Source organism: Osmerus eperlanus, chromosome 19 (genome assembly GCF_963692335.1).
Source record: "Osmerus eperlanus chromosome 19, fOsmEpe2.1, whole genome shotgun sequence".
In the NCBI taxonomy this organism is placed as follows: domain Eukaryota; kingdom Metazoa; phylum Chordata; class Actinopteri; order Osmeriformes; family Osmeridae; genus Osmerus; species Osmerus eperlanus.
The window spans coordinates 5,196,786-5,268,874 of NC_085036.1; the positions used below are offsets into that span (position 1 = coordinate 5,196,786).

The 72,089-nt window shown below is 40.2% G+C and overlaps 1 protein-coding gene and 1 long non-coding RNA gene across 2 annotated transcripts; both read left to right on the forward strand.

Moving 5' to 3' along the window:
* Positions 1 to 2,604: 2,604 nt before the first annotated feature.
* LOC134039993 (uncharacterized) lies at positions 2,605 to 34,977 on the forward strand. Its single transcript, XM_062486216.1, has 7 exons — positions 2,605 to 2,724; positions 3,052 to 3,357; positions 3,464 to 3,736; positions 4,069 to 4,161; positions 26,239 to 27,299; positions 33,625 to 33,961; positions 34,093 to 34,977. Exons 1-5 carry the CDS (start codon positions 2,670 to 2,672, stop codon positions 26,373 to 26,375), a joined length of 864 nt encoding a protein of 287 aa, XP_062342200.1. The 5' UTR covers positions 2,605 to 2,669; the 3' UTR covers positions 26,376 to 27,299; positions 33,625 to 33,961; positions 34,093 to 34,977.
* A 3,119-nt stretch (positions 34,978 to 38,096) lies between these two features.
* On the forward strand, positions 38,097 to 41,353 carry LOC134039994 (uncharacterized). Its single transcript, XR_009932841.1, has 3 exons — positions 38,097 to 38,394; positions 41,112 to 41,162; positions 41,273 to 41,353. It is a non-coding gene; the product is annotated as an uncharacterized LOC134039994 (long non-coding RNA).
* The last annotated feature ends 30,736 nt before the right edge of the window (positions 41,354 to 72,089 follow it).

Sequence of the window (72,089 nt, forward strand, 5' to 3'; positions counted from 1 at the left end):
ACCTAGATTGTGACCACAGAAATGTTCCAGCGATGCCAACGAACCTTGCATCACATTTACAGCCTTGAGAACTTACAAGGTGGGACATCTTCATTGCAGAAAGACAACTAGACCACAATCTTAAGAGACTGGATGGAAACTTGAAAGACATAAAGTAGCGTGTAAAAGTCTTAGGCCACTAATAAATCCCATTGGCCACCTCAGAATACTGATATATTCTGATATACTGATATTCTCAACATGATTGAAGCTCTGTTTGATCACAAGTGGGGAGTGCCCTGGTGGCTCGCTGAGTAGCGTATGTACCATTAAGGCTAAGGCCATAACGCAGGGGCAAGGGTTCAATTCTGGCCCAGGTTTCCCAGGAGGTCTCCCCCTCTACATCTCTCCCTGCTTTCCTGTCTCTCACTAACTGTCTCTAGAGAAATAAAGCCAAAACAAATCTTTAAAATTAATACATACTATATACAGTACCAGTCAAAAGTTTGGACACATTTTACAAACTTTTGACTGGTACTATATACATATGATCATGACATTATTAAATACAATATTTGTATTCCTTATTTTCATTCTGTGATTGCCAACTGCAGTATGCTGTGACACTGAAAGCGTATTGTGAAATTGCATGTTTCCATTTCCTGTAAGCAGTTAGTGCGTCATCTTAATAAAGATACAGCAACATGTGTGGAATCCTCTCCTGCAGGATATCCTGCTTAGATACATTGATATAGATGGAGGAGGCCTCAAATGCTTTAGCCATTCTTGTTTTGACAGACAGGCAGACAGGCAGGCAAGCAGACAGACAGTGATGAGTGATATGTATAAGAGTAAGTCATAGATAAGTATAGTGACTGGGTAAAATATTTTTGTTTGCACTCCACCACAGACGGATAGAATATGGTCAGCATCCTGCATTCATTACATTCCTGTGTTGCCCTGGCCTCCAAATCTACAATTTCCAAGTTCCAGATCTACAATTGAGCATGTGTGGGATGTGCTGTACCAACAAGTCTGATCCATGGAGGCTGCACCTTGCACCTTACAGGATTGTCACATACAACTATCTGTTCAACTGTACTGTATTCAGCTGTGCAACAACCCAACTCATATCATCAACATAATATTTTATTACAGTGTACATTTTCAAATGAAAGGTATGACTTGTATAACTTGTTATTTTCCTCTCACCATTAATCAGGGCCACTTAATGAGCTTAATCTAATAACATCTTTGTATGTAGCAGCATCTTTAGACTGTCTATCTGCTGGACTAACTAAAGGTTCTACCTAGAACTAAGATATTTTATTTTGTTTTTTATAACAACCATGTCCTACTTGAGAAAGAAATGGTCCAACCTGTGTATTTACTTATAGAGAGCTGTTATCTATGCTTTGTCATCCTATATACTGTTTCTACTTTCTGTCTATGTTTGTTGCAATAGCTAGGATCTTACAACTCGTTCATAAGGTGACCTAGATTGTGACCACAGAAATGTTCCAGTGATGCCAACGAACCTTGCATCACATTTACAGCCTTGAGAACTTACAAGGTGGGACATCTTCATTGCAGAAAGACAACTAGACCACAATCTTAAGAGACTGGATGGAAACTTGAAAGACATAAAGTAGCGTGTAAAAGTCTTAGGCCACTAATAAATCCCATTGGCCACCTCAGAATACTGATATATTCTGATATACTGATATTCTCAACATGATTGAAGCTCTGTTTGATCACAAGTGGGGGGTGCCCTGGTGGCTTGCTGAGTAGCGTATGTACCATTAAGGCTAAGGCCATAACGCAGGGGCAAGGGTTCAATTCTGGCCCAGGTTTCCCAGGAGGTCTCCCCCTCTACATCTCTCCCTGCTTTCCTGTCTCTCACTAACTGTCTCTAGAGAAATAAAGCCAAAACAAATCTTTAAAATTAATACATACTATATACAGTACCAGTCAAAAGTTTGGATACATTTTCCAAACTTTTGACTGGTACTATATATATATGATCATGACATTATTAAATACAATATTTGTATTCCTTATTTTCATTCTGTGATTGCCAACTGCAGTATGCTGTGACACTGAAAGCGTATTGTGAAATTGCATGTTTCCATTTCCTGTAAGCAGTTAGTGCGTCTTAATAAAGATACAGCAACAATATTTTCTGGAATGTGACTAAGCACACCCCTGATGACATGGCTACTCATTCTACAGTAATATTCTAAAAAATATCTAAAAGCCGTTGTTCAGTTGTACCCAATTATTTTTCGTTAATTTTTGACAGACCTTTGGTAGTTTCATGGGGATTTTGTGTAGTGTGGGTATGAACACAACAATGGCAGGCACACAGTCAGAGGACTAAGAAACCTCTCTCTTCTATTCTGACTCTTCCTCTGAAGTAATTCAAATGGAAATGCACAATGCAAAGATACAGATGATTCCTACAGAAGATTGCTACTACTACTTCAGGAAGAAGGGAGATTCTGGGGTTTTGTCACTCAATGGAGTAATAAGACCCTGTAGGCATCTGTCTTCAAGCCTCCATTAAACAGGAAGAAGAGACGTGTGTGCTTGTGTGTGTGTTTGTGTCTGCATGTGTGGGCTGACACGGACACAGAAAGCGTTTGTCTGACATACAGCTCTGTGTCCTTTTGGTTGAGTGTGAATTCAGTATGCTGTATGTAATTCCTTTACTTCTTATACCCAGATTCACTACATCATTTACAGGTGAGACATTCTGTGGATTTGTATTTAGAAATTGTATTTAATTGTATTTAGTAGGTTTTTCTACCGTATTTGGTTGTAGCTGTAATACAATGAGCATATATAGCTTTACTCACTGGTAAAGTCAAAGTATATTGTTTCTTTACAAATACTGTCCAATGAGGGCATGATCAATAGTATTTTTGGCATATTGCACACCAATTCAACCCATTATCACTTTTGTTGGCCTTCTCATAGTAATTATAATTTTAATTTTAATTGAGTCTTTTGGCCGATGCTTTTATCCAAAGCAACGTTTAAATGAATTTTGTTTGTTATTTTTCCCATCAGATGCCGTTATCATAGCCATGCAAGGTCATCCTGTCTACATCCCCTGCCCCTCATCCTTTGCATTTAATGACAACGTGAAATTTCAATGGAGAACAAATGGGACCTTATTCTGCGTTTATGACGTGCAAGACAACATCACTACAAAAGGATTTTGTCCATCACGGTTTGACATACTAAGACATCCTGGAAAGTTTTATATTACAGACCCTAAGATTTCAGATTCTGGTCAATACAACTGCTCAATAACAAGAGTCATACCACCACCATTCTCTGATGAATTTCACATTGTGGATCTTCAAGTTGAAGGTATCGATGTAAAACGTTTTTCATCGAAAAACTTGGTCTAGTTAAGAAGACCTCTTCTGAATGCCAGCACTGCGTTTATGATCTTTCTCTGTAACAATTCTTCCAGATCTGGTCCTGACAATGCACAACCAAAATGTGTCTTGTATACTGCTTCTTTGCACTCTGGAGGGCCTCCACACCCAAGATGTCAACTTCACCTGGTTCAGACAGGGTCAGGGGTCACTGGAACCTTTGTCAGTCAATCACAGTTCTACACTTAGCAGCTCCGTTCTCCTGTGCCAAGCAGAGTGGAGAGAGGGAGACCGCTTCATCTGCAAAGTCAACATCTCCATTAACAGTGGACTGAGTAAGAGTATCACCCTCCCCCGCAGTGATATAGGTGGGTGATCATTGATGGTAGCCAACAGTGGAATCATTGATGATAGCCAACAGTGGAAGTATTTTAACAGAAGACAACAAACAACAAAGGACAATATAAGTATTTTAACAAAAATCCATAAGCAAATAAGCCAAAAATCCAGTTGTGTTATATGCATAACATGCAGGCATACCTGGTATGCTGCCAATACATTCCTGTATACCTGTATAAAATAAACAGTGATGCATGAATGGGGGGGGGGGGGGGGCGTTGGTTATCAACTATCAATGTAGCTCACATTAACCTGCATTAATAGTTTGTATGTGACATTCTGTGTTTTCTTTTTTCTTTAGAAGGAACCCAAAAGAACAACACAATCATTATCACTGTGAGCATCTTGGGTGGGCTTGTGGCCATCGCAGCCATTTGCATCTGTGTTTACAAACGTAAGTGTCCCCTTAAGAGGCATTCTGCTGTACCTCATGCTGCTTGATTGATCTAAAAATAGGTTGAAGGGAAGGCAGCTATGAATGCAGTGAGGTTATACGCATTGCCAAACTTTGGCCAAAGACAAATTTCCTAATACAGCGAAGCACAGTAACCAGTACATTATGGCCAGTTGGAAAGTTAGGTAGCTAAGTACCAACTCTGAGATATTCTCATTCTTTTTAGTGGGTTACTGTAAGGATTTGGCTCAGGTCTGACAGCGTTCTTTCTAAATGTATCTAAGTATTGAAACTGTCCAAATATACTTCATCTAGACTATTGCCTGTGTCACATTTAGTATTTTGTTTATTTTGTCATAAGTTAGTGTACCATATTCAATCATGTATTGGTATTTTAAAAGCCATAAAAGGTCATCTATTTCTAGATGACCTTTTGTCAAGTAGCATGGATTAGGTGATTTCCAATCACTTGGTCAGGCTATTTAAAGGTATCGGGGTCAAGTGACTTTTGTGCATGGACAAATGAAACGTAAATGTACTTTGTGTATATGTCAAGCCCTGAAATCCAGTGGCCAGAGATATATGATGACCTGATCGACACTCCAAGTGTATTATACCCGGGAGAAGTTCGTCTTTTGCCTCCGACATGCGCAGTTGAGCCTGCTTGACAGTCGTGTGAAGTAGGGTGAAAATTGGTCTATACCTACCAGCAGTTCTCCCTCACCATTTTCCATTGTACAGAAGGCCTATCTTAAGTAATTCAACACCATCTTATGGTAAAAGCTTGACTAAGATTTAATACATTTCAAAATGACTCTTTCTGGCCTATTGTTGGTTAGGGCTGTCAAAATTGCTAAAAAATGAAGTTTGAATATTCCTCTTTAAAAAACACATATATTCGAATATATTCGAATTTTCTGGTTGCCCATTAGGCACGTCAATAACAGGACAAATTAATACAACAAGATACAACTACTTGTATACTGTAGGTAGGCCTAATTTATTTAAGTTTAAACATATTTAACAACATATAACCTACACAAAAAGAAGTAAATTAACTAATGGCCAAGACTGCAGACCTTGGCCTCTCGCTCGCTCGCACACACGCACTCTTTCTTTCTCTCTCCTGCACCATCGCGCTCTCTGCGCATAGCGGTGTAAAATGAACGACAACAATAAACAAATGCTGAGTTCTGATCAAGAGTTTTGTGCAAGCAATTTAAGGTCGCGATTCTTGTCCCAAATATGGCAGGCTTCATTCAGTGATTGAAACAAATATTATTAACATGAATTGAAGTTTTACAGTATAAAACCGACATTGAACGCTCCGAGCGAGCTGTGCTGTGGTAAACATGGAGATGTAGCCTCAAGTTGCTAGTTGTTGAATGGTAAGCTAACTCTAGCTTACATAGCTTACACACTACTTTAGCTGTAGGCTCAACAAGTTTACCAGCAACTGACCAAAATCCGAAATATTTCCAGACATCACTCTTTATCACTTTTTTCTGTTGGTGTAGATTTTTTGGGGTTACAATCACTTTCTCTGCTGCGGTCAAGCTGGGTTCTGCACTTTCTGCCATCTTCCACGCAAGTCAACTGTCAGCAGTGACGCTGAGGCGCGTGCCCTTTTTTTTTTACATTCGAATATTAATTTTCACATTCTAATTTCTGTTTTTAACCACTATTCGAATATATATTCGAATATAGAATATTCGTTGACAGCCATATTGTTGGTTTGACCAACTAGCGACTGGATTGTGGACCCAAATGAGGCCTGTTCCATAAAGCGAGTTTACCAAATAAGCCAGGCTTAAGTCAGTTAGTCAGACTAATTTCCAGTTGATTCCATGTTGGTTCCAGTTGGTTCCATGAAGCCAGTTTAATGTAATTCGAACTCTTACTATTGCAACTTATGCTGTGAAACTAGCCTGTCGGGGGCAGTCTAACTGTCAGGCTTAGCGCGTGTTGTTGCTTAACCAGACAACTTATGTAACACTGACCCAATGGAAAAACTATGATCCACCACAAACTTCCTGGCGTGGTGCCATATTTGACTTTTTTTTACGTGTCAGTTAAAAATGTAAATTTATTGAAAATCTACTTCATTTTATTTAGGCTAATGCATTAAACAGGGGAGTCAGGTGGCTGAGCGGTGAGGGAATCTGGGCTAGTAATCCGAAGGTTGCCAGTTCGATTCCCGGTCATGCCAACTGACGTTGTGTCCTTGGGCAAGGCACTTCACCCTACTTGCCTCGGGGGAATGTCCCTGTACTTACTGTAAGTCGCTCTGGATAAGAGCGTCTGCTAAATGTAAATGTAAACACTGATTAAAAATGATTTCAGAATGATAACTTACTACGTTTTACTTATGGTAGTTTGTGAAACGTTTAGGCTGATGCAATAAAATATGTCTCAATATGTCTAGATCTACTTTCAGAATCAGAATACCACAATAGAATGATCATAACTACATAAATCATGTACAATTGCATAAACAATCCTACATCCAAGCCTCTATCCTCCATTTTCCCAATACAAAAACCATGTAAAAAAGTTATTGGTTAACTGTAGGCTATTTATTTGTAATAATGTAAAAAAAGTCAACGTAGGTGTGTTTAGTGGGCCTATGGTTTTTGTAATCAATGAAGTAAAGGTCTATAAAAAAGGACCTAAGCCTACCTATCGTTCATGTCAATCATGGTTTGTAATTTTATTTTAATGAGGTGATGGATGAGGGAGCTGTCATAGTACGCGGCTTAAAGAGAACGTTATTTCGGGGAGAAGGCAGTTGTCAAATTGTCAAAAGTAATTTAGACTTGCGCGCACAAAAATTCACTGCGTGAGCAGAAATTCACTCCGCCAGTAGAAACCCAATGCGCCCAAGCAGAATTTCACTGAGCAAAAGCAGAATTAACCTATGACAGCGTGCCAGGTTAACCTGTAGGCTACAACCAGTGGCGGCTGCTGGTCTTTCAAAGAGGGGAAGCTCATTTTCAGTCTACAGCAAGTTCACTGGCTAGTTCACCCCTACGACACTAGCCTAGCCTACTGTATGAATGAATGAATGATCTAACGAAACGATATTAAACTCGAAGAAGGAAATGTGGGAATTAGGTTAAACTGAAACAAGGAATGTGGTGTTTGTATTTCGCAATTTCGCCAAGCAAATTTCAAGAAATAGGTTGCAGCAGTTTGTCTTTCGACTATACTTGCAAAATCCGCGATGGGACTGCGCTCGAATAACTTCGGCGACTTTTTATAGTACAAAGTCGCAGTCAATCAAAAGGAGATGCAGTCTTTCGACAGACCCTCCAATCATCACGCAGAAGCCCGGAGTCTAGGCCAGCCCACTCCTCCATAGGTTGGATAATTTTTTATTGGGTGTGCTTTGCCTTCGGCAAGGGCACAACCTTTGTTCTCTCACATATATATTATTATTATTATTTTTATTTCTTTTTGCCCCCCTAAAACTCAGTCAATATTTGGCCTACATAGACAACCTAGGTGTCAAAAGTTTCGTCTTGGTAGCCATTGAGTTGCTTCTATTGGGATTTACGTTCCGTTGCATGGTTTAGGCTGAGCTTAAGTTTTTGTGGCGAAAAGTGAAGCCAACGGTGGCTAATTTGCTAGCCACAGTCACTGACGTTACTAACGTCACGAAAACACGCGTGACTACCTTTGGCAGAACATTCGTTTCGCATCTGTTAACTTGGGGGATAGCTAAGCTAACTATAGCTTTACTGCAAGGCAGCTGCATAAACGCCACAAGCAAAGAGGCCAGGGTGATAACTATTTACTCATTTTACTTTGTGATATGACACACAATTGTGATGTGTAATGTACAATATAAGCTGATATTATTAAGGAAGTACATCTACTTTCGGAAACAGTAGTCTGCTATTTCACTGAAGTATTAGCATCATGACGTTAGCCTGTGTTGCCCGGGCAACACATACTACAGTGGTCTATGATGTATCTGTTTTCAATTGTTAAAATAAACATTCCTCACATATACATTTTCGTTGTAGGATTTATTATGACATTAGATTACAAGTAAACGATTTGTGGGTGAAATTATCATTACCTGTGGTTTCAATCCAGTGTATCACTGCAACGCTGTAGCCTACGCGAGACACTACAAAAACATCTACACAGCTGTAGGAAGTCAAACGGCGACAGAACATGTTCGGCACTCCCCTTACTTAAATCAAAAGTCTATCTAACTACTAACCTGAACTTCATTTCCACAGCCTAAACTTTGTCAATCTGTTCATGAAAATAATTAATTTCAGCCTAAACCGTACAACGGAACGTTAAATCCAATTCAACCAACGCAATCGCTACCGAGACGAACACAGCAGTAGTCTAGTACTGTACCGTAGTAGTACAATTTACCGGGGCAGCTTCTCCACACAGGGCTATATCGCATTTTGCGTTGTTACTGACAATGATCGCTACCAGTGAGCTTTTTATGAATGAGCGATTTTCCACTAAATAAATGTCAAGCTTATTTACGTTTTGGGGGGCATATTTTCAGTTAGCAGATGGTACTGTTTGAATCGCGATTCCATCTTCTACTGCCGGTAACGTTGTAGAATAATCTTCAAAGGGGGTTCTTTATTAATGAATGAATGCAATGAGTAGGCTAAATGCATGAAAATATCACGAGAAGGGAAAAACTTAAAAGGACGTTTAAGTCATCGAGATTAGGTCAATTTGTACACCGGTCTGCCAAATGTATTCGTTTTGATTCAACGATGAGGCTGCCTCTTGCAGGGGAAATGAGAAGACATCCATTTCATTCTACACTTCACTCGTATTTTCAGTTGTAAATGAGCAGCAAAAAAAATGCTTTTAAATCTATGTAATCTTTATAAATAATAAGTATGCATTTTTATATAAAATACAGAAATATCAGTTGTAAAAATGTCATTAAAAAACGGACCCCTGTGCAACCGACGCAAGCAAGCACACCCTACAATTTCCACAGAAATTTTACCCTCTCTAGTTATATCTTGCAAGTGAAAAGTTACTATCTGATAGTGAAAGAATAACACAACTTTTGACACAAATCTGCGGCATAAGTTTGTCTCCTACATAAAGAGATTGTCGAAAATTTGACAATTATACATGGCCGTGGGAACTAGGGGTGCTGAGGGTGCTGCAGCATCCCCTGACAGCACGAGAATTTAAAGGGGTGATTGACTGTTTTTTTGGGGGTATTTCACACTGTTCCTTAACCCTTGTGTTATCTTCGGGTCATTCTGACCCATCAGTCATTGTGACCCACCGTCGTATTGCGACAAATTTACCTCATACAAAAACAAAGTGAAGCATTTTCTTTTAACCGTTGGGCTGTCTCAGACCCCCCACATTGCAAAGGTTAAAATAAAATGATTAGGGTTCCTCCGGTAGGAGGGAAACGGTTTCTAGTCTTCCGATCAATCCTCCGGTTGTAAAAACATAGCAATGCGTGTTTATTTGAGCCCATCACAACACTCTGATCATCTGTTAAGCGAGACTGTGTAAACCACTGCAAAACAAGCCAGGTTCACCACAGTAGCTAGCTACTTGTAGTCTACGCATGGTAGAGATAACTCTGTTCAGGTGGATCCCTTGCCTGTTGCACAAATTCATTTCAGTAACTTAAGCCAGGACACATTCCCACTGATGCTAGGCATGATTTAAAATTCCCTTCCATGACAAGTTATGGCACTCCAAACAACCTGTTTAAAAAAACGATGAGAAAGTTATTCTTTACAGCAGCAACCCAGTCATCCCGTTGTCCCGTTTTTATAGGAAACGTACAAGCAGTTTCAACTTAGGCTGAATCTAACAACGCTTACCACAGGAGAAACAGCTTACTTTTTTACACAGTAACTGAACATGACAATATTCAACACTGAGAATAGCTCAATGGGCTGGGATGGTGACCTGATAAGTATAAGGTCATAGGTTGGAATCCAGCCATAGTCTTTTGGCCTGTCATAATTTTGATTATCTGTTTAGTTCAACAGGATGACATCTTTCTGAAGTACCACAAACAATTTCACCTTGGTATGTCAACATACAGTTAGGTCCATAAATATTTGGACATTGACACAATTTTCATCATTTTGGCTCTGTATACCACCACAATGGATTTGAAATGAAACAATCAAGATGTGCTTTAAGTGCAGACTTTCAGCTTTAATTTCAGGGTATTTACGTCCAAATCAGGTGAACGGTGTAGGAATTACAATACATTTTATATGTGGCCCCCCCCTTTTTAAGGGACCAAAAGTAATTGGACAATTGGCTGCTCAGCTGTTCCATGGCCAGGTGTATGTTATTCCCTCATGGGAGTTATTTCATTGACAAGGAGCAGATAAAAGGTCTAGAGTTCATTTCAAGTATGGTATTTGTGTTTGGAATCTGTTGCTGTCAACTCTCAATATGAAGTCCAAAGAGCTGTCACCATCAGTGAAGCAAGCCATCGTTAGGCTGAAAAATCGTTAGCTGTTTCAACGTTGGCTGAATCTAACAACGCTTACCACCGGAGAATCAGCTTACTTTTTTATACAGTAACTGAACATGACAATATTCAACACTGAGAATAGCTCAATGGGCTGGCATGGTGACCTGTAAAGTATAAGGTAGTTGGTTGGAATCCAGCCATTATCTTTTGGCCTGTCATCATTTTGATTATCTGTTTAGTTAAACAGGATGACATCATTCTGAAATACGATGCACAATTTCATGCAATTTCACCTTGAAATGTCAACCGTTTCTTAACCTTTGTCCAAAAGCTGACCAAAGCTAATACTCTGCCCTTTCTATTCATACAATCTCAACAGTTGGTGTGTAGCAGAGAGGATAGAGAGACTGACTTGTAACCTTATGCTCATGAGTTCAAATCCCCATTCAGCCTGTTGTTGGCCAAACATGAAGTAGTTTTGCTCCCTTGTTGTCCAACTCTCGATCTTCTGCAGTGTACATAATATTTTGCCATTTTGCGGAGGAACCCGCATCGCTGCTTGCAGCTATATTTAGGTTCCTCCGGTAGGAGGGAACCTATTGTTATTGTTGGTATTCTTATTCTTATTATTATTTTTCTTCTCCTTGCGCCCCAATATATCAAAAAGTCTCTTGTCATAAATTTTCTAATTTGGCACATTGATACTACATCCAAGTGGGTACCCCAACACCAAATATGGGCCACATCGGACCATAGGGGGCGCCACAGGCCACGCCCAAAAGTCCGATTTTCAAAGTGATGGCATTTCCACCCCATTGCTCCGATTCTTCTGAAACTTGGTGTGCATGCCTCATTTTTCATGAGGAACAAAAAAGCCTCAAGGACCCATAAGGTCCACCATGATGGATTTTCCTGTACTGTGATAATTTGGGAAAACCTTCAAAATTCCTCTTCTCTTGAACCAAAGGTGAAATTGACTTGAAATTTGGTACAGATATGTATCATTGACGTATTTAAAAACGTTACTTAAGACAGTTGAATCAAATACAAAATGGCTGAAAGGGGTGTACTTATGTAAATGTCCACATTGCCTCAATATGTTTGTGTCACTAAATCAAATGTAATTTTGAATGATGGTTTTTCAAACCTAATAGGGTTCAAGATGACATCACTCTGAAGTACCATAAACAATTTCACCTTGGTATATCAACATATGATTGAATTAGAGCAGTTTCAACGTTGGCTGAATCTAACAACGCTTACCACAGGAGAAACAGCTTACCTTTTTATACAGTAACTGAACATGACAATATTCAACACTGAGAATAGCTCAATGGGCTGGGATGGTGACCTGTAAAGTATAAGGTAGTAGGTTGGAATCCAGCCATTATCTTTTGGCCTGTCATAATTTTGATTATCTGTTTAGCTAAAGAGGATGACATCATTCTGAAATACCATGCACAATTTCATGCAATTTCGCCTTGAAATGTCAACCGTTTCTTAACCTTTGTCCCAAAGCTGACCAAAGCTAATAATAATAATTATTCCTAAAATCTCAACAGTTGGTGTGTAGCAGAGAGGATACAGAGACTGACTTGTAACCTTATGCTCAGGATTTCAAATCCACATTCAGCCTGTTGTTGGCCAAACATTAAGTAGTTTTGCTCTCTTGTTGTCCAACTCTCGATCTTCGACAGTGTACATGTTTATAATATTTTGCCATTTTGCGGAGGAACCCGCATCGCTGCTTGCAGCTATATTTATTATTGGTATTCTTATTAGGGTTCCTCCGGTAGGAGGGAACCTATTGTTATTGTTGGTATTCTTATTAGGGTTCCTCCGGTAGGAGGGAACCTATTGTATTCGTTAGTTTTATTAGGTTCCTCCGGTAGGAGGGAACCTATTGTTATTGTTGGTATTCTTATTATTATTTTTCTTCTCCTTGCGCCCCAATATCTCAAAAAGTCCCTTGTCATAAATTTTCTAAATTGGCACATTGATACTACATCCAAGTGGGTACCCCCACACCAAATATGGGCCACATCGGACCATAGGGGGCGCCACAGGCCACGCCCAAATGTCCGATTTTCAAAGTGATGGCATTTCCACCCCATTGCTCCAATTCTTCTGAAACTTGGTGTGCATGCCTCATTTTTCATGAGGAACAAATAAGCCTCAAGGACCCATAAGGTCCGCCATGATGGATTTTCCTGTACTGTGATAATCTGGGAAAACCTTCAAAATTCCTCTTCTCTTGAACCAAAGGTGAAATTGACTTGAAATTTGGTACAGATATGTATCATTGACATATTTAAAAACGTTACTTAAGGCAATTGAATCAAGTACAAAATGGCTGAAATGGGTGTATTTATGTAAATGTCCACATTGCCTCAATATGTTTGTGTCACTAAATCAAATGTATTTTTGAAGGATGGTTCAAACCTAATAAGCTTTAAGGTGACATGCCTCTGACATACCATGCAAAGTTTCACCTTGATATGTCAAAATATGACTGAATTACAGCTGTTTGAACTTGGACCAAATCTGACAATGCTCGCCATTGGAGAACAGCTTTTTTTAATTATCCAGTTATTGAACTTTGTGTATTCCATGCCTGGGAATGGCTCAATTGGCTGAGATGTTGTGCTGGTAATCAAGGTTCAATACCAGTCAGAGGCATAGTTTTTATTTTTTTATTCTGACAAAACGGTTTCTAGTCTTCCGATCAATCCTCCGGTTGTAAAAACATAGCAATGCATGTTTATTTGAGCCCATCACAACACTCTGATCATCTGTTAAGCGAGACTGTGTAAACCACTGCAAAACAAGCCAGGTTCACCACAGTAGCTAGCTACTTGTAGTCTACGCATGGTAGAGATAACTCTGTTCAGGTGGATCCCTTGCCTGTTGCACAAATTCATTTCAGTAACTTAAGCCAGGACACATTCCCACTGATGCTAGGCATGATTTAAAATTCCCTTCCATGACAAGTTATGGCACTCCAAACAACCTGTTTAAAAAAACGATGAGAAAGTTATTCTTTACAGCAGCAACCCAGTCATCCCGTTGTCCCGTTTTTATAGGAAACGTACAAGCAGTTTCAACTTAGGCTGAATCTAACAACGCTTACCACAGGAGAAACAGCTTACTTTTTTACACAGTAACTGAACATGACAATATTCAACACTGAGAATAGCTCAATGGGCTGGGATGGTGACCTGATAAGTATAAGGTCATAGGTTGGAATCCAGCCATAGTCTTTTGGCCTGTCATAATTTTGATTATCTGTTTAGTTCAACAGGATGACATCTTTCTGAAGTACCACAAACAATTTCACCTTGGTATGTCAACATACAGTTAGGTCCATAAATATTTGGACATTGACACAATTTTCATCATTTTGGCTCTGTATACCACCACAATGGATTTGAAATGAAACAATCAAGATGTGCTTTAAGTGCAGACTTTCAGCTTTAATTTCAGGGTATTTACGTCCAAATCAGGTGAACGGTGTAGGAATTACAATACATTTTATATGTGGCCCCCCCCTTTTTAAGGGACCAAAAGTAATTGGACAATTGGCTGCTCAGCTGTTCCATGGCCAGGTGTATGTTATTCCCTCATGGGAGTTATTTCATTGACAAGGAGCAGATAAAAGGTCTAGAGTTCATTTCAAGTATGGTATTTGTGTTTGGAATCTGTTGCTGTCAACTCTCAATATGAAGTCCAAAGAGCTGTCACCATCAGTGAAGCAAGCCATCGTTAGGCTGAAAAATCGTTAGCTGTTTCAACGTTGGCTGAATCTAACAACGCTTACCACCGGAGAATCAGCTTACTTTTTTATACAGTAACTGAACATGACAATATTCAACACTGAGAATAGCTCAATGGGCTGGCATGGTGACCTGTAAAGTATAAGGTAGTTGGTTGGAATCCAGCCATTATCTTTTGGCCTGTCATCATTTTGATTATCTGTTTAGTTAAACAGGATGACATCATTCTGAAATACGATGCACAATTTCATGCAATTTCACCTTGAAATGTCAACCGTTTCTTAACCTTTGTCCAAAAGCTGACCAAAGCTAATACTCTGCCCTTTCTATTCATACAATCTCAACAGTTGGTGTGTAGCAGAGAGGATAGAGAGACTGACTTGTAACCTTATGCTCATGAGTTCAAATCCCCATTCAGCCTGTTGTTGGCCAAACATGAAGTAGTTTTGCTCCCTTGTTGTCCAACTCTCGATCTTCTGCAGTGTACATAATATTTTGCCATTTTGCGGAGGAACCCGCATCGCTGCTTGCAGCTATATTTAGGTTCCTCCGGTAGGAGGGAACCTATTGTTATTGTTGGTATTCTTATTCTTATTATTATTTTTCTTCTCCTTGCGCCCCAATATATCAAAAAGTCTCTTGTCATAAATTTTCTAATTTGGCACATTGATACTACATCCAAGTGGGTACCCCAACACCAAATATGGGCCACATCGGACCATAGGGGGCGCCACAGGCCACGCCCAAAAGTCCGATTTTCAAAGTGATGGCATTTCCACCCCATTGCTCCGATTCTTCTGAAACTTGGTGTGCATGCCTCATTTTTCATGAGGAACAAAAAAGCCTCAAGGACCCATAAGGTCCACCATGATGGATTTTCCTGTACTGTGATAATTTGGGAAAACCTTCAAAATTCCTCTTCTCTTGAACCAAAGGTGAAATTGACTTGAAATTTGGTACAGATATGTATCATTGACGTATTTAAAAACGTTACTTAAGACAGTTGAATCAAATACAAAATGGCTGAAAGGGGTGTACTTATGTAAATGTCCACATTGCCTCAATATGTTTGTGTCACTAAATCAAATGTAATTTTGAATGATGGTTTTTCAAACCTAATAGGGTTCAAGATGACATCACTCTGAAGTACCATAAACAATTTCACCTTGGTATATCAACATATGATTGAATTAGAGCAGTTTCAACGTTGGCTGAATCTAACAACGCTTACCACAGGAGAAACAGCTTACCTTTTTATACAGTAACTGAACATGACAATATTCAACACTGAGAATAGCTCAATGGGCTGGGATGGTGACCTGTAAAGTATAAGGTAGTAGGTTGGAATCCAGCCATTATCTTTTGGCCTGTCATAATTTTGATTATCTGTTTAGCTAAAGAGGATGACATCATTCTGAAATACCATGCACAATTTCATGCAATTTCGCCTTGAAATGTCAACCGTTTCTTAACCTTTGTCCCAAAGCTGACCAAAGCTAATAATAATAATTATTCCTAAAATCTCAACAGTTGGTGTGTAGCAGAGAGGATACAGAGACTGACTTGTAACCTTATGCTCAGGATTTCAAATCCACATTCAGCCTGTTGTTGGCCAAACATTAAGTAGTTTTGCTCTCTTGTTGTCCAACTCTCGATCTTCGACAGTGTACATGTTTATAATATTTTGCCATTTTGCGGAGGAACCCGCATCGCTGCTTGCAGCTATATTTATTATTGGTATTCTTATTAGGGTTCCTCCGGTAGGAGGGAACCTATTGTTATTGTTGGTATTCTTATTAGGGTTCCTCCGGTAGGAGGGAACCTATTGTATTCGTTAGTTTTATTAGGTTCCTCCGGTAGGAGGGAACCTATTGTTATTGTTGGTATTCTTATTATTATTTTTCTTCTCCTTGCGCCCCAATATCTCAAAAAGTCCCTTGTCATAAATTTTCTAAATTGGCACATTGATACTACATCCAAGTGGGTACCCCCACACCAAATATGGGCCACATCGGACCATAGGGGGCGCCACAGGCCACGCCCAAATGTCCGATTTTCAAAGTGATGGCATTTCCACCCCATTGCTCCAATTCTTCTGAAACTTGGTGTGCATGCCTCATTTTTCATGAGGAACAAATAAGCCTCAAGGACCCATAAGGTCCGCCATGATGGATTTTCCTGTACTGTGATAATCTGGGAAAACCTTCAAAATTCCTCTTCTCTTGAACCAAAGGTGAAATTGACTTGAAATTTGGTACAGATATGTATCATTGACATATTTAAAAACGTTACTTAAGGCAATTGAATCAAGTACAAAATGGCTGAAATGGGTGTATTTATGTAAATGTCCACATTGCCTCAATATGTTTGTGTCACTAAATCAAATGTATTTTTGAAGGATGGTTCAAACCTAATAAGCTTTAAGGTGACATGCCTCTGACATACCATGCAAAGTTTCACCTTGATATGTCAAAATATGACTGAATTACAGCTGTTTGAACTTGGACCAAATCTGACAATGCTCGCCATTGGAGAACAGCTTTTTTTAATTATCCAGTTATTGAACTTTGTGTATTCCATGCCTGGGAATGGCTCAATTGGCTGAGATGTTGTGCTGGTAATCAAGGTTCAATACCAGTCAGAGGCATAGTTTTTATTTTTTTATTCTGACAAAACGGTTTCTAGTCTTCCGATCAATCCTCCGGTTGTAAAAACATAGCAATGCATGTTTATTTGAGCCCATCACAACACTCTGATCATCTGTTAAGCGAGACTGTGTAAACCACTGCAAAACAAGCCAGGTTCACCACAGTAGCTAGCTACTTGTAGTCTACGCATGGTAGAGATAACTCTGTTCAGGTGGATCCCTTGCCTGTTGCACAAATTCATTTCAGTAACTTAAGCCAGGACACATTCCCACTGATGCTAGGCATGATTTAAAATTCCCTTCCATGACAAGTTATGGCACTCCAAACAACCTGTTTAAAAAAACGATGAGAAAGTTATTCTTTACAGCAGCAACCCAGTCATCCCGTTGTCCTGTTTTTATAGGAAACGTACAAGCAGTTTCAACTTAGGCTGAATCTAACAACGCTTACCACAGGAGAAACAGCTTACTTTTTTACACAGTAACTGAACATGACAATATTCAACACTGAGAATAGCTCAATGGGCTGGGATGGTGACCTGATAAGTATAAGGTCATAGGTTGGAATCCAGCCATAGTCTTTTGGCCTGTCATAATTTTGATTATCTGTTTAGTTCAACAGGATGACATCTTTCTGAAGTACCACAAACAATTTCACCTTGGTATGTCAACATACAGTTAGGTCCATAAATATTTGGACATTGACACAATTTTCATCATTTTGGCTCTGTATACCACCACAATGGATTTGAAATGAAACAATCAAGATGTGCTTTAAGTGCAGACTTTCAGCTTTAATTTCAGGGTATTTACGTCCAAATCAGGTGAACGGTGTAGGAATTACAATACATTTTATATGTGGCCCCCCCCTTTTAAGGGACCAAAAGTAATTGGACAATTGGCTGCTCAGCTGTTCCATGGCCAGGTGTATGTTATTCCCTCATGGGAGTTATTTCATTGACAAGGAGCAGATAAAAGGTCTAGAGTTCATTTCAAGTATGGTATTTGTGTTTGGAATCTGTTGCTGTCAACTCTCAATATGAAGTCCAAAGAGCTGTCACCATCAGTGAAGCAAGCCATCGTTAGGCTGAAAAATCGTTAGCTGTTTCAACGTTGGCTGAATCTAACAACGCTTACCACCGGAGAATCAGCTTACTTTTTTATACAGTAACTGAACATGACAATATTCAACACTGAGAATAGCTCAATGGGCTGGCATGGTGACCTGTAAAGTATAAGGTAGTTGGTTGGAATCCAGCCATTATCTTTTGGCCTGTCATCATTTTGATTATCTGTTTAGTTAAACAGGATGACATCATTCTGAAATACGATGCACAATTTCATGCAATTTCACCTTGAAATGTCAACCGTTTCTTAACCTTTGTCCAAAAGCTGACCAAAGCTAATACTCTGCCCTTTCTATTCATACAATCTCAACAGTTGGTGTGTAGCAGAGAGGATAGAGAGACTGACTTGTAACCTTATGCTCATGAGTTCAAATCCCCATTCAGCCTGTTGTTGGCCAAACATGAAGTAGTTTTGCTCCCTTGTTGTCCAACTCTCGATCTTCTGCAGTGTACATAATATTTTGCCATTTTGCGGAGGAACCCGCATCGCTGCTTGCAGCTATATTTAGGTTCCTCCGGTAGGAGGGAACCTATTGTTATTGTTGGTATTCTTATTCTTATTATTATTTTTCTTCTCCTTGCGCCCCAATATCTCAAAAAGTCCCTTGTCATAAATTTTCTAATTTGGCACATTGATACTACATCCAAGTGGGTACCTCAACACCAAATATGGGCCACATCGGACCATAGGGGGCGCCACAGGCCACGCCCAAAAGTCCGATTTTCAAAGTGATGGCATTTCCACCCCATTGCTCCGATTCTTCTGAAACTTGGTGTGCATGCCTCATTTTTCATGAGGAACAAAAAAGCCTCAAGGACCCATAAGGTCCGCCATGATGGATTTTCCTGTACTGTGATAATTTGGGAAAACCTTCAAAATTCCTCTTCTCTTGAACCAAAGGTGAAATTGACTTGAAATTTGGTACAGATATGTATCATTGACGTATTTAAAAACGTTACTTAAGGCAATTGAATCAAGTACAAAATGGCTGAAATGGGTGTATTTATGTAAATGTCCACATTGCCTCAATATGTTTGTGTCACTAAATCAAATGTATTTTTGAAGGATGGTTCAAACGTAATGGGCTTTAAGGTGACATGCCCCTGAAGTACCATGCAAAGTTTCAACTTGATATGTCGAAATATGACTGAATTACAGCTGTTTGAACTTCGACCAAATCTGACAATGCTCGCCATTGGAGAAACAGCTTTTTTTATTATCCAGTTTTGTGTAATCCATGTCTGGGAATGGCTCAATTGGCTGAGATGTGCTGGTAAGCAAAGGGTTGTAGGTTCAAAACCAGTTAGAGGCATTGTTTTTCAATCGATCAATCCTCCGGTTGTAAATTGATTTAAAATTCCCTTCCATGACAAGTTATGGCACTCCAAACAACCTTTTTTTAAAAACGATGAGAAAGTTATTCTATACAGCAGCAACCCAGTTTGATTACTTGTTTAGTTAAACAGGCAGACATCATTCTGAAATACCATGCACAATTTCATGCAATTTCACCTTGAAATGTCAACCATTTCTTAACCTTTGTCCCAAAGCTGACCAAAAACTAATACTCATATCACGCAGTCGGAGCACAGCTAGATAATCAGCGTCAGCACCCTTGGGTACCCAGCATGCAGTGCGGCGTGTCAAAAAACGCAAAGACTTGTGGAAAATAGTTTGGTTACAACAGCCGTGCGAGGGATTTCAGTTGTTGTGTTCGTTCAGTTAGATGTTTGTAGTGTTATTGTTGGTTAGTTAATATAATGTTGTTGGTCATCCTGATTGTGCATGTTATGTAGTTTAATGGGACCAGAGAGTCGGCTGCTGTACTGTCAAAGGCTATTCTCGCAAGGAGCTGAATATGAGCTCTGCCCTAGCCCAGTTGCCCACATGACTATTGTTAGTTGTGCATTGACTGAGAGTCTGGAAAGAGATCAACTCAAGAAGAGTATGACTATAAGGGAGTCAGGTGGCTGAGCGGTTAGGGAGTTGGGCTAGTAATCTGAAGGTTACCGGTTCGATTCCCGGCTGTGCCACATGATGTTGTGTCCTTGGGCAAGGCACTTCACCCTACTTGCCTCCGGGGGAATGTCCCTGTACTTACCGTAAGTCGCTCTGGATAAGAGCGTCTGCTAAATGACTAAATGTAAATATCCTATACAAAGTTAATACTCAGCCCTTACTAATCATTAAATCTCAGCAGTTGGTGTGTAGCAGAGAGGATAGAGAGACTGACTTGTAACCTTATGCTCATGAGTTCAAATCCCCATTCAGCCCGGTTGTTGGCCAAACATGAAGTAGTTTTGCTCCCTTGTTGTCCAACTCTCGATCTTCTGCAGTGTACATGTTTATAATATTTTGCCATTTTGCGGAGGAACCCGCATCGCTGCTTGCAGCTATATTTAGGTTCCTCCGGTAGGAGGGAACCTATTGTTATTGTTGGTATTCTTATTATTAGGTTCCTCCGGTAGGAGGGAACCTATTGTTATTGTTGGTATTCTTATTAGGTTCCTCCGGTAGGAGGGAACCTATTGTTATTGTTGGTATTCTTATTATTAGGTTCCTCCGGTAGGAGGGAACCTATTGTTATTGTTGGTATTCTTATTATTATTATTTTTTTTCTTCTCCTTGCGCCCCAATATCTCAAAAAGTCCCTTGTCATAAATTTTCTAATTTGGCACATTGATACTACATCCAAGTAGGTACCCCCACACCAAATATGGGCCACATCGGATATAGGGGGCGCCACAGGCCACGCCCAAAAGTCAGATTTTCAAAGTGATGGCATTTCCACCCCATTGCTCCAATTCTTCTGAAACTTGGTGTGCATGCCTCATTTTTCATGTGGAACAAAAAAGCCTCAAGGACCCATAAGGTCCGCCATGATGGATTTTCCTGTACTGTGAAAATTTGGGAAAACCTTCAAAATTCCTCTTCTCTTGAACCAAAGGTGAAATTGACTTGAAATTTGGTACATATATGTATCATTGACGTATTTAAAAACGTTACTTAAGGCAATTGAATCAAGTACAAAATGGCTGAAATGGGTGTATTTATGTAAATGTACACATTGCCTCAATATGTTTGTGTCACTAAATCAAATGTATTTTTGAAGGATGGTTCACACTTAATAGGCTTTAAGGTGAGATGCCCCTGAAGTACCATGCAAAGTTTCACTTTGATATGTCGAAATCTGACTGAATTACAGATGTTTGAACTTCGACCAAATCTGACAATGCTTGCCATTGGAGAAACAGCTTTTTTTATTATCCAGTTTTGTGTAATCCATGTCTGGGAATGGCTCAATTGGCTGGTAAGCAAATGGTTGTAGGTTCAAAACCAGTCAGAAGCATAGTTTTTAATTTTTTATTCTGGCAAAACGGTTTCTAGTCTTCCGATCAATCCTCCGGTTGTAAAAACATAGCAATGCGTGTTTATTTGAGCCCATCACAACAGTCTGATCATCTGTTTAGCGAGACTGTGTAAACCACTGCAAAACAAGCCAGGTTCACCACAGTAGCTAGCTACTTGTAGTCTACGCATGGTAGAGATAACTCTAATGGTTTTCTCTAATGAAGTCAATTGATTGTTCAGGTGGATCCCTTGCCTGTTGCACAAATTCATTTCAGTAACCTAAGCCAGAACACATTCCCACTGATGCTAGGCATGATTTAAAATTCCCTTCCATGACAAGTTATGGCACTCCAAACAACCTGTTAAAAAAACGATGAGAAAGTTATTCTTTACAGCAGCAACCCAGTCATCCCGTTTTTATAGGAAATGTACAAGCAGTTTCAACTTAGGCTGAATCTAACAACACTTACCACAAGAGAAACAGCTTACTTTTTTATACAGTAACTGAACATGACAATATTCAACACTGAGAATAGGGCTGGGATGGTGACCTGTAAAGTATAAGGTTGTAGGTTGGAATCCAGCCATAGTCTTTTGGCCTGTCATAATTTTGATTATCTGTTTAGTTCAACAGGATGACATCATTCTGAAATACGATGCACAATTTCATGCAATTTCACCTTGAAATGTCAACCGTTTCTTAACCTTTGTCCAAAAGCTGACCAAAGCTAATACTCTGCCCTTTCTATTCTTACAATCTCAACAGTTGGTGTGTAGCAGAGAGGATAGAGAGACTGACTTGTAACCTTATGCTCATGAGTTCAAATCCCCATTCAGCCCGGTTGTTGGCCAAACATGAAGTAGTTTTGCTCCCTTGTTGTCCAACTCTCGATCTTCTGCAGTGTACATGTTTATAATATTTTGCCATTTTGCGGAGGAACCCGCATCGCTGCTTGCAGCTATATTTATTATTATTATTAATCTTCTTCTCCTTGCGCCACAATATCTCAAAAAGTCCCTTGTCATGAATTTTCTAATTTGGCACATTGATACGACATCCAAGTGGGTACCCCCACAACAAATATGGGACACCTTCGACTGTAGGAGGCGCCACAGGCCACGCCCTAAAGTCCTATTTTCAAAGTGATGGCATTTCCACCCCATTGCTCCAATTCTTCTGAAACTTGGTGTACATGCCTCATTTCCCATGAGGAACAAAAAAGCCTTAAGGACCCATAAGGTCCACCATAATGGATTTTCCTGTACAGTGATAATTTGGGAAAACCTTCCAAATTCCTCTTCTCTTGAACCAAAGCTCTAATTGACTTGAAATTTTGAACAGATATGTATCATGGATGTATCTAAAAACGTTACTTAAGACAGTTGAATCAAATACAAAATGGCTGGAAGGGGTGTACTTATGTAAATGTCCACATTGCCTCAATATGTTTGTGTCACTAAATCAAATGTAATTTTGAATGATGGTTTTTCAAACCTAATAGGGTTCAAGATTACATCACTCTGAAGTACCATAAACAATTTCACCTTGGTATGTCAAAATATTATTGAATTAGAGCTGTTTCAACCTTGGCTGAATCTAACAACGCTTACCACAGGAGAAACAGCTTACTTTTTCAGACAGTAACTGAACATGACAATATTCAACACTGAGAATAGCTCAATGGGCTGGGACCAACAATAATGGAAATCACAAGGTTTCATGAGCCATACCATAAACCTAATAATTTCAGTGTAATTTTGGCAAACCACTACTGTACTTAGTTGCTTGGATGTATTGTTCATAGTAATAGTCAAGACAATTATTACAAGTTTCTCTCAAATTTCATGTTGTCTTGAAATAGCATTAGACTATAACCATATGCCACAGACACTGAAAAGCTTTAGGCCTAAACCAACCATTGTCAAACTAACTTATCCCAGTTCTCAGCAATACATGGGGGGCCATATCATATTGAAGAAAAAAAGGCAGACATTTATGTAAGTTATATATTAACATTTTATTATAACTTTATTATAACTTTATTATGACATTTAAGCATTTAAACATGTCATTTAATGGGTGTAGAACTTTTTTGTTATTGTCCATCCGTCTTCACTGTTTGTCTCTCATACATAGTTATATATTAATATTTTATTATAACTTTATTATAACTTTATTATGACATTTAAGCATTTAAACATGTCATTTAATTGGTGTAGAACTTTTTTGTTATTGTCCATCCGTCTTCACTGTTTGTTTCTCATACATAAATTGTATTGGTGTTGCTATCCTGACCTGTTTCTGTTTTTTCTTACTATTGTCTTCTTGACTGTGTCTCTGTTGTTATCCTCAGTTGTCTGTGTCTTTGCTGTCTGTTTCATGGACCTCCTCTTACCCTGCAGTAAATGACAGAAACAAATGATTATTAGTTTGAGAAATACTGCCCCTAACCTATGAGGTTATGTGTGGGAGTTGCATAAATAAGAATTTTAAATTAACAAACAAAGTCAAAAGAAGACTCACCATCTAAGTTACTTCTTCCATGGATATTTCTAGCTACTCCTGACTGATTCAAGCATTTTTTTTATCCTTCTGCACAGCCAGGTAGAACTCCTTGCATGACAAGTCACAGTTGACAGTGACTAGAAGTTCATTTTTGATCAGCTCTGTACTGCATCTGTTTCTTGAGTCTGACCATGTATTATTCATCAGTGAGAAGATCCTCTCTACAAAGGCATTTGAGCCTGGCACGCTGAGGACAAATGAGACAATCCTGAACATGTTTATCATGTTGGCTTTCCCTACGTTTTGGAAGATTGTCAACCACTTCTCACTGGTGGATTTTGTGGTATACTTTGTGGCTTTCTGTATTTCCTTCCTGCTAGCACAGAACTCTTCATAGAGCTGATCCATATCGATTTTGTCTGTCAGTTTTAGTGCAGCCACCATCTGCTCCAGGTCAGGAAAGGAGAGCTCCTCATAGAGGCCTATTGGTTTCAGTTGCACCATTAAATTTTCTGGTGAGAAGTCGAACCACTTGCTGATCCCTATGCAATGACTGAGTCATAAAACATCACAAAGTCTTCTTGTAGCTTGGACCTCTGTGCTGGCAACTGTTTGTCCATCAGCCTCTTGGTCTGGAATCCAAAAAAATTATTAACGGCCATGCAGTTCGTCAACGATAAGGTAAGCAAGCAGCGCTTGATCGGCCATGACTGACGTCAACGTAGAAAACCGCGAGAAGCTGGAATGTCCGACTTTACGGAGCTGTTTTTAACTCCTCCCCGACTGCAAGCGGCAATTCTCGCCGGTCATTTAATGCAGCCACAGTCGATGTCACACACACCTTTTTTTCTAACACGCACCTGCATCACGTGCCACTGCTGAGGGCAGGGAGGCCTGTAGATCAAACCATTGTGGGACCAAGAGCGGGGTTCGCAATCTTTTGAAACTTAAAAAAGCGCCATTGTGTCCATAATCAGTAAAGCGCTTTCATTGCGTATTATTAATATTATTGAAATTACATAGTTATGTTTACAGTGATTTATTGAGGGGGACAAAAATAAATGGGGGGGACAAAATGTGCACCAGCTTGGCTTGCTCTCTTCGCATCACAGCCCCTTCACTGTGGTCCTCTGGTCTGCAGCGAGTTTCAGAGTTTTTAAAATGTCGACTCAAGAACCGGGCACTCTGCAAAGTTAATATTTTGCAGGTGTTCATTTCATAATCCAACAGAGTGCAGTAAACTAATGCGATTAACAAAGGCATTCGCAATGAAATGAAACTTAGCATAGTAAGGAACATATGGAAATTCAGATTTGTTATTTATAAGCGAATTCGCTTTTACAACCAATAATCATCTGCTTTCAAAAGAGCTGGCTAGCGAACAGCAGAACGACAATATAAAGTGGATATACTTTCAGTAAAGATCAGTGAATTTTGTTACATGTAATACGTGTTTACTGATGTCAAAACTACCAGCACAAGGCAAATGTACAAGCGCTGTATGGTGAATTAGGCCTACAATTATGAAAACTGGCTCAACCATTGTACATCTAATGACTTCTGTTTATGAACTAAATGTTTAGATGTTTGCGGTGGTAAGATAATTTAACAGAGAACCAATATAATGCATTTTGATCAACATAACAGCAGACAAATGAAGGCTACATAATCATTTGCATGAATGTAGGCTACCACATTGGAAATTTGACTAGAATAGATGTGGAGGTTGAACAAGTACTTCAGAGATTACAGAGAATTTCAATTGTGATCTGAGAAATATAGGTACCAAAACCAGAGAAGAACTGTCATTCCCAGCTGCATCACGGGCACTGAAAAAAAAAGATATCAGTCATTTTGAGTTTTGTTTATTATACTAGTTATCAACAGCAAATATAAAAAGAAGTACAGTGAACACATTATTATAACTCTAGTACATCTTTGCAGGCGACTTGAAATCATGTCGCAGATGACTGGACTTGTAGCAGCTGTTCTGGCTGGTTGTGGTGGTGAAACATTGTACGAAGACACTTTCAGTTTGCTTTTCCTTTAATTTGTAACCAGTTTTTGTAAACACAACACAGGAAAGATTTTTAGTTGCTTTGTGCACAGATTAATTTATTAGTCCACACTACTAACTAGTAATGATTTCTCAGATGAAATGTAGTCTAAATCTGTTGGAAAAACTGATGGATTGACTTCTTTGGGTGATTTTCAGGTAATCAGAAATGCACCAAGGGTGATTCCATCTCATACAACAACCAGGTGTACGAGAATTTCAGTTTCAGCACGTTTACCCACTTCAGACAGTCCACCAAACCGGAAAATGTGGATCAAAGTATTTATGAGAACTAGAGAATGTGACTCTACCTCCTTACTAATTTTGTTATTGTGGTCAAGTCACGGGTCAGGTGAGGTTGTTGTGTTTTTCATCTGGTTCTTGAGTCATGCCATGTTTTTGGTTGTGGTAACAATATGAATAAAAACAAAGTATGTAAGGTCATACCACAATGTAATCTGATACTATCACCAACATTAATATGATGAGGTAACCTCACTTTTCCATGTGTGACTGTTCAAGATAACCTCTGTTGTTTGTAATCATTTGTATGCCATCATAAATAGATATAATAATCTAACGCTGTCTTGTGAGTATTTACATTTCAAAATGACAGGTCTCTGTTCAGTTTTCAAGTGACCCAGCATCCTCTCAGATGCATGCTTCATTGAAGGAAATTGTTGCTACAAAGTCAAAGACACCAAACCTGAAGTGGGAAAGTTAGATCGGTGCCATTTTCCAACACAGACAAACCTGATCTGGAGAGCCTCCTTCCTGTGGCACCGTAATGTCCTCTGACACAAGCATGGGGGCCCATGGCATTCATTTTAAGAGTCTTATTATTGTTTATGATGATAGTGTTTGACATAACTTGCCTGTGCTTTTCTGATAGTTCTAAATAGTTTTGACATAGAGATAGGTGGGATTCAAATATAAATCTTAAATCACAAATGATTGATTATTTATCATGAAGGATTTACTTCTAGAAATGTGGAACTGCTATAATAAGCGTACCATGGAGAAAGACAAGAGACCCACCCTCCACTCACTTTCATGTATCATTGAAGGAAACTGCAACCACAAAGACAGACACACAAGACCTGAAGTGTAAAGGAAAAGTAAATTGGTGTCATTTTCTGCACCCTGAAGGCACCAAAAAGGAAGTATCTCTTGTCTGCTCTGTGCAGTTTGTCATGGTGGAGATGCAAGTGCCTGCTATGGTGAGTAGCAGTTTTCTGGTTGGCTTGTTAAAATAGTATTATATAATAAATAAATAAGAAATTGCATAATGACAGTTTATAGAAACAGTTTGAAGGAACTATTGTTATCCCTACTGTACATTAAGACTGCAGTATTCACAAACCAATCAAAACAAAATGTTAATTTAAAGATGCATTATTATGATACAATGTCTTCTGTATTCAGTAGGAAAGCAAAGCATAATTGTTGCATTGGCTCTGAACTTTGTATTTAAAATAGTCCAATGACTCCAAAATAGGGTCAAACCTATGCTGGCCACTGTATATTAGGTACACCATTTTCATCCACCCAGACCCAACCACCAAAAAGGCATTTGTAACCAAGCACAGTACGTATACAGTATGTAAAATGAAGAAACACATTTTCTACTTACGTCACTAACGTCACGAAAACTAGCTTGACTACCTCTAGCAGAACATTAGTTTAGCAGCTCATTAGGTGCGTTCGACATGGACTGCGGCTGCATGAAACGACCAGCGAGAGTAGCCGCTTGCAGTCGGGGAGGAGTTGAAAACGGTTCTGTGAAGTCGGACATTCCAGCTTCTCGTGGTTTGCTGCGTTGACGTCAGTCATGGCCGATCAAGCACTGTTTGCTTACTTTACTTTATTTATAATTAAACGTAGTCTTTCCGTTAGTGAAGAAGCAGACTAGAACCCTTTCTTCAACAAATTTTTAATTCAATTAAACTGTTTGGTCCAGATTTGAGCGTTGGCGAAACTGAAGGTGTCAGAATAATCACAAAACACGCGTCAAAGTTGTAGTGTGTGAGTCTGGCCAATCATGAAATAGCTGTGTCATCATTAGAACCCATTAGAACCCGTGCTAATTGCTAATTGCTCTTGAGAAAATGTGCTCGGCTACACAGCTGGCAGTTCTCGAATCGATCTACGGTACTTTGATGGCTACGTCACAGTGACCTAGCCTCGGCGCCGTCTCAAAAAGTCTAACCAGAATAACTTCTGGGAGATAGCTAGGCTACCCAGCTAACACAGTTACGGTGCCCTTACGTTGCCGCAACGTCACTCGATGACCAAACATACGTTGCCGCAACGTCTTTGGCGACGTTGCGGGACCGTGCATCTGTGGGACACCAGAACGTAACCGCAACGTAATCTTTTGACGTTGCCAGTCCGTAACCGCGACGTTGTGGCAACGTTATTTTCCGACGTTGCCAGTCTGTAACCGCGACCTCCTAGCAACGTCATTTTCCGATGTTGCCAGTCTGTAACCGCGACCTCCTAGCAACGTCATTTTCCGACGTTGCCAGTCCGTAACCGCGACCTCCTAGCAACGTACTTTCGTGACGTTGCCAGTCCGTAACTGCAACGTTAACTAAGTAACCTATATTTCTCAATTCTACTGCTTATATTGGGGCGGTTCATATGCAGACCTCATTTGCCCAAAATGCTACTTGTTCTTGTATAATAGGCTACATGGTAGCCAACTTTAGGAGGACTATGTTTGTGTGATGTGTAGCCTGACTCCAGCTAATCATAAACAAGGCAGCATTTCCATGTAACATTGTCATTTTATTTCAAACAAAGTGCCAAACAGTGAATTAAAATCTTCTGCCAGTCCCCGCTACAGGTCCTGTCTGTTGGCCCTGACAATGAAGCACAAAATAAGTTAGTGTTCTATCAACATAATTGCTCGTGTTAAAAGGCGCTATACAAGTCATAAAAAAGCACATCTAAAATAATATACATCATCAAAAAAATATGTGATTCTAGATTTTTGTCACATAGCCATGTGAAAGGTTGGATATGGAAGCTGCAATCATGATTCATTCACCTGGCTTGTTTTGAATGGGCTGCGTTGTTTATATATTAAATAAATAAATATATAAATTGTTTATATATTTAAAACTATTTCTGTAAAGAAACTCACCTTTGAAGTAGCTAATTTCCAGTTGAAATCCAATGCGTACAAGACGGTGTTGAACCCCTGCAAAATCTCTTCTGAAACCCCAGTTTGAGCGATGCGTTGAAATGGGCATGCGCAAAGTTGTTGCTCAGGGGCAGACTGAGGGGCAGGTTTGCTAAGGAAACATTTTAATATTCTGTGATGACTTGTCTTTGGAAATGAAACTCTTAAGAGTCGCTTACCTTTTGGTCACATTTAACAATTTTGTATTACAAAAATTATTGGAGCACAAATTTGCATTGTGTGTCATACAGCTTTGGTGTGCTATACAAAGAATGTTTGCTTAATCATGTTACACATCACACATTAATTGCTTTTGTACATGTTTATAGTAAAGAATGAAAGACTAAATTATATTCCAAATTCAGTCTTTTATTTATTAAAGCTATGTTTCTGCATATGAGAACATTGATGACCAATGACATGCTGGGGCTGAGCTGCACATGAATTACATGCATTGTCTACATTTATACGTGCTGGGTGCAACATTTAATATTGTGTGTGATTTTAATTCATGTAGACTATGGCTACATTGCAAAAGTGTCAGAACTGAGAGCAGTCCAGTGTGATCTCTCCATCTCTGGATAAACCACTATATTGCACTCGAGATCCGTTGTCCTGCGACCAAAGAGTGACTTAACCGCAACTTAACCCATGGTACCAAAATTAATGTATCCAGCCGACCAAGGTACAACGTCACGGCAACGTTGTCCACGGGACCAAAAAATAACGTAACCAGCCGACCAAGGTACGACGTCGCGGCAACGTTGTCCATGGGTCTAAAAATAAGGTAACCAGCCGACCAAGGTACAACGTCGCGGCAACGTTGTCCATGGGACCAAAAAATAACGTAACCAGCCGACCAAGGTACGACATCGCGGCAACGTTGTCCACGTGTCTAAAAATAAGGTAACCAGCCGACCAAGGTACAACGTTGCGGCAACGTTGTCCATGGGACCAAAAAATAACGTAACCAGCCGACCAAGGTACAACGTCGCGGCAACGTTGCCCACGGGTCTATAAATAACGTAACCAGGCGACCAAGGTACGACGTCGCGGCAACGTTGTCCACGGGTCTAAAAATAACGTAACCAGCCGACCAAGGTACGACGTCGTGGCAACGTTGTCCATGGGACCAACTGGCAACATTCCCTTTATAACGTTGCCACGACGTTGCCAGAAGGTAACGTTGCGGGTTACCAACTGAGCACTTACTAGCAACGTTGCCGCAACGTCATGTGTTAGCTGGGTAACTGCTTTACTGCAAGGCAGCTGCAGAAACGCCACAAGCAAAGAGGCCAGGGTGATAACTATTTACTAATTTTACTTTGTGATATGACACACAATTGTGATGTGTAATGTACAATATAAGCTGATATTATTAAGGAAGTACATCTACTTTCAGAAACAGTAGTCTACTATTTCACTGAAGTATTAGGATCATGACATTAGTGCCTGGGAAACACATACTACAGTAGTCTATGATGCATCTGTTTTCAATCGTTAAAATAAACATTCCTCACAAATACATTTTCGTATAGAGCGTTTTGTCTGACAATGACAGAGGTTTTTCTGAGACTGAAGCCGTTTCGCCTGAGTCTGACGACTTTTGGTCTGAGACTTGACATCTTTTCGTTTGAGTCTGAGACTTGAGTCTGAGATCTGAGCAGTAGCGGTTAGGACCAAAACTGTACTGTACTGTAGCGAGTGGTACGTGACAGTGGAGCGAGTGGTACGTGACAGTAGCTTGTGGTACATGCCAGTGCCTCTACTGGCACCTAGTGGTACGTGCCAGTGGAGCTAGTGGTACGTGACAGTAGCTAGTGGTACATGCCAGTGCCTCCGCTGGTACATGACAGTAGCTAGTGGTACGTGACAGCGCCTCCACTGGTACATGACAGTTACTGTTCTGTTGATAGTGGTATGCAAGTGTGTCGTGGCAGTTGCATTTGGTGTCTTGCAGCTTTTGTTTCCTGTCGTGTAACTGCCCCGCGGCCATTTTAGAATAGGAGAACAGGCTTTAAACTTTTATTAAAAAAAATAAGTTAAACTGTTCGTGCTAACAGACTCCAAACCATACTTTTGATGTCTCACTACAAGCTCACCATACAAAGTAGTCGATTTAAACATTATATTGCATATAGTGTAATGGTGTGACTGTAATGTAAAGCAGACTTGTACACACGTAATGAATTAGTAACAAATTATTTTACTCAGAGTAACTGAATTTAAGCGTACACATGAGCCACCGTTGTAGACTCTCGTCTCTAATGCACATTGTTGTGTTGTTATCAGCGCCTCCTAGTGGCGTATATCATTAGTTGTAATAACTGAAGTCAATATAGGTAGCCAACATTTGCATTTCGATACTCTGAGTAAATATAGTTGTTAATAATAGTTCATTATTTTCATATGAAGAACCTTGTCAATTAATGACACCCTATGATTGCAAATATACTTTCTGGGTATTATACCTATTGGAAACTACAAACTCTCCTGGATACAAATCTGTTTAAATCACTCAGATATCTTCATCACAACTGAAGTTACATCATTTTAAAGTTGACCTGTGTCAAAAAGTGATATGGGAGAAAATCCTTTTGTTCGTAATGACGTTGTGAATGTAAATGTCAGTTTAAGTATAGGCTACATTAATAACTTCTCAGCAAGTTATTTCATTGATCAGTTGTTATGGGCTGCTGCAGCACTCAAAAGAGCAGGCAAACTAAACATTTGATATGACATGGCTTGAAAATCTTGCTAGCTGACATGTCTAAAAACCGTTGAAATTAATAGTTTTTCATAAGTAATCATATACCTTTTGTACATTACAATGAAGTTTAGGGTGTTAACGATACAAAACATCAAAAATCTCAATTTTGACAGAAAACAATTTTCGATCTTTTATGGCCAACAATGAGCGGCCGCGACATCCACGGGTTTCAGCAGGCCGCCACACATACTTAAACAATTCAATTCTAAAATGGCCGCGGGGCAGTTAGGCTACATGACAGTAAACAAAAGCTGCAAGACACCCAATTCAACTGCCACGAGACACTTGCATACCACTATCAACAGAACAGTAACTGTCATGTACCAGTGGAGGCGCTGTCACGTACCACTAGCTACTGTCATGTACCAGCGGAGGCACTGGCATGTACCACTAGCTACTGTCACGTACCACTAACTCCACTGGCACGTACCACTAGGTGCCAGTAGAGGCACTGGCATGTACCAGTGGAGGCACTGGCACGTACCACTAGCCACTGTCACGTGCCAGTGGAGGCACTGGCATGTACCACTAGCTACTGTCACGTACCACTCGCTCCACTGGCATGTACCACTAGCCACTGTCACGTACCACTCGCTCCACTGGCACATACCACTAGCTACAGTACAGTACAGTTTTGGTTCTAACTGCCTCTCGATCTGAGGATGTCCTAAAATGAACACCGTAGGTGTGTCGCTGTCTTCAATGCCACAGCCTAAACTTGATTTCAAAAGAAACGTTTTTCATTTTCGGCGCATTCAAACAATCCCTTTAAGTTTGGCTAGCAGCTAGGCTAGCTTAGCACAATTTACCGAGGTCAGTTTCTCCACCGTGCAGGGCACTAGTCAAAGATCAAATGGTCGTATTTGGCATTGTTACTGACAATGATCGCTTCCAGCAAACTTCTTTCGAATTAGCCATTTCCCCCTAAATAAATGTCAAGCTTCTTTACATTTTTGGGGGGCATATTTTCAGGTAGCAGATGGTACTGTACTGTTTCAATCGCTATTCTATCTAATACTGCCGGTGACAACGTTGTTACTTAGAATAGCTAGTTTCAAGGGGGTTCAGCTTGTTTCAAAGGTGGTTCTTAATAAATGAATGCAATATGAGTGGGCTAAATGCTTGAAAATATCACTACTGTAGAAGGGAAAAACTTAAGGTGACGTTTAAGTCATATAGGTTAGGTTCATTCTACATAACATTTAGTCATTTAGCAGACGCCCGTATCCAGAGCGACTTACAGTAAGTACAGGTACATGCTACACTTCACTTTTTGTATTTTGAATTGTACACGAGCAGCAACAAATGTAGGCTATGCTTTTAAATCTATGCAATATTCATAAATAATAAGTAGGCATTTTTATATAAAATATACAGAAATATCAGTTGTAAAAATTACAGTTAATAAACGGACCCATCTGCAACCGATGCAAGCAAGCACACCCTACAATTTCCCCAGAAATTGTACCCTCTCTAGTTTTACCTGCTTTACCTGCTTGGCCACCTCATTGCTGCTTGCAGCTATATTTTGTTTTGTATTTTATTCAAATGTGTAAGTTATAATAAACATGCATCTCTATTTTCCCAGGTTTACAGGCTGGCTTTACAATGTCACAGGAGGCCAACATTGTAATATTACCCCCAGCAACTCAAGCTACAGTCCACTGCCTCTCCCACATGCCCAATGACACAGATATTGCTCTTGCCATTTTAAAAAGGAACAAAACTCAGCTTTTATCGATATGACAAAAAAGCATGGCAAAACTGTAAGAGTGACACAATCATGAATCATGAAATGGAATAATGAGACAGGAGAGATCTTGTTTGTACTGTTGGAGCTGCAGATATCCCATTCTGGACCTTACACTTGCGAAGTTCACCCGTGATATCCATCTCAGAAAACAAAATAAGTCAACTGGTGATAGGTAAGTGTTTTTTATGGACATTTGGGAGACCTATGTGTTCAAGCTTTACATATCTGATACATGTATCTGTCAATGGTATGAGGTACAATGTCTGATTTTCTTTTCTTTGTACATGTTTGCTTTGTGACCAGCACCTCCTGTGGTCTCGTTATCCGTAGCAGGAGACACTAGTGGACACTCCAGTTTGCTCTGCTCCTCTCAGGGCTTTTACCCAGAGGCAATAGAGCAGGTGTGGCTGTGGGAGAATCAGCCCCTGAATATCACACTTTCAGACAGGAAGACAGAGGTCAACCCAGACGGGTCCTTCACCCTCCACTCCTAACTGCCTCTTTCTGCAGAACCCTATCAGCCTGAGCGTTACTCCTGCTGGGTCAACCACTCTGCTCTTCACCAGCCTGTCACTGTCCATTACTATGTCAATAACAGTTCCTTTCTTAACGGTAGGAGTTATGGGGTATGTCAACAATTCATGTGAAGGGTTAGGGTTAGAGGAAGCCTTTAGTGTGAAGGTGATATGCCTCACCTGTGTTGCTTGTGGCCGTGATTAAAACACATTCATTTGATATTAAATGATATCAACTGCTGCAGAGGATTTATCATTAAATGCCATCACCAACCTAACTATGATAGAGGAGGAATTTCCTCAAGGGGGTCAAAACAAAAACTGTAGGTCTACAGAGGGAGGTAGGATACAATTAAGTTCAATACTGTGGAGCCATAGTGTCTGTATGCATGTCATGCAATACCTTGTATTAAGTTGTGCCAGTCACGTTCCTTTCGTGGTCAAAGAGTTATTCTAATTTCAGAAAAGTGTGAATAAGATATTGACATTTTGATGTAGTTTGATGTAGTGTAGATGGAGCTTTCTATCATAAAAATATAATATGATTAGGTAACCTTCTATCATATCACTTCCATAGCTTGTGCGACAATTGTTTCGTAATGAATTTGGATGAGTGTCTAACAAATTAAACTAATATCCATCATTCATTTTGTAATATTTGTACAGTGTAATCATGTACCTTATAAATACAGAACATTCTTAAACCATTACATAACTAGGGTTGGATATTGTTTGGGTTTTTACGATACCGGTACCTAAAATGTGCCAGAACCGATACTTAAAAGAGCCACAAAACGACGGTGGATGACATTAAAGAATGGCTTTTTACTTAATTTTTAAATCACTGTTGTCTGCCAACCAGTGTTAGGGTAGTTACTCAAAAAAAGTAATAGATTACACATTACTAGTTACTTAAAAAAACTCACTGCTGAAAGTAACTAGTTACACTACTAGTTACATTTTGGATTACTCCGTGACATCACCTGAGATGCACTTGCCAAATAACAATATATATGCCCAAATCAACTCATACTTATTATAATGAGGGCAGATCTCTCTTTTATGCTTTTTAATACCACAAAGCTGACAAAAAAGTTGTGAACATCAACCTAAAAGTTGTCAAGCATAACAAGGCTACAGTACTGGCAGTAAGCAAAATGTCTCAAACTTTAAATGGCAACATTTCCTCTATGCCGCTACAAGCCTGTTTATCTCTGCTTTGGTAACCTGTTGATGTTGAAAGTCAAGTCGTGGCTGCTTGGCTGGTGTCGGCAACAATGGCAACGGCAACCTTTTATCAGCGTCAGTGTCACTCAGGGTTCGGGGATCCTTAGCTATAGTCTTGAGTTAGCATTTTGCCGTTGAAAATGCTTTGACAGATTATAGGTTGTGTTCGCGGCGGTGGAGAGGTGTTTTTGGTGTGGGCACAATGTACATTGTACAGTTACGTTTTTGTCCTTTTGCGCAACTAATGCGAAGTAATGTGCATACCTCCATCCCTCAAAAGACGTCCTAAGCGGCTCTGCCATTCTTGTTTCGCCTCCTGAACTCTGGGGCTAAGTCAACTGACGAGTGTTAAGCAAACACACGTAGCCTACTGTAAAGGGAAGTTTGATTTGTTGTTTTTTTCTTCTCCCGATATGCAGATTGCAGTAATCCAAGTAACGCAAGTAACGCAAGACATTTTTGTATTAGTAACTGTAATGCCATTACTGAAGTTATCAACAGTAATGCGTTACATTACTGCGTTACAGACAAATGTAATCTGATTACAAAGTAACGCGTTACCCCCAACACTAGTACACTCAGTAAGACACTATTCGCTCTGAATCTGATTACACAAGTCAGGGCTAATTTAACCAAATTCTACAATGGCCCTAATTATGGAAACAAAGCCAGGGTCTCACGCGGCGGAGAGTACCCTGAAACTCGACCTCTAGCTAGCTATTGACCAATTTAGCTGCTATACCCTTACCCTCTGTCCTTGAGACCAGTGGCACCTTAATGCACGGGCTTACCTGGGCTTAAAGATCCTGTAAAGTGGAATTAAAAACGAGTTTCAAGTTCACCACACCACAGAATAATGTGTTATTAACTGCCCATTCAAATTCGAATGAAAAAAAACACAGACAAGTATGTTAAATTAGGCTTTGAAATCGTAAGAAAATCAGCAGTCTTCTCTGTTCGAGACGGGAGGGAGCCGAACAAAACAGAATTATAATGTATTTGTTCAATGAGTGAAACATACAGATGCAAATGAAATATTCCCCTGAGCTGTAACACAGGAGTAAACATTTACAGCAGAGACAGCTGACGCCCAGCTAACACATGACGTTGCGGCAACGTTGCCAGTAAGTGCTCAGTTGGTAACCCGCGACGTTACCTTCTGGCAACGTCGTGGCAACGTCGTAGCTACGTTATAAAGGGAATGTTGCCAGTTGGTCCCATGGACAACGTTGCCACGACGTTGTACCTTGGTCGGCTGGTTACGTTATTTTTAGACCCGTGGGCAACGTTGCCGCGACGTCGTACCTTGGTCGGCTGGTTACGTTATTTGTTGGTCCCCTGGACAACGTTGCCGCGACGTCGTACCTTGGTCGGCTGGTTACGTTATTTTTTGGTCCCCTGGACAACGTTGCCGCGACGTCGTACCTTGGTCGGCTGGTTACGTTATTTTTTGGTCCCCTGGACAACGTTGCCGCGACGTCGTACCTTGGTCGGCTGGTTACGTTATTTTTAGACCCGTGGGCAACGTTGCCGCGACGTCGTACCTTGGTCGGCTGGTTACGTTATTTGTTGGTCCCCTGGACAACGTTGCCGCGACGTCGTACCTTGGTCGGCTGGTTACGTTATTTTTTGGTCCCCTGGACAACGTTGCCGCGACGTCGTACCTTGGTCGGCTGGTTACGTTATTTTTTGGTCCCCTGGACAACGTTGCCGCGACGTCGTACCTTGGTCGGCTGGTTACGTTATTTTTAGACCCGTGGGCAACGTTGCCGCGACGTCGTACCTTGGTCGGCTGGTTACGTTATTTGTTGGTCCCCTGGACAACGTTGCCGCGACGTTGTACCTTGGTCGGCTGGTTCCGTTATTTTTTGGTCCCATGGACAACGTTGCCGCGACGTTGTACATTGGTCGGCTAATTACCTTATTTTTAGACCCGTGGACAACGTTGCCGCGACGTCGTACATTGGTCGGCTGGTTACGTTATTTTTTGGTCCCATGGACAACGTTGCCGCGACGTTGTACATTGGTCGGCTAATTACCTTATTTTTAGACCCGTGGACAACGTTGCCGCGACGTCGTACCTTGGTCGGCTGGTTACGTTATTTTTTGGTCCCGTGGACAACGTTGCCGAGACGTTGTACCTTGGTCGGCTGGATACATTAATTTTGGTACCATGGGTTAAGTTGCGGCTAAGTCGCTCTTTGGTCGCAGGACAACGGATCTCGAGTGCATATAGTGGTTTATCCAGAGATGGAGAGATCACACTGGACTGCTCTCAGTTCTGACACTTTTGCAATGTACCCATAGTCTACATGAATTTCAATCACACACAATATTAAATGTTGCACCCAGCACGTATAAATGTAGACAATGCATGTAATTCATGTGCAGCTCAGCCCCAGCATGTCATTGGTCATCAATTTTCTCATATGCAGAAACATAGCTTTAATAAATAAGACTGAATCTGGAATATAATTTAGTCTTTCATTCTTTACTATAAACATGTACAAAAGCAATCAATGTGTGATGTGTAACATGATTAAGCAAACATTCTTTGTATAGCACACCAAAGCTGTATGACACACAATGCAAATTTGTGCTCCAATAATTTTTGTGATACAAAATTGTTAAATGTGACCAAAAGGTAAGCGACTCTTAAGAGTTTCATTTCCAAAGACAAATCATCACAGAATATTACAATTCTTCCTTAGCAAACCTGCCCCTCAGTCTGCCCCTGAGCAACAACTTTGCGCATGCCCATTTCAACGCATCGCTCAAATTGGGGTTTCAGAAGAGATTTTGCAGGGGTTCAACACCCGTCTTGTACGCATTGGATTTCAACTGGAAATTAGCTACTTCAAAGGTGAGTTTCTTTACAGAAGTATATAAACATATTTTAAGAAATTTGATGGGGCATACTTATACGTATATGTTTGAAATGTAGGCCATTTAGCCTGTTTATGTGCTATCAGATTCACATTGTTTACGTTAGGATTTCGATAGCTACAGTCAGTGGCGGAGCCAGGGAATTTCCATTGGGGTGGCCAGGATGGGGCCAGTGATAATTTTTGGGTGGCAAGCATGTGTCTCACCAGGCGATGCAGAGCTATTTTAGACACATATAGGAAACATCTCAACATTATTCGGAATTCAGGTGAAAAAAAAGAATACACTTATTCTGTATTCATACTTGGTTTTAAACTGTGTTGATTTAGCGATTGCTATTTGTGTTTTTTTTTGTATTGTACGACTGAGTCGAACAATGGTTGTAGAGATATGCAATGACAGTAAGGTACTCTATTTTATAGTAGAGATGTCCTCAGTTTATGGCGACAAGCCAAGTCAATTCTCTCAGTGTATCATCAGGAATACAAAACAAGGATGCAAAATTAGAAGTGCAATGTTTTTTTAATCAAGTCTGATCACAATATGGATTTATCTTTAAATAACAAAAAGTATAAAATACTGAGCTAATGTATAGAAATAGGAAAATAAATAAAATAACATCCTGAATACAATTTGCTGAATTACAACAAATGTAAATATGACAAGCATTAAAGTGTCCAGTATGTGTGAAAGAGTGAGTATACCTGGAGGTCCACTTGGGCCGCCACTCGTTGTTGGAGGCTCCTCTCTCTCGCTGTCTGAATCTTCTCTGTGGGAATCTAAATATATATATTAAAAACATTAATAGGTGTTTAAAGTATTTTCCACAAGGTGTAATGATCCACTATCCAATTTCACAGATACAAAAGATTAAAATTCATTTTCTACAGCATTAAACATATTCAATATAAACTTGTGGACAATATCGATGGAAAAGTTAGCAGAAGAGTACAACATACAATGTAAGATTGACAATTTACCTGGGGATCCACTGGGGCCACTCCTCAGGGAGGACTCTTCTGTCCTGCTCTCAATCAATCTTTCAGAAACATCTAAAATAATTACAATAAGGTGTACAGGTAATTTTCCTAAAGGTTTTATAATGCATGCTATATAGTGTTTAACAAACACACTATAAGCTAAAGTATAATATTAGTGAAAGTGTCTCTGGGTAGCAAATACAAATATGCCATACTTTAATGTAATGAAAAAACTAACTGATATGTTTTACAATGCACTTTCAACCTGACCTGTATATGAATAGACACACTTTAAGCCAATTGTAAATAAGATAACATCATATCAAGCTGTACTATATGTGAGTCTCTATACTGTATACCTGGAGGTCCATTTAAGTTGCTGCTCTCTGGGGGCTCCTCATCCTCACTCTCTGCCTGTTTTTTCTCCATCTCATCCTCATTCTTTGCCTTAGCTGTCTTCTTTCCACTTGCCCTGAAGAAGGACGCTATGTCTGCCTTCTTCCTCTTCATTATTTTTCCCTCTTTAATGACACCTATCCAAAATGCATACTGTATATACCTGACACAATCATAACACGTTCTGGCAACGTAGTTATCAAATACAGCATAGCATATAGCAATTTTAACAGTTTACTATGTTCTCCTCCGATCTAGCTTGCTTCTAAACTTCGCAAAATAGATAGTCATGGGTGGGATAGTCACAGTTATTAGAAGACAAAAACAACATCCATTATGATATCATACCTTTCTGTTTTGCGTTTCTTCACTTAGCCGCAGGTGCCGGTCGAAGCGTCAGGTGGTAACAGGCATTCTCAGGCCATGCTTGAGCCGTTTAATTCAAATACAGGATGTGTGCGCGCTGCGCGTGGCTAAAGGGTCCGACAGTGTACTAGCGGTGCGAGAAAGGTTCCGCATTTTTCCACAGCCGTCAAAACTTTTAACCGCTCTGATGTGGTGCTTGGGGTGGCCAATGGGGTGGCCGAGATTCTACGGGGGGTGGCCGTGGCCACCCCCGGCCACCCCCTGGCTCCGCCATTGGCTACAGTACAGTAGAGGTTAAACCCTCCAGAAAGTTATGTTGAAATACTGAAAATGCATAGGCCTACATGTTTTCAAAGTTTAGCTTCTCACAAATCACCCACAAAAGAATCAGTGAAAATAAACGTTCAGAACTGTTAAAAACCTTGTCCCAAAATAGTCTATTTAGCCCGGAATTTTCAAAGACTGTGGAGCTAGCGTGGCTGATCACGTTTTAATCACAGCAATGGCGTCTATAAAAGTATCATGTCACTAATTTTTCCAATTTGTACATGACATCTTTTTTTGGATAAGTTTATTCGTTTTAACCTTTTAGATGCGTGAGTTTTAAATATTTCCGACGCTTCCACCAGTTATTTTTCCAAAACGGCAGCTAGGTTGCTTTAATTAGCTTCCGTTACCTAGCAACCTAGCATAATACTCGTAGCAATGCTACTACCTGCTAGTGTTACTTGTTAGCCTACTAATTGTAAATTTTGAAGCCATACTATAGCGTTTGTCATATAGTTTTTGTCTATCGGAAAACAGTCGGTTGGAATGTTCAGAATCACACATGTGCGACGCTACGATGTGGGGCCCTGCTTTCGAACGATCACATATGTGCAATGCTTCTCCTTTTATATCAATATGCTATAACTATGTACATAAACTACATTCCATTTTCATTTCTGTACAGATTATCCTACCACCGTCACACGGCCTAGCACTGTGTCCCTGGGAAATGATGGTAAAGTAATGAATGACCGTTTAAAACAGTGACAATAATTGTATGAGCCATGGCAACCTAAAGGCTATGTTTTGAAGCAAAAGCATGACTTAAAACTTTTGCATCACCAGATTCCATACCCCTAGATGTCAACTCTGGTCTGGTGGAGGTGAACCAATTGGGGGCCCAGGAAAACAGCTGGCAGCCAGGCAAGTGCAAATATAAGACACTCAAAAAAATATATGCTTTGTATACAACCATTCAAGGTAACATTTGTTATTTACATAAATGTTACAGCTAATCTAGAAGAACCACAGTGTATGCCAATCATGCTAACTCTTGTAAACTTGTTTTACATGTCTTTAATGACAGACACATTACAGGTTACGCTCCGGAAGATGGAGACATTGGAGGAGAACCAGCGAGAGGCTCTCCTATTCAGGCAACTACAGGGCAGACACACTGCCAGTGCCAGTGATGGACCTACAGGTGGCCCAAACACAGGCTGAACTCCAAGACGCCTTAAGCGAGGAGCGCCTTAAGGTGCTGGAGTTGCGAAAGAGAGTGGTAAGTGTTTGGAGATGCCATGAACTATGGCTTACACGCAGCGTTCAACGTTCACATTGGTGCTGACAATAAGTTCATGACTTCTAATTCCAGACGCTGTGATGAAGTGGAAGACGGGACTGGGAGAGAAAGCTGTGGAGCTCCTCATAGAGGAGACACTCAAACACAACCCGGCAGCCCGTTCAAAACAAGCCAGGTGAATGAATCATGATTGCAGCTTCCATATCCAACCTTTCACATGGCTATGTGACACAAATCTAGAATCACATGTTTTTTTGATGATGTATATTATTTTAGATGTGATTTTTTTTATGACTTGTATAGCGCCTTTTTACACGTGCAATTATGTTGATAGAACACTAACTTATTTTGTGCTTCATTGTCAGGGCCAACAGACAGGACCTGTAGCGGGGACTGGCAGAAGATTTTAATTCACTGTTTGGCACTTTGTTTGAAATAAAATGACAATGTTACATGGAAATGCTGCCTTGTTTATGATTAGCTGGAGTTAGGCTACACATCACACAAACCTCCTAAAGTTGGCTACCATGTAGCCTATTATACAAGAACAAGTAGCATTTTGGGCAAATGAGGTCTGCATATGAACCGCCCCAATATAAGCAGTAGAATTGAGAAATATAGGTTACTTAGTTAACGTTGCAGTTACGGACTGGCAACGTCACAAAATTACGTTGCTAGGAGGTCGCGGTTACGGACTGGCAACGTTGGAAAATGACGTTGCTAGGAGGTCGCGGTTACGGACTGGCAACGTCGGAAAATGACGTTGCTAGGAGGTCGCGGTTACGGACTGGCAACGTCGGAAAATGACGTTGCTAGGAGGTCGCGGTTACGGACTGGCAACGTCGGAAAAATAACGTTGCCACAACGTCGCGGTTACGGACTGGCAACGTCACAAGATTACGTTGCGGTTACGTTCTGGCGTCCCACAGATGCACGGTCCCGTTGCGGCAACGTATGTTTGGTCATCGAGTGACGTTGCGGCAACGTAAGGGCAACGTAACTGTTAGCTGGGCGGTGAGCTCTCCAACTACTTCTAGCACATTAGCTACCATTTCACCAAAATACCATCATTCTACACCGAGTAGCCTAATATCAAGTTAGCGGTTTGCACTAATTATAGCAGAGATACCTCTGGAAAAGTGATCTAGTATAATTATAACTAGAGAGGGTACAATTTCTGGGGAAATTGTAGGGTGTGCTTGCTTGCGTCGGTTGCACAGGGGTCCGTTTTTTTAATGACATTTTTACAACTGATATTTCTGTATTTTATATAAAAATGCATACTTATTATTTATAAAGATTACATTGATTTAAAAGCATATTTTTTTGCTGCTCATTTACAACTCAAAATACGAGTGAAGTGTAGAATGAAATATGATGTCTTCTCATTTCCCCTGAAAGAGGCAGCCTCATAGCTGAATCAAAACGAATAAATTTGGCAGACCGGTGTAAAAATGGACCTAATCTCTATGACTTAAACGTCCTTTTAAGTTTTCCCTTCTCGTGATATGTTCAGGCATTTAGCCTACTCATATTGCATTAATTCATTAATAAAGAACCCCCTTTGAAGATTATTCTACAGTAGAAGATGGAATCGCGATTCAAACAGTACCATCTGCTAACTGAAAATATGCCCCCCAAAACGTAAATAAGCTTGACATTTATTTAGTGGAAAATCGCTCATTCATAAAAAGCTCACTGGTAGCGATCATTGTCAGTAACAACGCAAAATGCGATATAGCCTTGTGTGGAGAAGCTGCCCCGGTAAATTGTACTACTACGGTACAGTACTAGACTACTGCTGTGTTCGTCTCGGTAGCGATTGCGTTGGTTGAATTGGATTTAACGTTCCGTTGTACGGTTTAGGCTGAAATTAATTATTTTCATGAACAGATTGACAAAGTTTAGGCTGTGGCAATGAAGATCAGGTTAGTAGTTAGATAGACTTTTGATTTAGGTAAGGGGAGTGCCGAACATGTTCTGTCGCCGTTTGACTTCCTACAGCTGTGTAGATGTTTTTGTAGTGTCTCGCGTAGGCTACAGCGTTGCAGTGATACACTGGATTGAAACCACAGGTAATGATAATTTCACCCACAAATCGTTTACTTGTAATCTAATGTCATAATAAATCCTACAACGAAAATGTATATGTGAGGAATGTTTATTTTAACGATTGAAAACAGATACATCATAGACGTAGTATGTGTTGCCCGGGCAACACAGGCTAACGTCATGATGCTAATACTTCAGTGAAATAGGAGACTACTGTTTCCGAAAGTAGATGTACTTTCTTAATAATATCATCTTATATTGTACATTACACATCACAATTGTGTGTCATATCACAAAGTAAAATGAGTAAATAGTTATCACCCTGGCCTCTTTGCTTGTGGCGTTTCTGCAGCTGCCTTGCAGTAAAGCTATAGTTAGCCTAGCTATCCCCCAAGTTAACAGATGCGAAACGAATGTTCTGCCAAAGGTAGTCACGCGTGTTTTCGTGACGTAGTGACGTTAGTAACGTCAGTGACTGTGGCTAGCAAATTAGCCACCGTTAGCTTCACTTTTCGCCACAAAAACTTAACTTCAGCCTAAACCATGCAACGGAACGTAAATAAAAATACAAGCAACTCAATCGCTACCAAGACTAAACTTTTGACACCTAGGTTGTCTATATAGGCCAAATATTGACAAAGATTTAGGGGGGCAAAAATAAATAATAATAAATATATATGTGAGAGAACAAAGGTTGTGCTTTCGCCGAAGGCTTGAGCACACCCAATAATATATATGTGAGAGAACAAAGGTTGTGCCCTTGCCGAAGGCAAAGCACACCCAACAAGCACACAGAACTGATTGATGAACTGCTGGCGGCGGTGGATGGTCCAGGTGTGACCGGAGGATGAACGGCCGGGGGGGCGATGCTCGCTCCGCGCTGCAAGAGAAGCCGTGTGTTGGTGAACCCCTTCTGTCTCTGGCCCATGTTAAAACTGTCCGCCGTGAAATGGTCAGTGGCGCAGAGGCGACTGTTGGAGTTTATCCGAAGCTTTCCATGAGCGTGGCTCTTCACAAAATCTATCCAACTATTTTTCCTTTCATTATCAATAGGGAACTTAAATGGAGTTGCAGCGCAGCTGGAGTTCTTGCATCCAGGGAAGATGCAGTTGCGGGTGGTGGGAGACATCCTGAAGCTAGCTAGCTAGCTGATGTAAGCTACAATAACAGTACAGCAGGAGGAGCCATTCAGTGATCTGACGTAGATGGGGCGAAATGACGTAGATAGGGCATTTTTTGGCTCCGCCCATTAAAACTTGATCTGAAAACGGAAGAGAAACTGTTCTTCAGTCTAACTCCACATTTCAGTGCGACAAAGTTTTAGCACTTTGCATATGCTTTCAGGAACTCATTTCACATGTATATAATGTATTTAGAAGCAAAACATGGAATTTACTTTACAGGATCTTTAATTGAGTCCAGTGACTTGTAAGCCTTCAGTGACTGGCCCGCATATGCAGAAGCAGTGTTGATAAGATAATTGTAAATGTCACCATATTCAATCAATGGTAAATTTAATGGGTCTTTACTCATATCTTCAACATCAATTTCGTAAGGATCCACTCCAGGATCCAACCAAACGTAATTTATCCGCATATCTAATGTAATTTATTGAAGCCATCGCATACTAGTGACTCAAATCTGGTGTCAACACTGTGCTGTCTAGCTACGTGGGGGGTGCGGGCTTTCTATGACAACAAAATGGCCGCGGCAGGCTATTGTGACATTGATCGAATAAGGCCAATTGTTGTACATGAAGCTCAAAAAACTGTATTTGCGCTCAAATTATTGCTAAATAAATAAACCCTAACTATTGCTGTTCCTGCTAAAGCTGTTATCAAACTTACAACATGCGCAGCAATCTTGGAAGAAGAAAAAAATGGATATGAGTAGGGGCCTGTACCCAAGTAGAGCTTTAATGTCCCTGGTATAAATTGATCCATATCAATGTACAACACTATTCCAGGCCTGGACTGGTAATCTGGCCTACCGGGTAAATGCCCGCTGGGCCGACGCACTTGTGGCCGATATGATATGATTTCTTTTATTTTTAGCAACATTTTTTTAAACAACTTTAAATTGGCCAACGACCGGCCCATAAAGCAGGGACAGCGGCCCATTGGTTCATTTTCCATACTTACACTGGGCTGGCCCAATCACATCTCTTAACCCTCGTGCTGCCTTCGGGTCACATGACCCAAAGGTTCATAACGAACCATCGTTGTGTTTACCCAATTTTACCCAATACAAAAACAAATAAAAATAATTTTCTTTTAACCTTCGCAATGTGGGGGGTCTGAGACAGCCCAACGGTTAAAAGAAAATGCTTCACTTTGTTTTTGTATGCGGTAAAGTTGTCGCAATACGACGGTGGGTCACAATGACTGATGGGTCAGAACGACCCGAAGATAACACAAGGGTTAAAATTCTCCACCCTTCCCCTCTCCCTCTCCAAGTTAGGTGGTCACCACCTGTTCACTACGCCCACTGTGGTAAAGAAACTTTGGGATTAAGGAACCATAGTCACTCTGGACTGTGCTCATTGGGGTTGGTGTCAGGAGTTATTTTAATAAGGGGCTGGAAAATTAGGGCTCGGGACTTGTGTGTGTGTGTATATAGACAGCATGAGGCTGCCTGTTTTGTACTTTTTTAATAAAGATGTATATTTCTTACGACCATGAGTCTGCCTTGTTCCATTCACCTCTTCCACATTGTGTACAAAAGTACGGTCCACTACAGAACTAGAAGCAGATACTTTCTAAATCAGACACTTTCTACACACCAGACACTTTCTAAATCAGTCAGAAAATTTGACACATCATTCACTGTCAGAACATTTAGCAATTTTAGTTACTTACATTTCAACTTCTCCTCCTTTGGTTTTACTGGCGTAGCAGATTATCAACGTTATTAACCCTTGTGTTATCTTCGGGTCATTCTGACCCATCAGTCATTGTGACCCACCGTCGTATTGCGACAACTTTACCGCATACAAAAACAAAGTGAAACATTTTCTTTTAACCGTTGGGCTGTCTCAGACCCCCCACATTGCGAAGGTTAAAAGAAAATTATTTTTATCTGTTTTTGTATCGGGTAAAAAGAGTAAAATCGCCACTGGGCTGAACCAATACCGAAACACAAATGTCAAGCTTTTTTTTGACAACTGGTTTACCGAAGTCCCTCAGCAGCTTGTGCTGTCACAACAGGGCATTAAATGTCTTGAAACACTAGAGCTAAAAGAAGGTTTTCCAAATCCGCTGAATTGACCTGCTCAATTTTCTGATAGCCATCTATCGGATCAAAATCAGGTAAAAAAAGTGGTGACATCCTGGTTGCTTTACAGGCGAAACTGAGAGAAATGGTCTGAGTAAAGATGAGCACATGTGGCCTTCAAATCTCATATTGCACAGGCCCTGAGGCAACAAGATATTTGTGGGGGCTGGGGGGAGAAAGCACATTTTAAAATGATTTCATATGTGATCCAAGAAAGAAATTGGAATGTTTCTAAATGTAAAACCTAAATGTGTGCAGTAGAGAGTGAGACCAGATGAAACTAGAGAGGGTACAATTTCTGGGGAAATTGTAGGGTGTGCTTGCTTGCGTTGGTTGCAGATGGGTCCGTCCCCTAAAGTCTTTCCCTTCCACCTTGAGCTACAATTCTTGTATGAAATGTGCTATATAAATAAAGTCTTACTTACTTACTTACTTCTAGTGATATTTTCAAGCATTTAGCCAACTCATATTGCATTAATTCTTCAGACAACCGCCTGGTGGTCCCACCGCTCAAGACCGCCCGGTCCCAACACAAGCTCTTCTCCTGTCTGGCCCCCCAGTGGTGGAATCAACTCCCCACCTCCATCAGAGACACTGACTGTCTCTCCACCTTCAAGAAAAGGCTCAAGACGCACTTGTTCCGGGAGTACAACGGTACTTAGGAATGGTTCGCTTGACCCGATGTTAGTTTCCTCAAGGATCACAATGACTCTTGCTCAGAGACTTGTTGCTCTTGTGGTTAGTGGTCACTGATTTAAATTTTTTGTACTCGCTGTGATATATTGTTTTTATTATTGTTGCTTGTTTTTTCCACAGGTACTCTTGCACTTATAGCAGTTCATGTTGTTTAATTGTAACTTGTTTAACTACATGCTCTTATGGTTCTTCCCTTTGGCACTTACTTTGGTTGTTCACAATGTGTGCTTCATGTTTTGGCTACTCGCAATGTTTTGTGGCTATCTTGTTGTTATGATCAGTGACCTATGCACTTTGTAAAGCTCTCTCTTGGAAGTCGCTTCGGATAAAAGCGTCTGCTAAATGAATAAATGTAAATGTGTAAATGTAAATGGCCAAGCCGCGAAGCGGCGAAGCCACCTTAAGTGTTTCTACGTATTCTTATTGGGTGTGCTTTGACTTCGGCAAGGCCACAACCTTTGTTCTCTCACATATATATTATTATTATTTGTATTTCTTTTTGCCCCCCTAAATCTTCGTCAATATTTGGCCTACATAGACAACCTAGGTGTCAAAAGTTTCGTCTTGGTAGCAATTGAGTTGCTTGTATTTTTATTTACGTTCCGTTGCATGGTTTAGGCTCAAGTTAAGTTTTTGTGGCGAAAAGTGAAGCTAACGGTGGCTAATTTGCTAGCCACAGTGTGGAAGAAATTGGGATTTCCTGTGTACTTACATTATTCACTAATCAATAGAACTAGTCATTGGATACTAGTTAGTACGTTCTCATGTAAGCTTGCTATTAATAAGAGTATATTGTGTCTATGTGTCAGGGTTAATAGATGTTCGGGGTCAGGAGAAAGTACTGGCTAAACGTTCCTTGTCATGACTACAAGGAGAGCTCCAACTATGAACTCTCTAGTCTGAGAGTTGTCATGTGTTGGGAGCAGTGAATCTCTTTCTCTGAGACTGTTGAAACGTCATTACTGCCTGACTGTCACAATCTATGTATCTATGTATGCACCAGTATAAAGCAGAACCCGTGGTGCACAAAACTAAAAGGTAAGGGGATCCTTTTCCAAAACCCCATTCACGGACTGCTCTATGCTTGGTGCGCCTGCTGTCCCTCTGCGATGCTGGTAACGTAAACAATTTAAGAACTTTTTATTGTGACGTTCAGTTGGGAGCCTGGTCTTAGCAGACCAGAGTCTGCTAGGCCTCAACAGGAGGAAGATAATGTTAGAGTTTTGGTTTAGTAAATTTGGGTCATTAATTGGCTTGCTATTTTTACTTTGTCTAGGTCAGAGTTGGCGAACTCTGAAAGCGTACAAGAACTCTGGTCGCGTGAAGTATTTAAAGAAATATGTAAAACAATCTGTATTCTTGATCTGAGGCAAAGGATCTGTTGACAGAGAATACGGCCCATACTCTTGACCTGGGGAAAGGGTCTGTTAACAGAGTGTATGGTTTTATATATACAGACCAGGGGTGAACCAAATGTATATGTTACTTTTAAGATGCATGTTTAAAGTTGTTTTTCTCTTTTAAACAGAGATCTTGTTGGGATTTTTATTTTTGTTTGAATTGTAACTGTATTAAGTGTTGTTTTGAGTTTTTCTTAAGACCAAGCACAGTAGGTGGGCGGTCATAATGTATTAGGGTCAAAGGCTTTATGCGAGAGACCGACTTTTAAGGGTAAAGTGTTTTAAACAAGTTAGGGATACTTTGACAATGTAAAGGGACAGTTAGGTTTTTACTGACAAACTTGACATTAAATGATCAGCGAGGGACACAATCAAATACTGAGGGAAAGATAGACTGGCAGTTTATGGATTAACTCGTCTCTCTTAAGCACGAATTGTGATTATTTTGTTACTTATGAGGTAACGGAGTTGAGTAAATTATTGTATGCGCGTTCCCAAAAGAGTTGGGTCTTTGTAGGCGCGTCCCATGATCGAGCGCCGGAGGGCGAGGATAGTTTGGCTTGAAAAAGGCCATATTTGTAGTTCACTACCACATGATATTGTAGTTCTTTTATTCTTCAATATTGTGACCGTTTTACAGTGCTATGAGATTGTGCGACTGTTTAATAGTGCTATGTGATTTTGTGACTATATTCTAAAGTGCTGTGTGATTCTTGCTGCAGTAAATCATAAGAGTTGTACATAGCCTACCGTTATGAGATTTGTTACAGATACTTTGTATTCAGATACATTGTAATTCAGTATGGGTAATTTAGCTTCCACTACGAGAACGATAGAGACGTTGTTACCTGCGAACAGTCCAGCCAGATATATGTTTGAGCTACATGGAATTCAAGCAGTGTCAAGCATTGAGAAATGGCATGCGTGGACTAATCATGACCCGACACATTGTTTTCCGTTGGAGGGAACGTTTGACGTAAAAATATTGGAGAGTCTAAAAGCGGTTTTGAAAGACAAGGAAACAAGTGGGAAGTGTAAACAATTTGTCAGCTGGCCAATGTTTATGATATGGTTAACTGAAGCTACTAGACGACGTGGCATTGTCTATCTTGAGAAAATAAGGTCAGATCAAGCTAAAACTGATTCTGATAGAGAAGCTAGGAATGAGCCAAAGCGTCTTGGGAGACAGAGACAAGATGAACAGAAAAGTGAGCTAGAACGTTTTGAGCAAGACAAACAAGAGGCTGCTAGAATTGAACTAGAGCAGTTTGAGAGACAGAGCGTCCGGGAGTCATTGTTAAAACGTGATCAGATTGTTGCTATAGCTGTGGCTATGCAGAGGAGAGCCAGAGATAGGGAAAATGCAGTGTTAGTGGAAGCAGTGGGTCAGGTGCAACCAGCACAGAACCTACAAGAGAAGGTTGAGGTTCATACCACAGAAAATATGATTGGTGAGGTTAGTCAGGAAGGCCTAAGAACAGAAGAAGCACTACTGCTTATGAGGTTGAGGAAAGGGTTCAGGTCAATCAAGCAGAGAGAGCCCCAACCATGAAAGGCCTGTAACTATCAGTTGAACCCCCAGGTATCAATGAACCCTATGTGTGCATATCCACGTCCTGATGTATGACAGCCTATGTACCTTATTGCCCATGGTCAGTGACTGAGCTGAGGGAGCTAGGAAAGGGATTTCCTGACATGAGAGGACTCAGCAACATTTCTAAGAGATTTGCAAATAGTTATCAATGCCATACATACTTTTATTGATTTGAATCAAGGGTTAGAGGTTGCACTCCAGCCCGGTGTGTTGAGAAATAGATTCCTGATGGTGTTTAATGGCAGTAATACCGAAGGGGTGTTGCTTGACTGGAGCAAAGTGTATGATTGCAAACAGAGAAAAGATGAGGATCCTACAGATTATCTGGAAAGACTTACTAGGATTTTTGAAAAACATTCTGGTTTTACAGCAGCTGCATCCCCATGCCACTTTGTCATGTGTTCATATGTGGATTGCTTCTTGAACTCCAGGTAGAAGTTAAGAAACAGGTTCTACATTGGGAGAACAAAACTGTTGATATGATTATGGATTATGTCAAACAGACATAGAAAGTTGAGAAATTAATGACATTGCAAATGAATGTCTTACAGAAAGAAAATAATATGTTTAAAGGAAAAAGGAGAGCCAGGGGCAGGCAGCAAGGGGAGTAAGAGATAGACAGGGATATGTGCATACTCTGTAAACAGATACGCCACAGGGCAGGCTATTGTCACAGTATACAGAAATAGTCAGTACCCTTCAGTCATATACTCCATACTACTGCACTCAACCCCTCCCGTTTTCTTCAGAATGAAGAGCTTGCTGTGGCCTGCTCAAGGACACTCAGACAGTAAACAGCCACCATCAAAAAATAATAATAATCAAGAATAGGGGAGGCAGAGAGCTCCTCTTTTTTCAAGTAAGACACAGAGCTACTAGGTTAGCCAGTTCAACAGTACACAGTACCCAAATCAATGAGATGATAGTGGTAGTTTCTGGGGTTCCTGTGGACACAACTGTCAGTTAGCTCTTATGGGTGGATAGATGGATCTTTGAAAGATGAACATGTATTTTCTTTCAACTATGTAGAAGTAAGTAACAAGTAAATCTGTTGGAAAGGAATTTGTTGTGCAAACTGAACCGAAATGAAATGCACTACTGACTTTTTCTTATCTATTCCTTAGGATAAAGAACACTTGGCCTAGCAATCTGTGATGGCATTTTTTGATATAGTTACTAAGAATGTATTTTTAATAGACTGAGGTTGTGTTTAAACAAATGGATGTTGCAGTTGGTCTTAAGGTATTTATGGTGTTGGGTTATGATGCCTGATTGAGAAGCTAGGGGCACGGAGGTTGGGGGATGTTTGAGTTCTGTGGCCTAAAGGGAGATGGGTCAGTTGATCTAGCAGCCCTGACCTTTTGGCCGAGGAGATTGTGTCCTGTGTCCTGTTTGTGTTTCATTAAGGGTATCTTTACTGTCCTCATTTAGAGAAAGAGCCGTGACATCAAAAGACTTTGGTCACTTGACCTGGGGGGTTATATTGTCTTAACTGTCACTGAGCAGTGCTGACCAATCACAGAGTTCAGAAAAACCATTTGATCTAAAGTTTATATAAGGCAGGGTTTTAGGGTTGTTCTGGATCACTCTGGCGAACGACCTGTGGCTAGCACCTCCTTCGTTATGACTGATCACAAAGTACTTTGTTAAATCATGATCTGTATAAGCAAAATAAATTTATTGTAACCGCCATCTCTTGACTATTCAAATCTACACAGTGCCGCTTGAATTTCTACCATTACACTTGGTGGCCAGTAGGGGGATCCTCATTGGTCTACGGCGTTCAGCAGGCGGCTCCCCTCGGCGAATTGATGTTCCGGCAAAAAAACGCCTTTCCTTCCGCCATACGTGAGACAGCAGGGCCAGGGGGGGCGCCCGTTGGACGTTTTGTGGCTGACGCGGGGTCTTCAAAAGAACCGGTGAGATATTCTTTTGGTTACTGTGTGATATTGAGTTGTCTAAATGTGTGTTTTTTAGGCTATTGTCAATAATTCGGTTAAGTAAGTAATTGGGCAGAGGTAAAACTGTCCTGTACGTGTAAAGTCGTACGAATTAATAAGGTAAGGTTGTTGTACCTACCTTTTACGTGAAAGTCGTAAAAAAAATGTCTGCAGAAGTGTGTCGACGGACACACACAGAGGTAGTGTTGTTGACGAACAAACACATAGAGGGAGATAAATTCACATGTTATATCGTGTTATGTGTCTTTTTGAGACCCTAAGGATTAGAATATATTGGGTTAGTGATAGTTTGAGAAATTGTATTGGCATTGGTGCAGTTCTTATTTATTAACGGCCTAAACGTGATTCTAAGTCCCGAGAGAAAATATACTTGTGAGGAAATCAGCTGTGTGAGTGAGTGTTTACAAAGGGTTTGAGTCCCTGAGAACAAAAAAGATAGGATGTATCCTGAGGGATTTTCAAAACAAAGGTTTGAGTTTTTTACACACGTGTTCATTTTTTTAAATATGTTTTTTGAGGTTAAAAGAAGTATGAGTAACTAATGGTGTCTATTATTCAAGCTATATACAAATTACAAAAATCAAAATTTTAATTACTTTTCGAAATTTTAATTATTTTTTCGGTTTGAATATTTGTAATTTATGAATGTGCAGTTATTTTCATTGAAAGTTGGGAAGTCGGAATTTAATTGTTTTTAGAAACAAAAAGGAGTAATTGTGTCTTTATTTTCCGTCGTTGGTTATCGTTTATGGATTGTAATTCTGAAAATGAATGGTCTGGAGGCAGAATTGACCTGTCCAAACATCGATTACATGAAGCAAAAGTATGGTAACGATAGTTTATTGCAAATGCAAATATGGATTGATACATGTGGATTTTCGAGTGTGGAGTCATTTTGTTTTAAGGACCTTATTGTATTGCGAAATGGGTTTGTGGAGAGAAATAGATACACGATTTTTTTTGAAGTGGAGAAAAGAATAGATTTTAGCCTGATTGGAGAGTTTTTTTTCTGATTGGATGGAGATAGGTCAGATATCTTCTGACATCTGCCATCTTTATAAATTTGCTTTGGATTCCCGCAAAGATTGAAGCTTGTGCCTTGACTTGCAATTGCCATTGTGTTTCCAAGAAGGAAAGGTTAAAGTCCTCTCCGGAACAAAGGGTTTGAGTCCCTGTTGTGTTTGGAATAAGCGTGTTGTGGGCTATGGTCAAAGCTGATGCAGAGCGGGTTGACATGCTGTTGAAAACATGTAGGCCAACACGAATTGCTAGGTATGGTCAATCCAAAATGCGTGCTTTAACTGTGGGAATTTGAGCAAAATGTACGTGAATGTCCGGAGATGTGTCATAAAGTTTTTTTTTGGAAATTGTGAGCGAACTCTCAAATCAGAGGGGTTCGTGACCGGAAGTTGAGTTCCGAACTGGTGACGTACAATGTTTATCGGTTGACACTGTTGGTAGAGGAGAGACGATTGTTTTACAACTCTGTGTTAACCGTTATATGTTTGATGTTAGACTTTACATCGGTCTGATTACCGCCAGAAGGCATTTGTTTTTGAAGACGGAGACATTCTGTTTTGAAAATGCTAATGTTAATTCTTTGACTGAATTCTCCACTTGAAAAGAGGCGCATGCGCTTGAGCCTAGCGGAAGTTGATTCTTTCAGTGAAGCTCATTCTGCGTGCAGTGCCCACACATGAGTGCAAAAAATCAACAACAAAAAAAACACTCATTTTATTGAGAATTTGACGTTGAATTGAGAAGTATATTGGTTGGAAGACAGATGTGTGTTTCTGTTTCTTTGTCAAACTTAAGAAAATATTGTGAGTTGCCATACTCTTGATTTGGAAATTATGTACAGACCGATTTTCTATATTATGAGCTTGATTCGTTATTGAATAACGCGCTGGAAATTTAGTGTTTGGGTAGGATAATTGGTAAAAGGCCAGGCAATAAAAGCGGTATTCATTTGAAGAATTACAATCCCGGGGTTATTGAAACTTTTATAGAAAGTTATGTGTTCAAACGGAAATGTTATGTTGTTTAATGAAAATGTTTGTTTATGTCTGGAAATGTTCGATGGTTTTATTTTTAATTTTGTGGGAGTTCACAGATGTTACTGTTGTTTAAAGAAATATGTAAAGGGTTATGAAGAAGTGATTAGAAAGATTGAGCCAGTCCGAGGGACTGAAGTGTATACAAGGGGAACTAGTTCGAGAGACCGAATTGCGTTTGTTGTTAAGGGCAAAGGTGCTACATATGTGTGTTTATTGCTGCTGAGATGATTTGTTGAAATGTGTTGGGTTTGGTGGTATTCATATTTACCTATTTAAATGGACTTGAAGTTGAAGCTTTGTCCAACCAGAATGCTAATACATGGGTAAACTGTCGTCCTCTGACGAGTGATATTAGGTGCATATGTAGATTTCGGAGCCTAATATTTATGTTGAAATTAAAATAGTACTAATGGTTGATAGACTTGAAAAGAAAATCCAGGCTGTGACTGTTGGTTAATGGCTAATGGTGAAAACGTGGAGGAAGTGCATTTTGTTCTGTCCCGAGACAAAGGAGAGTCCAGGAAGTTGAATTTGCAACTATGGCAACGACATTGGCTAACAAACTAACAGACCGACAGGCGGGTACAGGCTAGTAAAGGAATTGCAGCTTGATATTTGAGATCCAGGATGAGTAACCGCATGACGCATGCGCAGATGGAAGTTGAGAAATTTACAAAGACGCAAATTTAGAGAAATAGATACATTTGGAGCGAATTTTACTTATTAATTTGGTTACTTTTGAAATATGTTACGTGATGAGCATTTTGAGACATTTGCTAACAAGGTTTTGTTTGTTTGAGGACATTTTAAATGAGTTTCAGAAATTCCGAGGAAAGGTGGGGGCTAAAAGAGTCCCGTTACGTTGAGTCTTACAAAGGTGATCCCAGAGGGTGTAATTCTGCATAATTGTGTGAGTATTAATGGTGAAAGATGTGTCCGTTTAGATTAATTCGAAGTTTGGTGGTTTACAAATGTATGATTTAACATTTGTTCTAAATCCTAGCCAAACTGGGAGGTAGGAGCCTTTCAGACCAGAACTTGTATTTACGAGCGGAAAATCTGTGGTGTGTGATGGTATCCATAAAAATGCAGAAATTAGACCCTGGTTCATAAATTAGTTCTAATTGGATTGGAAAAGTTATACTTTAGCAAAATTAAGTGAATAGCTGGTAAACGCCAACCATCTGTGTTGTTTAAAAGAAATGAAAAAAGGTTGAGAGTTTTTGCTTTGTTCCAGAGCGCGCTGTTTAATGCGAGTTTGAAATGCGCGATTGTTTATTTGAGTTGATTCACTAACAAAGAGTAATTGAGATAGCTGGTAAATATAGGAATATTCAAAGGTGTATACATTACATGCTTTGATAAAACTTTTGAGGAGTTAAAGAATAAGGTTTTGTTTACGGGTTTATGTTAAATTGTGAATTTAAAGGTTTAAAAAAACAAAGGAGAGTTTATATTTTCTTTTGTCTTAAGGGCATGGTACAATGTTTTGGGATAAACAGTTAGGCTGTGATGAGGTTGTATCATTATGGTATTGGTTCATAAAGAGGGTTATGATAATTTGGTTTTGAAATAATTTGGGAAGACTCATGAAGTCTGATAAATTGTGGTGTGATGGTTGTGCTAAGTAGCTTGTTCTGGACTGCAGCCAAAGCAAGTTATGAAGTTCTACCTATCTAACCTATATAGAAATATAGATGGGGTATAAGTTTGGTTAATGGTTACATTAAGAACATTTTATGGTCTATGTTTTATTTTGGAATCATACAGATTAAATTCTGGTTTAGGGTAGTGATGCTAGTTTTCTACATGTCTTGGAAAAAGAGAGAGTTGATTTGGTGAATTTAAATACAGGGAAAAATTAAAAGGGAATCTGAAATTTAAAGGTATTCATTTGAACTGTTCCTAAAGGTTTTTGAAGAAAAGATAATAAGAGACTAAAAGTTGAGGTTATTCGTAATTTGGCTGTTTTCTAAAAATAGTTTTATTTTATACAAATTGGTTCAAAGGTTGGTTGCTTCAGTGTAAGCTTGTTAATTCATAAAAGGGAAAAGAGTTAAAATATTTTTACTGATAGTTAAATACATCATTGGTGTTACATATGATTTTGGGAAAGGTATGGAAACAGGAAGTTTCTTAGTTTGATCTGGGACACAACTTGCTGTATGCAAATGTGGAATTCACTCTAACAATTATGATTATTCCACAGGGAAAATGCTAGTGCTGATACTAGCTGGAGCAGTTTCTAGATTGCCTGAATGCATTGATGAACTAACTAGAATATGTTTTTGATGTTGATATGTTTACAGGAAGTGATGAGATGATGTTGCTATGTCCGGATGAGCCTAACTTGACAAATTTGGGCTTACAGGACTCTTTTGAGGAAAATTGTTGTGTGACCTTGATACAACATTTGTTACAGGTTCTTTAAGGGAAGCACAGGCTTCTTAGAGAGGAAGAGATGACGTTTAGGAATTTATGACTGACTGATGACTGACTGATCCAAACAGAGAGTGACTATGGGGGTTTTATGGTTTTATGAATTTAGCTTCAGTAGTTTGGATTTATGATAGGATTGTGAGGGTTTGATATGATATTGCTGAGTTGAAAGTATTGGACTGTATTTAACCCAGAGTGAGAATTTTGTTTTGTTTGAGTATATTTGATAAGAATTACAGAATACAGCGGACAGATGGAGAAAGGAATGGTGGAATGGAGATTCGAACTTGGACTAATCCACAAGAAAATGCGTTTTGGAAAAAGGAAGGATATGAGAATAAAAAAATGGAGGTTGTATGGTCTGCATAAAACATTTATCTTGAGATTTTGCTAAGTTAACACATGGAAAGATCATGCCTCTACAGTTTGTGTGATATCAAGAATGCATCATTTTAGCATACAAGAGGATTTGTAATGGATGCATAGTCATTTTTTGTTAATACTTCATATGTGGGACAAGTATTATGAGAAAAGGAATTTAAACACGATAAGCTTCACAGTTAAGGTTAGAGAAACTATTTGGGTATTGATAGATGGATTTTGTAGAGTTCAATTTTTGGAGAAGTGATACTGTTTAATGATTGTTGATGGGAAGAAGTTTTAGACTTCTCAGGGGCTCAGTGATCAAGCTTTTGTTAATTTAGATTATTCTTCGATGGGATTTTTCTTTGAGGTTATGTAATGATAATGGGTCACACTTGTTTATGGAAGTTATTTTGGTGTTGATAGGATTCAACATTGTGTTAATCACTTCAGTTGAATGAGAGAACAGAACTTTGAAGACTAAGTCAGACGACAAGAAGTCAGTTACCTTTAACTGACCTCTGTGAGAATGTGCTTGTTTATCACTGTGCAACCTTTTTGGAGTCTATTTTGTGTGAGATTCACAGGCAGGTGAAGGAGGCTATTCCTATGACTGGACCGCTGCATGATTTGATACCAGATGACTGGATCGTGGTGAAGGACCTGAAACGCCTGGTAAAACCCAAGGTGGACGGGGCCATACCAGATTCTCCTGACGACTAATCCGGCGGTTAAGATCGAGGGGAGAGCAACGTGGATACACGCTAACCATTGCAAGCGTGCACCTTGTCTGGAGACGGAAGCAGAGGATACGCGTTCTGCGTAGTACCAAGGAAATTTCCGAGCTGTACGCGAAGTGCAGTGTCGTTGAAAGTTGCCCTGAGCAATTTGATCGTCGTTTGCAATCGATTCGACTAGACTACACCGCCTGACAGAAGTTTGCCTACATTCAACTGAAGATGGCCACTACGGATGCACGACCATGGCATCAGTTCCGACAACCTGGACTTTGTGGTATATGGGGTGCAGTGGGTTTTGTCTTGGGAATGGCATTTCTTATTGCTCTTATTGTATTTTCGCTTTTGTATTTTAATAAAAGTATGCATAATTCTGATGATACTATGACAATAGATCCAATGACTTCAACTGTTTCACCTGCAACGTTCCAGATGTTGAAAAGTGATGAGAGAGAGGTTGTAGATGAAATGGAATCGGAGATGGAGTTTAATTCTTGGTATAAGTTAGCAACATATTCAGTAAAACAAGTTTTAGGCGAAGAACACCCACCATGTGTGTATTGCCAGCCACTTAAGGATGTTTCACTGATTATGCCAGCACCATTTAATTCAACTAGTTGTTATGATTTTAATTACTTAATTATTTAATTATTTCAGGTGACATAGATAAAACGAGATGTGTGGACAGTAGTCATCTGGTTTTGTTCAGGAATTGTCCAGTCTGTCCCACTAACTGCTATCATTACCAGAGTTCTAGTGCTTGGTATTTAAATTCCAATCTAGGATGTGCAGCAGTACGTCCTATGCTTACTGGACCAATTGAGAACGAGGGAACGGAAGATGTTCTGATTGATTTTGTTATAGTTCCAGGGCAAAAGTTTGAGTGTTTCGAGAAAAGTTCCGATATTGTTAAAACAGTATTCGTGGGGAACTTTAGTGAAGGGAAAGTAAAGATTGGAACTTGTGGACATACTTGGGTGGTAAATCCATACTGTGAGGCGATGCAGTTTAGAGATGTTAATGGGACTTTACACCCTTGTTACAAGTATAGAAGCTCTGTTCGTGTGGATAGTTTGGGAAAACATCATACTCCACCACCTTCTGGCCCATTGGTATATCCAGGACGCGATATAGCTGATACATTTTGGTATTGTGGGGGTAGAATTAGATCACGTTTACCAAAAGGATGGGTGGGAGTGTGTGCTAAGGTGATGTTAGTTAGTAAGACGTTGATTAAGCCTTTAGGAAATGTGACGGTTGATTCAGGCAGACAGAGACGAGCTGCTCCTGTTGGATCTTTTGATAGTGGAATTTACATAGATGATATTGGAGTACCAAGAGGGGTGCCTACTGAGTTTAAAGCTAGAAATCAGGTAGCTGCAGGATTAGAATCATTCTTTTGCGTACATTGTACGGTTAACAAAAATGTGGATTGGATTAATTATATATATTATAATCAGCAACGTTTTATTAATTACACTGTTGATGCGATTTCTGGATTATCAGAACAATTGGCTAAGACTTCAGAGATGGCATGGCAAAACAGGATTGCTCTAGACATGTTGTTGGCTGAAAAAGGACAGCGAGTGATGGGTCAGTCACTAAAGCATTATCAAGCATGCATACTTTGAGATTAGAATTGTCTGAACATTCTGGATTTGATGATTCAAAAGGAGTTTGGTCATGGATTGACGGTTCTTGGGAAATGTTTGGTAAATGGAAGGCAGTTCTTCTGTCTGTTTTGTGTGGAATAGGTGTCATTTTGTTGATACTATTGTTTTTGGCTTGTTGTCTGTTTCCCTGTGTAAGGAAGATTGTGGAAAAGACAATGGCTAAATCATTTGCTGTTCAAATGATGAACTATAGTCCCTTAGAGGATTCTGACTAGGTTCCACCATTTAAGGATGAAGAGGCTACTGTGAGTGATATGTAATTCTCTTGTTATTTTTGGGGTTATGTTTTGATTAAAGGGGGTTACTTTATTTTCTTGCCTCCATATCTGTATGGATGTTTTATATTTTTGTATGCTTATGCTTTTGTATGCCTTTGTTGTTTAAAAAGAAAAAGTAAGGAATGTGATGGCATTTTTTGATATTGTTACTAAGAATGTATTTTTAATAGACTGAGGTTGTGTTTAAACAAATGGATGTTGCAGTTGGTCTTAAGGTATTTATGGTGTTGGGTTATGATGCCTGATTGAGAAGCTAGGGGCACGGAGGTTGGGGGATGTTTGAGTTCTGTGGCCTAAAGGGAGATGGGTCAGTTGATCTAGCAGCCCTGACCTTTTGGCCGAGGAGATTGTGTCCTGTGTCCTGTTTGTGTTTCATTAAGGGTATCTTTACTGTCCTCATTTAGAGAAAGAGCCGTGACATCAAAAGACTTTGGTCACTTGACCTGGGGGGTTATATTGTCTTAACTGTCACTGAGCAGTGCTGACCAATCACAGAGTTCAGAAAAACCATTTGATCTAAAGTTTATATAAGGCAGGGTTTTAGGGTTGTTCTGGATCACTCTGGCGAACGACCTGTGGCTAGCACCTCCTTCGTTATGACTGATCACAAAGTACTTTGTTAAATCATGATCTGTATAAGCAAAATAAATGTATTGTAACCGCCATCTCTTGACTATTCAAATCTACACAGTGCCGCTTGAATTTCTACCATTACAAATCCCATACACATCCCCCAGCAGTGGAATGCAGAGATTTTAGCGACCGCAGATGTGGCCTTGCTAGAAGCTGGGCCTGAGCTACTGTGGTCCACACACACTAATCATATTGGGCGCATTAAGAATGCTACCCAAGTTGTTATTATCATTGATTGTAGTACAACTCTTGAGAACCGTACCTCAGTATGCTAGTAATAGAGAAGTAGGGAAAGGTATTGTCCCAGTTATTGATGCTTTGTTGAAACAAGGAGTCATAGGTAGATTTAAGGTCAATTTGATCCTTTAAGGCTAATAAAATACTTGGAAGTTTATTATGGGTTTATAAGCAGGTAATGCCTGTGTTACACATCCTGTTGTGCTTAACCCTGTTACAATACTTAGCAAGTAACCTTGTTACTTTCTTGCTCTGTGAATGACTATTGTTTGCTTTCTTCTCTGTTCCCATTGCAGAAGAGAGCCAGTATCTGCTTGCATTCACGTTTCGCCAGGTCCACTATACATTTCAGTTCTACCACAGGGGTACACCGAATCACCTACGTTGTTTAGTCAAGCATTACGAGAGGACCTCCAGGATGTCACTTTAGCACCCGGCTCTACTCTGGTGCAGTATATTGATTACCTTTTTGATATGTTCTAAGAATCTTGCCTCCTGCCAACAGAACACTATTGCTGTATTACATGCACTGGCTGAGAAGGGCCACGAGGCCTCAAAGGCAAAACTGCAGTTATGGTCTGAGGAGGTTAAGTATCTGGGCCATACACTCAAAGGTACAGAGCGACTATTGACTCCTGATAGAGTGGAGGCCATCCGATTGATACCGAAGCCTAGAACACCAAAACAACTCAAATCTTTTCTAGGTTCAGCCGGGTATTGTCGTCAGTGGATCCTTGATTATGCTGTGTTGGCTAGACCTCTCCTCGATTTAATGAAGGGCCAGACTGATACTCATTTGTTGTGGAACATTGAAGCTGATAAATCATTTGTATCTCTCAAGCAGGCTTTGGCCCAGGCGCCAGCTCTCGGTCTGCCAGACTACAGCAAGCCATTCACACTGTACTGCCACGAGGCCAAAGGGTTTGCCCAGGGTGTACTGACCCAGGAGCATGGTAATCTTAGGAGGCCTATCGCCTATGTGAGTTCTTCTTTAGATACTGTGGCAGCAGGTTTCCCCCCGTGCTTACGAGCAGTCTGTGCTGCGGCAACATGTGTGGAAGCAACTACAGATATAGTGCTGGGGTCGCCCTTGGCAGTGATGGTTCCTCACGCAGTAAGTGCTCTTCTGTTACGCACCAAAACTCAACACCTGTCAGCCACTAGAGCCACAAAGTATGAATTGATTTTGTTGACTCAAAGTAACATTACGATCCATAGATGCTCCCCATTGAATCCAGCTTCATTGTTTCCCACCCCTGATGATGGTGAACCACATGACTGTGAGATGGTTGTCGATAAAGTGCTAACACCCAGACCTGATTTGTTTGACAAACCTATGGATAATGCTGAACTTGTGTTGTACGTAGATGGATCTTCGTCCTGAGCATGGGATGGCTCCCTAAACTCCGGATATGCGGTCTGCACGGACAGTGAGACATTCGAATCTGGTAAACTATCTCCACAATGCACTGCACAGCAGGCAGAGTTGTTTGCGTTGACAAGGGCATGTTGTTTGTCAGAAGGCAAGGTTGTAAATATTTACACTGACTCGAGGTATGGATTTGGAATTACTCATGATTTTGGTGCCATATGGCGAGAAAGAGGTTTCATTAACTCCTCAGGTGGAGCAATCAAGAATGGAAAGATGATTGATAATTTGTTATCTGCAATACTACTACCGACAAAGCTAGCTATTGTTAAGTGTGAGGCTCATACTAACAATACAGATGATGTTTCAAGAGGAAATGCTAGAGCTGATTTAGCAGCAAAGGCTGTGGCCAACTCCTCTGATGTGTCCCAGGTCTCTATTTGTTTGTGTCTCAGCAACCGGAAACACACACTCCCTCTCTTCATGATGTGGCGGACCTTCAAGCCGCTGCTGATAACACTGAGAGGGATGGTTGGTTATCCGTTGGCTGTGTGAAAGATCCAACTTCGGCAGTGTGGAGCCACCCCGATGGCTGCGTGGTGGCGCCACGTGCATTGTTCCCTTGGTTAGCTCGCATGGCGCACGGCTGTGCCCATACGAGCAAGGGGGGTATGGTCTCAATAGTAAATACTGATTGGTTTGCACCTGGTTTTTCCACAAAGGCTGAGCAACATTGTGCTCAGTGTCATACCTGCCAGCAGCATAATCCCGGAAAGGGACCAAAGAGAAGAGACACAGCCCACCCGCCACCAAGTGGTCCTTTTATTCATTTACAAATTGATTTTATGCAGATGAACAAGTGTTGTAATTTTGAATATGTACTTGTAATTGTTGACATGTTCTCGAAATCGGTAGAAGCCTACCCATGTCGGAAAGTTGATGCTACCACGATAGCCAAGATTCTCATTAGAGATGTGATCTGTAGATATGGGACCCCCACAAGACTGTCCAGTGATAGAGGTTCACATTTCACAGATCAAATTGTTCAGGAACTTTGTAAAGCGCTCCAGATCAACCAGCATTTCCACTGTCCCTACCACCCACAGTCTGCAGGGGCAGTGGAGGCAAAATGGAACTTTGAAAAACAAACTAGCCAAGATATGTGAAGAGACTGGCCTAAAATGGTCTGATGCACTCCCACTAGCTCTTATGGCCATGAGGTCCACTCCCCAGAGGAGGAATGGACTTTCCCCACATGAGATCGTTTTAGGGAGACCAATGAGATTGCCTGTCTCTCCCCCACTATCATTGAAACAGATGGATATCCACCAGATGGATGATACAATGTTAAACTTTTGTTTTGCCCTAACTAGAGCAGCCAGGGTTGTGCATTCACAGGTGAAAGCTGCCCGCTGGGGAGCCATGTCATCCCTATCAACCGGGAGACTACGTGTACGTGAAAGTGCACAAACGGAGGACTGCCCTCTCACCGAGATGGACCGGTCCATACCTGGTTTCTCTTGGTGACTCACACAGCTGTGAAAGTGGAGGGTCGTCCGACATGGATCCATGCGACACACTGCAAAACGGCCCCTCCACCGAACAACACGGTGGAGGGTCCCAATAGAGAGCCAGGGGCCGGTGGAGGAGCAGGTGCACCTCATAATGCTGTTGTCATAATGCTGTTTGCTCATGAAGTGAATAGCTATAAGATAGTTCTTTTGTAGAGTCCTAGGGGGTGCCTGTGTTACTAGGACAAATCGGAGGTCACAATATCACCAAAGTGTATAATACCATGCAACTTTGAACAAGGAAAATAGAAGGAGCGTTGAGGTCATTTCTGGGAGCCCTAGCTAGAGAGCTAAACATTATGCTATTCACTTCATTGACTTTGTACTTTTTCACCTGATTGGGTACTACCTAATACTTCTTCAAATCCTATAATCATGTATGCTGTGCTGAGTAGTAACAGATAAAGTATTGTTTGATTGTTAAGGTTTTGAAATGTTATGAAACTTGTGAAATGTAAGGCACTACAGCAGGCCCCAGATAAACAGTTGATAAATGTTTGTTGTGTTGACGTTAAACGTCAAAAGGGGGGACTGTGGAAGAAATTGGGATTTCCTGTGTGCTTACATTATTCACTAATCAATAGAACTAGTCATTGGATACTAGTTAGTACGTTCTCATGTAAGCTTGCTATTAATAAGAGTATATTGTGTCTATGTGTCAGGGTTAATAGATGCTCGGGGTCAGGAGAAAGTACTGGCTAAACGTTCCTTGTCATGACTACAAGGAGAGCTCCAACTATGAACTCTCTAGTCTGAGAGTTGTCATGTGTTGGGAGCAGTGAATCTCTTTCTCTGAGACTGTTGAAACGTCATTACTGCCTGACTGTCACAATCTATGTTTACATTCTTGTGCCCTATAAAAGATGGTCCTCTGGCTTTCGGAGCGGAGAGAGACCTGGTTGAGACCTAAGCTTGGTGTTGTGTTGTCATTTATGGTCAGAAGACTGGTTTTCTCTCCCAATCTGCAGATTGATAAATACTTATTAAAATCCAGAACTCAACTGAACTTAGTCACTCCGTTTATGAAGAGACGGACAAAACACTTCCTTCATCAACAGTCACTGACGTTACTAACGTCACGAAAACACGCGTGCAGAACATTCGTTTCGCATCTGTTAACTTGGGGGATAGCTAGGCTAACTATAGCTTTACTGCAAGGCAGCAGCAGAAATGTCTACATACAGAATACATTTTCGTTGTAGGATTTATTATGACATTACATCACAAGTAAACGATTTGTTGGTGAAATTATCATTACCTGTGGTTTCAAACCAGTGTTGCTCACTACAACGCTGTAGCCTACGCGAGACACACTGCAAAAACATCTACACAGCTGTTTAGGAAGTCAAACGGCGACAGAACATGTTCGGCACTCCCCTTACTTAAATCAAAAGTCTTTCAATAGGTGAAACTATCTGACTACTAACCTGAACTTCATTGCCACAGCCTAAACTTTGTCAATCTGTTCATGAAAATAATTAATTTCAGCCTAAACCGTACAACGGAATGTTAAAACGAATTCAACCAACGCAATCGCTACCAAGACGAACACAGCAGTAGTCTAGTACTGTACTGTAGTAGTAGAATTTACCGGGGCAGCTTCTCCACACAGGGCTATATCGCATTTTGCGTTGTTACTGACAATGATCGCTACCAGTGAGCTTTTTATGAATGAGCGATTTTCCACTAAATAAATGTCAAGCTTATTTACGTTTTTGGGGGCATATTTTCAGATAGCAGATGGTACTGTTTGAATCGCGATTCCATCTTCTACTGCCGGTAACGTCGTAGAATAATCTTCAAAAGGGGTTCTTTATGAATGAATGCAATGAGTAGGCTAAATGCCTGAAAATATCACGAGAAGGGAAAAACTTAAAGGTGACATGACATGAAAACTTCACTTTAGGAGGTTATTTAACATTAATATGAGTTCCCCTAGCCTGCCTTTGGTCCCCCAGTGGCTAGAATTTTCGATCGGTGTAAACCAAGCCCTGGGTGTTCTTCTCCGCCTTTCAGAAAATGAAAGCTCAATTGCTCTGTTTGAAAATCTCCTCTTTGTTACTCACAAGGAGGAAGGTTACCTCCCCTCTCTCTGCTTTGCCCGCCCCGAGAATCTGGCCCGCCCATAAGAAACTGAGCTATGACCATGCAAGTGTTTTTATCCTCGAGAGACATCATGGCTTGCAAATGAACGAAGCATTACATTTGCTCAGTTTGGATGTACAAAGGAAAACAAAAATCTTTTTACAGTTCCTTCATCCGAGCCTCTGAAGACCCAGTATCTTAATTTTATTTTCTCTGGAAATGCGCCTACACAACTTCTGTTGTAGGCGAATTTGTTTTGTATGTCTGCGCCAAACACTTCAGCCACGACTGTTTCCTCAACTTGAGCTAATACAAAACTGGCCTTGCTGAAATTAAATTCTGGATCAGTACCAACTCTCCTTCGTCCAGCTACTAACCTCGGACAAGTAAGTTAACTAACGCTATATCATTTTGTAGCTTTACTGTATATGGTTACCTAGCTTGCTACCCTTAGAATGTGGCTGTAACATTAGCTCTGCAGCTAACAGCTGAGTTACTGTCGCTAATGTAAAGGTAGATAGCATCAAGTATGTGTGTGAATACACATGCTGTAACGTGACACTTCTTTGTTATTTGGATAACCGTTCTGCTGTTGGTGTTATGGCGCGCGGGATATCCGCCTTTCCCCTCATTGAAATGACTGAGTGTGTATCTCTGCAAACCAGGGTTATCAGATGAGAATGGGCAAATTTGAGGCATCTTACAGCAACGGGGCTACAGCCATTGCGATACATCCATTGTAAACATTAGCGCATGGTGCCGCCCCTCCGCTCCTCATTAGCATTTAAAGCTACAGACACCAAAACAGCGCGTTCTGAGGAAAGATCCTTGTGGGACTGCTAGTAGTGGCTGTAATTCTGCACCAAGGCTGAATTTCGGGAAAGAGACTTCTGATACAGTATTAGGGGACCACTAAGGCCTATATAAAAGCATCCAAAAACAACATGTCATGTCTCCTTTAAAAGGACGTTTAAGTCATAGAGATTAGGTCAATTTTTACACCGGTCTGCCAAATTTATTCGTTTTGATTCAACGATGAGGCTGCCTCTTGCAGGGGAAATGAGAAGACATCATATTTCATTCTACACTTCACTCGTATTTTCAGTTGTAAATGAGCAGCACAAAAAAAAGCTTTTAAATCTATGTAATCTTTATAAATAATAAGTATGCATTTTTATATAAAATATTCAGAAATATCAGTTGTAAAAATGTCATTCGAAAATGGACCCCTGTGCAACCGACGCAAGCAAGCACACCCTACAATTTCCCCAGAAATTGTACCCTCTCTAGTTGGGTGTGCTCACGCCTTCGGCGAGCACAACCATTGTTCTCTCACATACAGTGAGGAAAATAAGTATTTGAACACCCTGCTATTTTGCAAGTTCTTCCACTTAGAAATCATGGAGGGGTCTGAAATTGTCATCGTAGGTGCATGTCCACTGTGAGAGACACAACCAACAACAAAAAATCCAGAAATCACAATGTATGATTTTTTCACTATTTATTTGTATGATACAGCTGCAAATAAGTATTTGAACACCTGTCTATCAGCTAGAATTGTGACCCTCAAAGACCTGTTAGTCTGCCTTTAAAATGTCCACCTCCACTACATTTATTATCCTAAATTAGATGCACCTGTTTGAGGTCTTTAGCTGCATAAAGCCACCTGTCCACCCCATACAATCAGTAAGAATCCAACTACTAACATGGCCAAGACCAAAGAGCTGTCCAAAGACACTAGAGACAAAATTGTACACCTCCACAAGGCTGGAAAGGGCTACGGGGAAATTGCCAAGCAGCTTGGTGAGAAAAGGTCCACTGTTGGAGCAATCATTAGAAAATGGAAGAAGCTAAACATGACTGTCAATCTCCCTCGGACTGGGGCTCCATGCAAGATCTCACCTCGTGGGGTTTCAATGATCCTAAGGAAGGTGAGAAATCAGCCCAGAACTACACGGGAGGAGCTGGTCAATGACCTGAAAAGAGCTGGGACCACAGTTTCCAAGGTTACTGTTGGTAATACACTGAGACGTCATGGTTTGAAATCATGCATGGCACGGAAGGTTCCCCTGCTTAAACCAGCACATGTCCAGGCACGTCTTAAGTTTGCCAATGACCATTTGGATGATCCAGAGGAGTCATGGGAGAAAATCATGTGGTCAGATGAGACCAAAATAGAACTTTGGGGTCATAATTCCACTAAACGTGTTTGGAGGAAGAAGAATGATGAGTACCATCCTAAGAACACCATCTCTACTGTGAAGCATGGGGGTGGTAGCATCATGCTTTGGGGGTGTTTTTCTGCACATGGGACAGGGCAACTGCACTGTATTAAGGAGAGGATGACCGGGGCCATGTATTGCGAGATTTTGGGGAACAACCTCCTTCCCTCAGTTAGAGCATTAAAGATGGGTCGAGGCTGGGTCTTCCAACATGACAATGACCCGAAGCACACAGCCAGGATAACCAAGGAGTGGCTCCGTAAGAAGCATATCAAGGTTCTGGCGTGGCCTAGCCAGTCTCCAGACCTAAACCCAATAGAGAATCTTTGGAGGGAGCTCAAACTCCGTGTTTCTCAGCGACAGGCCGGAAACCTGACTGATCTAGAGAAGATCTGTGTGGAGGAGTGGGCCAAAATCCCTCTTGCAGTGTGTGCAAACCTGGTAAAAAACTACAGGAAACGTTTGACCTCTGTAATTGCAAACAAAGGCTACTGTACCAAATATTAACATTGACTTTCTCAGGTGTTCAAATACTTATTTGCAGCTGTATCATACAAATAAATAGTTGAAAAAATCATACATTGTGATTTCTGGATTTATTTTTAGATTATGTCTCTCACAGTGGACATGCACCTACGATGACAATTTCAGACCCCTCCATGATTTCTAAGTGGGAGAACTTGCAAAATAGCAGGGTGTTCAAATACTTATTTTCCTCACTGTATATATTATTATTTATTGTTTATTTTCGCCCCCCTAAGGATCAGTCAATATTTGGACTACATAGACAACGCCTGTGTCAAAATGTTCGTCTTGGTCTCGATTGCGTTGCTTGTATTTTTATTTACGTTCCGTTGCACGGTTTAGGAGGTTACAACGTTTTTGTGGCAAAAAGTGCCTTTAGTCAACGAAGGGTAATCAGTGCTAGCTACGTCACCACGTCAGCACACGTTAGCAACGACGCATGGATTGATGTGCTGTTGCACAGCGAGTATTGTATCGTGCCGTGGTGTACTACTACTAGCAGCATCATACATGTACATTTAAGCACATCAAGACATGCATGTACAGTAAGTAATGTCACATTAAAGAATGTAAAGTTTAAACTCAAGCTTGTGTGGTGCGTCGCTGGCTTCAGTGCCACAGCCTAAACTTTATGTCAAAACAAACGTTCTCATTTCCGGCGCTTTCAAACAATTCCCTCACTCAGTGAAGTTTGGCTAGCCACCGCAACTAGCTTGCTTGTAGCAAACTTCTTTTGAATTAGCCATTTCTCCCTAAATAGATGTAAAGCTTATTTACGTTTTTGGGGGCATATTTTCAGTTAGCAGATGGTACTGTTTGAATCGCGATTCCATCGGAAATACTGCCGGTGACAACGTTGTTACAGTAGCTTGTTACAAAGGGGGTTCTGGAGTAGGCTAAATGCTTGAAAATATCACTAGATGGGAAAAACTTAAGGGGACGGACCCAACGCAAGCGAGCACACCCTACAATTTCCCCAGAAATTGTACCCTCTCTAGTTGGGTGTGCTCAAGCCTTCGGCGAGAGCACAACCTTTGTTCTCTCACATATATATTATTGTTGGAATGCTGCTTCAGCATTCCAACAATAACATTCCAACATTCCAAATCTTCAGCTATTAAAACCGTTCAGCTATCAAAAAATTCAGCAGTTTCAGGCCATGGGTGCTATGACTTTTCAGCTTTGTACCTCTTATGCTTGAATTAATATAAATCAATATTCATAATATTTTTAACATGGGTTTCCAATGGAGTTTTCTTTCAAATCCTCTCAAACTTCTTTAAACTTCTTCAACTTCCAAATCCTTCTTCTTCATCAATCTTTCAGCTAGAGCCACCATTTAAACTTGAAAATTTTGACAAAACCCTAAACTGTTTTTAAATAATTCATCTTTTTGATATCTATTCAACTTTTTTCAATATCACTGATTATGTTTCATGACTTTTTCAAGCCGTTTCTGAGATTTACATGGGTGTTTACGTGAAACCCTAGAGTGCAGACTGAAACGCTTAGAGTAGAGGGCAGCTTCGGATGTCGTTGAAAAAATATTTCTAGTTTGCCAGCATTGCCACAATTTTCGCTCTTCATGCTTCATTTTTGGATCAATAGATAGCTAATTTTGTGCTGGTCGTAGACAGTTGTCTGTTGAATCCAACAGACATACACATTTGTTCAGAGCCCCGCGAGACAAAGTCCAACTCAAGCCCCATAGAGACCAATGCAAATCTGGTGACAAAATCGTCAGAGAAAGCAAAAAGAACAAGATTTTGAAACTGCCGGTAGAGTCGTTTTTCTACCGTGGTAAAGTTGGTTGGAAGTTCGATATTCAACAGACATTCGGACGCCCGTATGTTTCCGTATGTTTAGGGACCATCAACAAATTACACATTTAAAATTTCAAAAGTCAATAGCTTTTCAACAACATGAACTAGAAACATAAAATTATGTTTAACTTTTCAAAATGTATGCATACACATTGCACAGCCTTTATTTTGTTTATTTTCATATCAGGATTTAACAAAATGTTTTAATTCAAAATAAATCTTCTAACTTCAATAGCTTTTTGGTCATGTGACCTATCATCCTCAAATCTATTTCAGAGTGTTCATTGACTATGCATACATGTTGCACAGCCTTTAGTTTTTTCATTTTCACCTCACACTATTTTCAGTGAATTGTTTAGTATTTCAAACTTCAATAGCTTTTTGGTCATGTGACCTATCATCCTCAAATCTATTTAAGAGTGTTCATTGACTATGTATACATGTTGCACAGCCTTTAGTTTTTTCATTTTCACCTCACACTATTTTCAGTGAATTTCTGAAAGTTTGAAACTTCAATAGCTTTTTGGTCATGTGACCTATCATCCTCAAATCTACTTCAGAGTGTTCATTGACTATGCATACATGTTGCACAGCCTTTAGTTTTTTCATTTTCACCTCACACTATTTTCAGTGAATTGTTTAGTATTTCAAACTTCAATAGCTTTTTGGTCATGTGACCTATCATCCTCAAATCTATTTAAGAGTGTTCATTGACTATGTATACATGTTGCACAGCCTTTAGTTTTTTCATTTTCACCTCACACTATTTTCAGTGAATTTCTGAAAGTTTGAAACTTCAATAGCTTTTTGGTCATGTGACCTATCATCCTCAAATCTACTTCAGAGTGTTCATTGACTATGCATACATGTTGCACAGCCTTTAGTTTTTTCATTTTCACCTCACACTATTTTCAGTGAATTGTTTAGTATTTCAAACTTCAATAGCTTTTTTGTCATGTGACCTATCATCCTCAAATCTATTTAAGAGTGTTCATTGACTATGCATACATGTTGCACAGCCTTTAGTTTTTTCATTTTCACCTCACACTATTTTCAGTGAATTTCTGAAAGTTTGAAACTTCAATAGCTTTTTGGTCATGTGACCTATCATCCTCAAATCTACTTCAGAGTGTTCATTGACTATGCATACATGTTGCACAGCCTTTAGTTTTTTCATTTTCACCTCACACTATTTTCAGTGAATTGTTTAGTATTTCAAACTTCAATAGCTTTTTGGTCATGTGACCTATCATCCTCAAATCTATTTAACCCTCGTGCTGCCTTCGGGTCACATGACCCAAAGGTTCATAACGAACCATCGTTGTGTTTACCCAATTTTACCCAATACAAAAACAAATTAAAATAGTTTTCT

Excerpts from the sequence above, each read along its gene's own strand:
- LOC134039993 (XM_062486216.1), top strand. The coding sequence starts at position 2,670 with ATGCTGTATGTAATTCCTTTACTTCTTATACCCAGATTCACTACATCA. Across the intron at positions 2,725-3,051 it reads ATTCACTACATCATTTACAG|ATGCCGTTATCATAGCCATG; the intron begins GTGAGACATTCT and ends TTTTCCCATCAG. Across the intron at positions 4,162-26,238 it reads TTGCATCTGTGTTTACAAAC|GTAATCAGAAATGCACCAAG; the intron begins GTAAGTGTCCCC and ends GGTGATTTTCAG.